This window comes from Anomaloglossus baeobatrachus, chromosome 1 (genome assembly GCF_048569485.1).
Source record: "Anomaloglossus baeobatrachus isolate aAnoBae1 chromosome 1, aAnoBae1.hap1, whole genome shotgun sequence".
Taxonomy (NCBI): Eukaryota; Metazoa; Chordata; class Amphibia; order Anura; family Aromobatidae; genus Anomaloglossus; species Anomaloglossus baeobatrachus.
The window spans coordinates 126,982,704-127,042,927 of NC_134353.1; the positions used below are offsets into that span (position 1 = coordinate 126,982,704).

Below are 60,224 nucleotides of genomic sequence, written 5' to 3' on the forward strand. Positions count from 1 at the left end.
TCCTGTGAAAAACCGTATTGCGCCGATCCGGCGCCGTATGGCGTGTTTTATAGTGGAAGCCTATAGACGCCGGATTCTGCGTAATGTGGCAAAAAAACGGATTACGGCCGCCGGATCCGTTTTTTTTTTTAACTGAGCATGCTCAGTATCACAACGGATCTGTCAAAAAACTGAAGGAACTGATGGAAAAAACTGATGCAACTGATCTGTTTTTTCGCCGGATCCGTTGCATCAGTTTTTTTGCCGGATCGTGCCTGATGGCAAAAAAACTGATGTGTGAAAGCAGCCTTATGAATAAGGAGTCTACTTTCTCCGAAACGCGTCAAGCATAAATATATTCTGCACTTGGTTGGAATTACCTTTTTTATGAATTTTGAATAAAGCATATTTTTATTACGTCGGTGCTGGATCTTCTCCCCCTCCCCTTCTCCTCTTGATGTGACTGATATTTTCTGTACATGTCCCCTCTGAATTGTAAAGTGCTGCGGAATATGTTGGCGCTATAGAAATAAAAAATATTATTGAATGAAAAATGGATGTTTAAATAGCAATGAGTTAACGGCTCCATTTTCCATAGACTCCAATGTTAAAAAAAAAACAAAAACGGATTCTACAGAAATCTTTTTTTTGCAAAACAGACAAAAACGTGGTGTTTGTAGAATTTCTTTGCCAGCAGATTGGAGCTGGATCCGCTCTAAAGCAGGCTTTACACGCTACAATATATCTTACGATGTCGGCGGGGTCACGTCGTAAGTGACGCACATCCGTCATTGTAAATTGTATTGTAGCGTGTGACAGCTACAGTGCCTACAAGTAGTATTCAACCCCCTGCAGATTTAGCAGGTTTGATAAGATGCAAATAAGTTAGAGCCTGCAAACTTCAACAAGAGCAGGATTTATTAACAGATGCATAAATCTTACAAACCAACAAGTTATGTTGCTCAGTTAAATTTTAATAAATTTTCAACATAAAAGTGTGGGTCAATTATTATTCAACCCCTAGGTTTAATATTTTGTGGAATAACCCTTGTTTGCAATTACAGCTAATAATCGTCTTTTATAAGACCTGATCAGGCCGGCACAGGTCTCTGGAGTTATCTTGGCCCACTCCTCCATGCAGATCTTCTCCAAGTTATCTAGGTTCTTTGGGTGTCTCATGTGGACTTTAATCTTGAGCTCCTTCCACAAGTTTTCAATTGGGTTAAGGTCAGGAGACTGACTAGGCCACTGCAACACCTTGATTTTTTCCCTCTTGAACCAGGCCTTGGTTTTCTTGGCTGTGTGCTTTGGGTTGTTGTCTTGTTGGAAGATGAAATGATGACCCATCTTAAGATCCTTGATGGAGGAGCGGAGGTTCTTGGCCAAAATCTCCAGGTAGGCCATGCTATCCATCTTCCCATGGATGCGAACCAGATGGCCAGGCCACTTGGCTGAGAAACAGCCCCACAGCATGATGCTGCCACCACCATGCTTGACTGTAGGGATGGTATTCTTGGGGTCGTATGCAGTGCCATCCAGTCTCCAAACGTCACGTGTGTGGTTGGCACCAAAGATCTCGATCTTGGTCTCATCAGACCAGAGAACCTTGAACCAGTCTGTCTCAGAGTCCTCCAAGTGATCATGAGCAAACTGTAGACGAGCCTTGACATGATGCTTTGAAAGTAGAGGTACCTTACGGGCTCGTCTGGAACGGAGACCATTGCGGTGGAGTACGTTTCAAAGGCTGTCCAGGCCGTGGAAGGCTAACAGTAGTTCCATAAGCCTTCCACTTCCGGATGATGCTCCCAACAGTGGAGACAGGTAGGCCAAACTCCTTGGAAAGGGTTTTGCACCCCTTGCCAGCCTTGTGACCCTCCACGATCTTGTCTCTGATGGCCTTGGAATGCTCCTTTGTCTTTCCCATGTTGACCAAGTATGAGTGCTGTTCACAAGTTTGGGGAGGGTCTTAATTAGTCAGAAAAGGCTGGAAAAAGAGATAATTAATCCAAACATGTGAAGCTCATTGTTCTTTGTGCCTGAAATACTTCTTAATACTTTAGGGGAACCAAACAGAATTCTTGTGGTTTGAGGGTTTGAATAATAAATGACCCTCTGAATAAACTTTTCACAATTTAAAAAAAAAATAAAAAAAGAAATAACATTCTTTTTTGCTGCAGTGCATTTCACACTTCCAGGCTGATCTACAGTCCAAATGTCACAATGCCAAGTTAATTCCGAATGTGTCAACCTGCTAAACCTGCAGGGGGTTGAATACTACTTGTAGGCACTGTACGTGCGATTGCGATTGAACATTAAAACGTTCATCACATACACGTCGTTCAATTCCTAAAAATTGAACGTGAGGTTGGTCAATGTTCCCGAAGTAGCACACATCGCAGTGTGTGACACCCCGGGAACGATGAACAGATCTTACCTGCCTCCTGCGGCTCCCGCCGGCAATACGGAAGGAAGGTGGTGGGCGGGATGTTTACGTCCCGCTCAGCTCCGCCCCTCCGCTTCTATTGGCCGGCTGCCGCGTGACGTCGCTGTGACGCCGAACGTCCCTCCCACTCCAGGAAGTGGATGTTCGCCGCCCACATCGAGGTCATATGGTAGGTAAGTATGTGTGACGGCAAATAATCGTTTGTGCGACACGTTCAACAAATTGAACGTGTCGCACATACAATGGGGGCGGGACACATCGCCTATATCGTATGCTGGATCGTAACGTGTAAGGCAGGCTTTACGGCCGATTATTTCATTTACTTTCCAGGAATTTGGGTTTTTTCCCCACTATTAATGCACGGTGAGAACTTTTCTGCAATATCCATTGGAGCAAGTAAAAAGACAAGGAAAAATGACTTAAAACAAACAAAACAGTAAATGATGGGACTGGGGCCAACGAACTGTACAAAGGAGCAAAAAGTTAATGAATTAATTAGAAAAAACACAGAGAAAATGACAAATTCACTGATGACACTGACACTAATAACCTGCAGCAGAATATCACAGGCTATAGTGTTTTAGTGCTGAGGCAGGGAGGTGACTGGCCCATGGAGCAGGTCGGTCCCTGTAGCTCTGCCTGTCACACACCATGACGCCGGCTGTGCCCTGTGTGTCCGCTAGAGGGCGCCCGCCGCACTGAGGCTTCCGGTGTACGGCGGATTTCCGGCCGCCGCAGTGTAGGAGAGCGGAGGTCACGGCGCTGTGCACATTGGGCTGATGGTGTGCGGCCCCGGCCACAGACATGGACGCCCCTCCGGCCAGAGTCAGTGAGCAGCAGCCGCACAGGAGGATGCAGGTACGGCCGGCACCAGGGAGGCAGAGCACGCCGACTGCGCCCCCGTCACACTGCACTGGCTGCAGACTACACAGGGGCGCTGGGGTCTTCGCCTGCTTTTTGACAGGAGGACATATGTAATGCTGCCTAACACAATGATAAGTATCAGCAGACCCCCATCAGTTCAGACCCTCGCCTGACACCACTGTGGAGGTCATAGTGTAAACTACCTGACCCTATGGCTTTGGCCGGATAAGGCTGCTTTCACACTACGTTTTTTTAACATCCGTCATGAATGTTTTTTTTAACGCAAAAGCGGATCCAGTGGAAATGCGTTTTCATTTCAATGCATTTGCAATGGACTCGCGTCTACATGCGTTCACCTGCGTTTGCGTGCGTTATAGTGAGGATCCAGCGACTTGCAGTTTTTTAACATTTTTCAAAAACGCTACTTGTAGCGTTTTTGAGCTGCGTCCAAATACTGCAAATTGCTGGATCCTGACTAAACGGCACGCAAACGCATGTGAACGCTGGCATGCTGATAGGCAGGATCCTGCTTGCTCTACTGAGCATGCCCAGAAACCAGCCTGGCGTGATCAGTCTCTCTCTCCTCCCTCTCTCACCCTCTCCCTCCACCCTCTCATTCCTCCCTCCCTCTCTCTCTCTGTCTCTCCCCCTCCCTCTCCTCCCTCTCTCTCCCACCTGAGAGCTGCGGACACTCGTAACCAAGGTAAATATCGGGTAACCACTTCTCTTAGTTACCAGATGTTTACATTGGTTACGTGTACAGACGCTCGTAACCAAGATAAATATCGGGTATCCAAGCAAGTTACCCGATGTTTACCTTGGTTACGAACCTCCGCAGTTGTAAGAAGCTGGCTCCCAGTCTGGCACGTTTAGTTCCCCTCACTCCCGATCACATGACTCCAATGCCCGCCCCTAAACATCCAGTGACAGGATCCTGCAAAATAACACATGCGTTATTTTGCTGTAAAAGCAGGATCCGCTTTTACAGCAAAAAAACGTTCATGACACATGTTAAAAAAACGTAGTGTGAAAGCAGCCTAAGTGGCACCAGATGTGTTTGGCAGCTGCTTATCCCAAGTCTACAGGACAGTGCAGCCTGTGGTTGTTGTTCCCTTACAACAGGGGTGCACAATTATTATTATTTTTTTTTTTTTTTGAAGGGCTGTAAAAAAAAAGTGTAATGGTATGCTTGAATGAATACAGAACCAGCTGCTGATGTATTTGAAGAGGATTTAGAGTTTTTGCTCCAAAAACAGTGTGATCACACGCTAATGTAAGCTGAGTTTTTGGAGTAGAAACTTACCAAAGCTGCACTTACAGATTTTTAACAGCCATGAAGCATCTTGTGGATTATTACATGTGTAGAAGATCAAAACACAGTCAGTACATGTATACTGCACCCAAACCACCGTCAGCACATTGTATACTGCACCCAAACCACCGTCAGCACATTGTATACTGCACCTAAACCACCATCAGCACATTGTATACTGCACCTAAACCACCGTCAGCACATTGTATACTGCACCTAAACCACCGTCAGCACATTGTATACTGCACCCGAACCACCGTCAGCACATTGTATACCGCGCCCGAACCACCGTCAGCACATTGTATACCGCGCCCGAACCACCGTCAGCACATTGTATACCGCGCCCGAACCACCGTCAGCACATTGTATACCGCGCCCGAACCACCGTCAGCACATTGTATACCGCGCCCGAACCACCGTCAGCACATTGTATACCGCGCCCGAACCACCGTCAGCACATTGTATACCGCGCCCGAACCACCGTCAGCACATTGTATACCGCGCCCGAACCACCGTCAGCACATTGTATACCGCGCCCGAACCACCGTCAGCACATTGTATACCGCGCCCGAACCACCGTCAGCACATTGTATACCGCGCCCGAACCACCGTCAGCACATTGTATACCGCGCCAGAACCACCGTCAGCACATTGTATACCGCGCCATGACTACCGCCGGCACATTGTATACCGCGCCATGACTACCGCCGGCACACTGTATGCCGCGCCAGGGCCAGCGTCGGCACACTGTATGCCGCGCCAGGGCCAGCGTCGGCACACTGTATGCCAGGGCTGTGCTGTGATCAGCAGTTTCACTAGGCTTTTACTGTATAGCACAGCTCGCACCTATGTTGTATGGAGCTGTTCTATACCGTGTGCACATCTGTTATGTGTGTGCACCTTTCCTTACCTCTGACGTGTGTCTGGAATATGACAGCACTGGAGGATAAGTTCTCAGTCACTTCTCGTTTGATTATTTTGAAATTTTTGGCAGTTAAAGGGAACCTGTCACCAGATTTGGGGCCTATAAGCTGCGGCCACCACCGGTGGGCTCTATATAGCATTCTAACATGCTATATATAAGAGCCCAGGGAGCTGTGTAGAATGTAAAAATTACTTTATACTCACCTAGGATGTCGCTGCAGTGGAGTTGGGTCATAAGGGCGTCTTCGTTCTCCGGTGCCTCCTCTTTCGGCCATCTTTGTCCTCCTCCTTCTGAAGCCGGGGTGTATGACATGTCCTACGTCATCCACACTCACCGGCATTGAGGTCCTGCTCAGGCGCACTTTGATCTGTGAAAAAAAGAAGTGTTTTTCAGCTCGCCTGTTCCCTGCTCCTTTAAATATTCCAGGGTGCTTGCAGTTCTCCGGCTAGTCCACACCGGTATAGCAGAAGTAAGGAAGGAACAGATTTGAACTCAGCACGGATTCCATAAAAAAATCTTTGATTCTTTATTGAAGAAAATATACTTAAAAATTCCAGCCAGAACCGCACAGACAGGGTAAACTTTACGCGTGTTTTGGACTGAATGCATAAAAACAGAGGAGTCCTTAATCAAGTGCCGATCAGGGCAGATCAAAGTATTGTAGTGCGCCTGCGCAGGACCAGCGAGTGTGTATGACGTAGGATGCGTCATGCACCCCGACTTCAGAAGGAGGATGTAGATGGACGAAAGAGGAGGCTCCGGCACCGGAGGATGAAGATGCCCATTTGAGCCACATCCACCGCAGCAACCGTTAGGTGAGTATTATAAAGGGATTTTTACTTTCTACACAGCGGCCTGGGCTCTTATATACAGCATGTTAGAATACTGTATATAAGAGCCCACTGGTGGTGGCCACAGCTTATAGGCTACAAAACTAGTGACAGGTTCCCTTTAAAGGCAACCTGTCAGCAGAAATTTTGCTTTAAACCTAAAAGTTTCCCCTTCTGCAGCTCCTGGGCTGCATTCTAGCAAGGTTCCTATAGTTTTTGTGCCCCCTTTTAGACCATATTAAATACTTTTATAAAGCTGTACCTTTTGGTATGCAAATCTTCTAAATTATCCATGGGGGCGGGCTGTCTTGTCCGTTACTGTCCCTCCTGCCGATTTACGCCGTCCCCCAACGCTCCATTTCATACGTCAGGACGCCGCCCAGTGTGCCCGAGGTCAAAATACTCATTGCCTAATAAGTGCACACGTTGCATAGGTAACAAGAAATGATATAAAGCTGCCCGTTTATTTGTGTTGCACCCCACCCAGCCCCCTCACTTATTCTGGCGCCAGTGATGACAGATGTATTGTGTGTTATACCTGATTGTTGACTTAGTCTGGCCATTATTTTCCTAGAGCGGCTACACCACCACTGAGGAGGAGAAGAGGGTCCTGAGAGCATGTAACTCGGAGAGCTTCTGGTACAGATGTAAGTCTTGTCACCACATCGGCTTTTTCTGATTTGCCAGAATTTTCAAAAAGTTTCCCCTACAGCAACAATTGATATAAAATACCATAATAAAATGACCCCGGTGATCCGCACCGTCTAGCAGCCATGACGACACGTCTATTGATCACCCAACCTCTGCAGCCAATCACTAGCTTTATCAGAGTCCATATGACCAGTGAACGTGATGTCATCGATACAGGAATGGCCGCTATCGCCATTGGGGCAGCAGATTGAAAAGGCAAATAATGGTTCTATAATTATTCTATAACATTACAGATAATCCCTTTTACCTAAAAATGTAATATTTTCTCAATTTATGATCTAATTTTTATAGTCAAATTTAAAAAAAAATCTGTGTTTTTGTAACTACTTTGGCTAGTGTGTGTGCTTATAATTATTTTGTTTTTAAGTGACCAGTCAGTCCCTTTACTGTACAATCCTAGCATTCTTCCTATCCCATGTACTTAAAAAAAAAATAAAAATACATAATTTGTTTCACTCCTCTTCATTATACCCTTGTAGAGAAAATGCTGGTGATAGTTTTTGGCCCACCTTCTTCATAGGAAAGACGCTGACGTCTAATGTTGTGTGGCAGCACTTTCATAGGAACAAGCGCTGTACAAATAATGGAGGAAACGTGTTTATTGCAAAAAATACAATTTTTCTTAAAGCTTCAATACAAAGCACCAAGAAACAACGCAAGTGGTTGAAAACACAAAGTGCCATTGTGCCACACACACAAATCAAAGGGGCTCACCATAAGTGGCCAGAATCACCCCCTACCTCCTGTAAATAAAAAGTCCCTGGCCAACACAAAAAGTATAGATATCAAGCAGCATAAAGTGCAATTATGTAGTGTAACAATACATATGTATATATTATCTCTGATATGCAAAACCATCAATAATATGCAATCCAATATCAACATAATTATTAGTGCAAGAGATAAATGCTAGATAAGACCACAGTGATCCTGGGGCAAGTAGGGGGTCTGTATCTGTCCTCATCGCACCAAGTGGCTTTCTGCACTTTACTACTTTATGATGGATTGTGTATTATTCCTGGTTTTGGTATTTCAGCAATAATATACAGTATCATATGCTGTTACACTATATACCGTAATTGTACTTTATGCTTTTTTTGGGGGGGTAATTATATGGGGTAATTCTTGTCAATTATGTTTAGCCAGTTTGATTTTATTTATTGTGTGTATGTGTGTGTGGCACAATTGCATTTAAAAAAAAAAAAAAAAGCTAACCATTTTTGTTTTTTGTTTTTATGCTTTTTGTATTGAACATTTCACAAAATGGTATTTTTCTTGATGCCCACTAGTGTGCACTGCCATTATTCATGAAGCTCTTGCTTTTCTAGTACATGTTGTGTTTTCAGCTTGCAGCACCTAGAGACATACCCAGGTCTAACCGGGTTTAACCCCCCCCCCCCCCCTTCCTCCAAAAAAACCCCCCAAAACTATCCAGGCCCCAAATTGATCCCGGATATCTGGCTGGATGCCAGTCCCCATATAAGTCTATGGGAATCCAAATCAGGCGCTTAAAAATGGTTGGGGTAGGGGCATTGGAGCAAGCACTTTATACTTACCAGTCTCACACGTGGCTGTACACTGCTTCTGGGCCACTCATACTACTTCTGGGGCCGTTGTTTATCCTTCATACATTTGCACTGCTTTCACCTCCCACTGGCAGTCCCGGCGTCTGTGATTGGTTGCAGTCAGACGCACCCCAGCCTGTGTGACAGTGTGTCTATCTGAAAGTTTTCAATCACAGACACTGTGTGTGTCTATATTGGGGTAAAAATAAACAAAAAAAAAAATAGGCGTAGGGTCCTCCCATATTATGATACCCAGCACAGATAAATCATGCACTTGCAGCCCCCCAGCTATATGCTTATCTTGGCTGTGTATCAAAATAAAAGGCACCATGTGCGGCTAAAAAATAAGTAATTTTAAAAAAACGACGTGCGGTCCCCCCAATTTTGATACCCAAAAGCAGACAGCTGCTGGCTGGTATTCTAAGGCTGGGGAGATTCCCCCCCCAGCCCAAAAATAGCAGCCTGCAGCCACCCATGATTGTCCCATTCATTAGATGCAACAATCCTGGCACTTTACCCGGCTCATCCCGATTTGCCCTGGTGCAATTGGGATGATAAGGGGTTAATGACAACTCACAGCTGCCACAAAGCTCTAGATTAGTAAGGGGTAGCATGCGGACCCTCTTATTTTGATACACAGCCAAAATAAATGCACTGCTAGGAGGTGCAGCCTCTAGCCATATGGTTTATCTGTGCTGGGTATCATAATATGGGGGGGACCCTATGCCAATTTTTTCTATTTCTTTTTACACCAATATAGATACACAGACACGCACAGCCTCTGTGATTGGTTGCAGTCAGACACGCTGCCACACAGGGTGGGGACACTGTCTGCATGCAACTAATCACAGACGCCGAACTGCCATTGGGTGGGGGAAGCAGTGAATATGTATAAAGGATAATCAGCGGCCCCCGGAAGTGCTATCAGCGGCTTAAAAGCAGTTTTACAGCTGCGCCAGAGACTGGTAAGTATAGTGCACCTGCTTTCCCCCTTTTTTCCTTTCTTTTTCTTTTGAGTTGCCAAATCCAGATTGTTACCTGAAGTTGAGTTCCCTGAGAACTCCAGGCCTGGGGTCAGTGCTTGGGTTCTTTTGAATCCGTGTGGATCTGAACTTTTGCAGTCCGGGTCCATCCATCACTATATGTAGGTTGTGCTCGTTTATTTGCTTTTTATAGCATTGTTATAGGAAGGGGCCTTCTAAAGTCATGTCTGCTGCCTCTGCTCCTGCGGTTTAAGCAAATCCTATTGATGCGGGAAGGACAAGGGTGAATAATTGTTTTGACCTGACTTTTTATAAATGACTGCCTGATGTAGATCTGTGTAATGTTTATCCTTCTCTCGTTTTAGCGGTCCCTTTCTCGGTCATAAGCATGCTAGCCACGCAGACCCTCATCCACAGAGGTAAGTGCTCTCATAGTTACATAGTTACTTAGGTTGAAAAAAGACCTAGGTCCATCTAGTTCACCCTTCCTCCACCAGTTCTACATTTGGTCACTAAGTCATTTATAACCAACAATGTGGTGTGTCCTGAGGAAATCATCCAGCCCTTTTTTTAAAAGCTGTTATAGTACCTGCCATTACTACCTCTTGTGGTAGGGCATTCCACAGTCTGACTGCTCTAACTGTAAAGAACCCTTTCCTATTTAGCTGCCGGAATCGCTTTTCTTCATCATTCCTATGGGAGACCCAGACCATGGGTGTATAGCTTCTGCCTCCGGAGGACACACAAAGTACTACACTAAAAAGTGTAGCTCCTCCCTCCGAGCATATACACCCCCTGGATAACCAAATATAGCCAGTTCAATGCTTTGTGTTCAGGAGGCACACATCCACACATGCATTCTCATCTGATTTTTGATTTTTGAAAAGAGTTTGAAGAAAAGCGGGTCCAGGCCTGGACCCCCGGCATGTCCCTTCTCACCCCACTGTGTCGGCGGTGTTGTTAAGGTTGATTTCAGGGCTGGAGCCTTACATGCCGCGCTCCTTCACCATCCCTCGGGCTCTGGCTTGAAGTGGGAGCCAGCACGGTTCTCACTGCCTTGCAGGAGACCGGTCTCCATCCGCAGCCCTTTCAGGATCCTGCCGGACGGAGCACTCATCCCTCAGGGACCTGGCCCTGCGTCTCACAAGCTAAGTATCTGAGACGTTATTGTCGGGGGGGTCCCTTGTACTTTATTGTTGGGGAGAGTGTGCTGTGTAACTTTTGTGACATTTCCGGCCGGTTCTCTGGTTTTCACCTAAGAACCGCGCCGATGGTGCCTGCGCGCCGGCCGCATCATTAAATTTAAGAGACAAAAAGAGAAACTTTCAGCTCACCCATTCCATGTGCTCAGATTTCCTTCTGCTGCTCGGGCTGCAGGTGCTGTTACCTGTGTATAATGAAGAGGGAAGAGTTCTGCCCAGCGCAAGAAGGAGAGATACGTCAGTAAATTTCCAGGTGCTTTATTCTGCTTGGTTTCCAATAAAAACGGTCATATAAACATATGAACAGTCAAGACATAGTCCTCCATGGATAATGACACAACAGCGACGCGTTTTGGCTACAGGAGTGTAGCCTTTGACAAAGGCTACACTCCTGTAGCCGAAACGCGTCGCTCCGCCCGCGACACTCCTCTCTGAGGCAATATTCCCTTCCCTGTATATCTCCTTGGCCCTCCGGACCCTGCTCTTAGAGTAGGCCCCGCCCCCTCTCCTCGCTCCGGCGCCATTTTATCGGCGTTCTTCTGCCATGTCTGCACAGCGATCGACGCTGGCTGCAGCATCTCTCAGGGGGTCCGGGCTGTGGGATCTGGAGGGCACAGAGACGTCCCAATGTCAAACGGTCTGGCAAGCCAGAACCTCCGGTTGTGGACCTGCTTATATACTCTGCTTATATACTCTGCTGCGGGTCATTCCGGCTCAGAGCCCCCACTTCAGCAGCATGTCTCACAAAAAGAGGAGCAAGGCTGCAAGGCTGTACTCAATATGCACTGCATGTAGGCTCGTACTGCCTGTACCGAGCACATAACCACATTGTGATGCCTGCTCTAACATGGTGGTGCCTCAGCCTGGAGGCTCATCCCCAGTGGTCCCTCCGGCTGCTCCGGCTCCGGTGGCTGAACCCCCGGCTTGGGTAGAATCCTCTCTCCATGGGACAGCTGTCTCGGACTCCGCTGAGCATGCATCAGCCCCCTCCTCAGGGCGCTTCTGCTGCTACGGCTCGCTCAGCAAAGCTCACAGAGGATTCTTCATCTGGTCTCAGGAGAACAAGGAGTGTGTTCCTTAACCACTCCAGTTTTCAGGCCACTGTGACCAAGCCTAGGGCCTGTCCTGACAGACGCTTCCCAAAGCGTGGTTCTGATGACCGTTTTCCGTTTCCACCAGAGGTGGTCAAGGAGTGGGCTCATTCACAGCCCGGACAGTTGTATCAGTGGCTGATGGCACCTCTCTTAAGGATTCCACTGACCGCCATCTGTATATGAGGCGGCAGGGGCCTCATTCTCCCCACCTTTTGCAGCAGTGTGGGCTCTCAAAGCCATCTCTGCTTCTCTAGGGAGATGCATTCCCTCACCAGGGACTCTATGCCCGAAATGGTTGCCTTAACTTCCAGGCTTCAGCCTTTTCATCCTATGCCATGTCTGCCATGCTGGAGGCTTCTCACCGCACTGCGGTGACTTCGGCTAATTCTCTCGCTTTCCGCAGGATCTTGTGGCTTCGAGAGTGGAAGGCAGACGCTTCTTCAAAGAAGTACCTTGCTGGGCTCCCATTTGCTGGGCCCAGGCTGTTCGGTGAACAACTGGATGAAATTATTCAGGAAGCTACTGGCGGGAAGAGTACTTCCATGCCACAAACCAAAACCAGGAAACCTGTCCAGGGCAGGAACCAGTCGAGGTTTCGTTCCTTTCGTTCCCCCAACTGGTCGTCCTCTAAGCCCTCGGCCTCGTCCTCTAGCTCAGCCAAGGACCAAAAACCCAACTGGCGCACGAAGCCGCGTCCTAGACCGCAGGAGCTGCTGCCATTAAGGCAGCCTCCTCTTGACTATCTGGCCCCGCCAGCAACGTCCTTGGTCGATGGCAGGCTCTCCCACTTGGCGACGCGTGGTTTCAACACGTCTCCGATCAGTGGGTGCGGGATATCATCTCCCACGGCTACAGGATAGAATTCTATCCAGCCCGCCAAACAGATTTTTTTCTGTCAACTCCCCCCTGCTCCAAGGCCGCCGCCTTCTCACAGGCCGTGGCATTCTTGCAGGCCAACGGAGTAATTGTACCGGTTCCCGCCTGGGAACGGTTCAGAGGTTTCTACTCAAATCTCTTCCTAGTCCCCGAAAAGGACGGTTCCTTCCGGCCCATCCTGGATCTCAAGCTTCTCAACAAGCATGTTCAGGTACGGCATTTTCGCATGGAGTCTCTGCGATCAGTCATTGCCTCAATGACCCAAGGAGATTTCCTAGCATCCATCGACATCAGAGATGCCTATCTGCATGTACCAATTGCAGTTTCACACCAGCGTTGGCTACGTTTTGCAATCAGAGAGGAACATTTCCAATTCGTGGCTCTTCCCTTCGAGTTAGCCACGGCCCCTCGAGTATTCACCAAGGTCATGGCAGCAGTGGTTGCGGTTCTGCACCTCCAGGGGTTGGCAGTGATCCCTTTTCCTGGTCGGCCTTCTAGTCAAGGCTTCATCCAGTGCAGACTGTCAGCGGAGTGCCTCGCTTACTCTCGCCACTCTAGTCCAATTCGGGTGGCTTGTCATTCTGCCCAAGTCCACTCTGACTCCGACCCAGAAGCTCACGTACCTAGGGATGCAATTCGAGACTCTGCTGGCACTTGTGAAGCTGCCCTTAATCAAGCAGCAGTCCCTCCACTGGCGGTGCGCTCTTTGCTGAGGCCCCGCCGTCATTCCATCAGGCACCTAATGCAGGTGCTGGGTCAGATGGTGGTGTCAATGGAAGCGGTTCCCTTTGCCCAGTTCCATCTGTGTCCTCTGCAGCTGGACATTCTCCGCTGTTGGGACAAGCGGACTTCCTCCTTGCACAGATTAGTGGCTCTGTCGCGACAGACCAGGGGCTCCCTTCAGTGGTGGCTTCGGCCTCTCTTCAGGGACGCTCTTTCGTGGCCCCGTCCTGGGTGTTCCTCACCACAGATGCCAGTCTCTCCGGCTGGGGAGCAGTATATCTCCACCACAGAGCGCAGGGCACTTGGACTCCGTCCGAATCAGCCCTCTCGATCAATGTGCTGGAAATCAGAGCTGTCCTTCTAGCTCTCGTAGCCTTTCACCACCTGTTGGCGGCCAAGCACATTCGAGTCCAGTCAGACAACGCGACAGCGGTTGCCTACATCAACCACCAGGGCGGGACACTCACCGCCTGGCAATGTTGGAGGTTCAACGCATCCTTCAGTGGACGGAGGACTCCAAGTCCACCATATCCGCAGTCCACAGCCCAGGCGTGGAAAGCTGGGAGGCAGATTATCTCAGCCGTCATACCGTGGACAGCGGCAAGTGGACTCTGCATTCGGCAGTGTTTTGGTCACTCTGCCGCAAGTGGGGCACTCCGGAAGTGGATCTTCGCTCCCACGATCCTCAGGCCTTTGCAGCGGACGCGCTGGTTCAAGATTGGTCCCAGTTTCGTCTGTCTTGCGTGTTTCCCCCTCTAGTTCTTGCCCAGAGTCCTGCGCAAGATCAGAATGGAGGGCCGTCGGGTCATTCTCATTGCTCCAGACTGGCCCAGGCGAGCTTGGTACCCAGACCTGCTCCATCTGTCCGTAGAGGCGTCGTGGCATCTCCCGGACCGTCCAGACCTTCTCTCACAAGGTCCGTTTTTCCGCCAGAATTCTGAGGCTCTCAGATTGACGGTGTGGTTCTTGAGTCCTGGATCTTGACGACTTCTGGTATCCCTCCTGAAGTCATCTCCACTATGACTCGGGCTCGGAAGTATTCCTTGGCCAAGATCTATCACAGGACCTGGAGAATTTTCCTGTCCTGGTGTCGCTCTTCCGGCCATGCTTCTTGGCCTTTTTCCTTGCCGACCCTCCTGTCCTTTCTACAGTCCGGTCTACAGCTAGGACTATCCCTCAAGGGACAGGTCTCGGCTCTGTCAGTGTTGTTCCAGCTGAATAGGATAACTGAAGTGAGCACTAATATATATATTATGAGTGCAAGCCAAAAATTACATACCATATACGGATAAGGCTGCACATCAAACTTAGATAATAGTATAATGCCTCAAGCATATGGACAAATATTGGAATATACAATGAAAAATGCTACTTGCTAATTTGAACATGTGAATAATGAATTGCATACCTGCCATGAATATTAGGAAAAAGGAGATATTTAGCAATCGCATTGATCAATGTAACTGAGCCCCAAGGCCTCGTCAAGGCATATCTCCATATTGGGGTCCCTAGCTCTGTGACCCTAATTGTGTGTCATCTCATTGCAATTAAAAACTGCTATGGGTGGAGAGGGGTAACTAAGGACTTTCTTATATAGGAGATGGAAAAAACATGGCCGAAAGGGGCGGAGCTGTGTTCACATTCAGAAAAAAACTACATATAACTGAATAGGATAACTGAAGTGAGCACTAATATATATATTATGAGTGCAAGCCAAAAATTACATACCATATACGGATAAGGCTGCACATCAAACTTAGATAATAGTATAATGCCTCAAGCATATGGACAAATATTGGAATATACAATGAAAAATGCTACTTGCTAATTTGAACATGTGAATAATGAATTGCATACCTGCCATGAATATTAGGAAAAAGGAGATATTTAGCAATCGCATTGATCAATGTAACTGAGCCCCAAGGCCTCGTCAAGGCATATCTCCATATTGGGGTCCCTAGCTCTGTGACCCTAATTGTGTGTCATCTCATTGCAATTAAAAACTGCTATGGGTGGAGAGGGCTAAGTAAGGACTTTCTTATATAGGAGATGGAAAAAACATGGCCGAAAGGGGCGGAGCTGTGTTCACATTCAGAAAAAAACTACATATAACTGAATAGGATAACTGAAGTGAGCACTAATATATATATTATGAGTGCAAGCCAAAAATTACATACCATATACGGATAAGGCTGCACATCAAACTTAGATAATAGTATAATGCCTCAAGCATATGGACAAATATTGGAATATACAATGAAAAATGCTACTTGCTAATTTGAACATGTGAATAATGAATTGCATACCTGCCATGAATATTAGGAAAAAGGAGATATTTAGCAATCGCATTGATCAATGTAACTGAGCCCCAAGGCCTCGTCAAGGCATATCTCCATATTGGGGTCCCTAGCTCTGTGACCCTAATTGTGTGTCATCTCATTGCAATTAAAAACTGCTATGGGTGGAGAGGGGTAACTAAGGACTTTCTTATATAGGAGATGGAAAAAACATGGCCGAAAGGGGCGGAGCTGTGTTCACATTCAGAAAAAAACTACATATAACTGAATAGGATAACTGAAGTGAGCACTAATATATATATTATGAGTGCAAGCCAAAAATTACATACCATATACGGATAAGGCTGCACATCAAACTTAGATAATAGTATAATGCCTCAAGCATATGGACAAATATTGGAATATACAATGAAAAATGCTACTTGCTAATTTGAACATGTGAATAATGAATTGCATACCTGCCATGAATATTAGGAAAAAGGAGATATTTAGCAATCGCATTGATCAATGTAACTGAGCCCCAAGGCCTCGTCAAGGCATATCTCCATATTGGGGTCCCTAGCTCTGTGACCCTAATTGTGTGTCATCTCATTGCAATTAAAAACTGCTATGGGTGGAGAGGGGTAACTAAGGACTTTCTTATATAGGAGATGGAAAAAACATGGCCGAAAGGGGCGGAGCTGTGTTCACATTCAGAAAAAAACTACATATAACTGAATAGGATAACTGAAGTGAGCACTAATATATATATTATGAGTGCAAGCCAAAAATTACATACCATATACGGATAAGGCTGCACATCAAACTTAGATAATAGTATAATGCCTCAAGCATATGGACAAATATTGGAATATACAATGAAAAATGCTACTTGCTAATTTGAACATGTGAATAATGAATTGCATACCTGCCATGAATATTAGGAAAAAGGAGATATTTAGCAATCGCATTGATCAATGTAACTGAGCCCCAAGGCCTCGTCAAGGCATATCTCCATATTGGGGTCCCTAGCTCTGTGACCCTAATTGTGTGTCATCTCATTGCAATTAAAAACTGCTATGGGTGGAGAGGGGTAACTAAGGACTTTCTTATATAGGAGATGGAAAAAACATGGCCGAAAGGGGCGGAGCTGTGTTCACATTCAGAAAAAAAAAAAAAAAAAAAAATTTTAATTGCAATGAGATGACACACAATTAGGGTCACAGAGCTAGGGACCCCAATATGGAGATATGCCTTGACGAGGCCTTGGGGCTCAGTTACATTGATCAATGCGATTGCTAAATATCTCCTTTTTCCTAATATTCATGGCAGGTATGCAATTCATTATTCACATGTTCAAATTAGCAAGTAGCATTTTTCATTGTATATTCCAATATTTGTCCATATGCTTGAGGCATTATACTATTATCTAAGTTTGATGTGCAGCCTTATCCGTATATGGTATGTAATTTTTGGCTTGCACTCATAATATATATATTAGTGCTCACTTCAGTTATCCTATTCAGTTATATGTAGTTTTTTTCTGAATGTGAACACAGCTCCGCCCCTTTCGGCCATGTTTTTTCCATCTCCTATATAAGAAAGTCCTTAGTTACCCCTCTCCACCCATAGCAGTTTTTAATTGCAATGAGATGACACACAATTAGGGTCACAGAGCTAGGGACCCCAATATGGAGATATGCCTTGACGAGGCCTTGGGGCTCAGTTACATTGATCAATGCGATTGCTAAATATCTCCTTTTTCCTAATATTCATGGCAGGTATGCAATTCATTATTCACATGTTCAAATTAGCAAGTAGCATTTTTCATTGTATATTCCAATATTTGTCCATATGCTTGAGGCATTATACTATTATCTAAGTTTGATGTGCAGCCTTATCCGTATATGGTATGTAATTTTTGGCTTGCACTCATAATATATATATATTAGTGCTCACTTCAGTTATCCTATTCAGTTATATGTAGTTTTTTTCTGAATGTGAACACAGCTCCGCCCCTTTCGGCCATGTTTTTTCCATCTCCTATATAAGAAAGTCCTTAGTTACCCCTCTCCACCCATAGCAGTTTTTAATTGCAATGAGATGACACACAATTAGGGTCACAGAGCTAGGGACCCCAATATGGAGATATGCCTTGACGAGGCCTTGGGGCTCAGTTACATTGATCAATGCGATTGCTAAATATCTCCTTTTTCCTAATATTCATGGCAGGTATGCAATTCATTATTCACATGTTCAAATTAGCAAGTAGCATTTTTCATTGTATATTCCAATATTTGTCCATATGCTTGAGGCATTATACTATTATCTAAGTTTGATGTGCAGCCTTATCCGTATATGGTATGTAATTTTTGGCTTGCACTCATAATATATATATTAGTGCTCACTTCAGTTATCCTATTCAGTTATATGTAGTTTTTTTCTGAATGTGAACACAGCTCCGCCCCTTTCGGCCATGTTTTTTCCATCTCCTATATAAGAAAGTCCTTAGTTACCCCTCTCCACCCATAGCAGTTTTTAATTGCAATGAGATGACACACAATTAGGGTCACAGAGCTAGGGACCCCAATATGGAGATATGCCTTGACGAGGCCTTGGGGCTCAGTTACATTGATCAATGCGATTGCTAAATATCTCCTTTTTCCTAATATTCATGGCAGGTATGCAATTCATTATTCACATGTTCAAATTAGCAAGTAGCATTTTTCATTGTATATTCCAATATTTGTCCATATGCTTGAGGCATTATACTATTATCTAAGTTTGATGTGCAGCCTTATCAGTGTTGTTCCAGCGGCGTATCGCCTGGCTGGCTCAGGTGCGCTCCTTCATGCAGGGCGCATCCCACATCATTCCGCCTTACCGGCGGCCTTTGGATCCCTGGGACCTTAATCTGGTCCTCACGGCTTTCCAGAAACCCCCCTTTGAGCCTCTTACGGAGGTGTCTTTGTCTCGTCTTTCACAGACAGTGGTCTTTCTAGTGGCCATAGCTTCCCTCAGGGGAGTCTCTGATTTGGCTGCGCTCTCTTCGGAGTCACCTTTTTTGGTTTTTCATCAAGACAAGGTGGTTCTACGTCCGACTCCGGACTTTCTCCCTAAGGTGGTTTCTCCTTTCCACCTTAACCAGGACATTTCCCTGCCTTCCTTTTGTCCGGCTCCTGTTCATCGCTTTGAAAAAGCGTTGCATACTCTGGATCTGGTGCGGGCGCTCCGGATCTATGTGTCTCGCACCGCTGTTCTTAGGCGGTGCACCTCTCTTTTTGTGCTGACCACAGGTCGGCGTAAGGGCCTCTCGGCTTCTAAACTGACCCTAGCTCGTTGGATTAGGTCGGCCATTTCTGATGCCTACCAGTGTACTCAAGTGCCTCCCCCGCCGGGGGTCAAGGCACACTCGACCAGAGCTGTCGGTGCCTCTTGGGCTTTCAGGCACCAGGCTACGGCTCAGCAGGTCGGTCAGGCTGCCACTTGGACTAGTCTGCATACCTTTTTGAAGCACTACCAAGTGCATGCTCATGCTTCGGCAGATGCGAGCTTGGGCAGACGCACCCTTCAGGCGGCTGTCGCCCATTAGTGAAGTTAGGTTTCGCCTACTTCTCAGTTTTCTGTTTATTCCCACCCATGGACTGCTTTGAGACGTCCCATGGTCTGGGTCTCCCATAGGAACGATGAAGAAAAAGAGACTTTTGTTTACTTACCGTAAATTCTTTTTCTTATAGTTCCGTAATGGGAGACCCAGCACCCTCCCTGTTGCCTGTTGGCAGTTTCTTGTTCCGCGTGTTATCACCGGCTGTTGTTGTAGACAGAGGCTCCGGTTGTTCCGGTTCTTACTCTGTCTCTACTTGTGGGTGGCTACTCTCCTTCAGCTTTTGCACTAAACTGGCTATATTTGGTTATCCAGGGGGTGTATATGCTCGGAGGGAGGAGCTACACTTTTTAGTGTAGTACTTTGTGTGTCCTCCGGAGGCAGAAGCTATACACCCATGGTCTGGGTCTCCCAATACGGAACTATAAGAAAAAGAATTTACGGTAAGTAAACAAAATTCTCTTTTTCTTCCACTCTCGTTCTAGCAGAGGCTACTAATAATTCGGCTGTATATGTACGTTGTCTTATAGCTTGTAGATGGCTTGTCTACCCCACAGGTATAGTAAGGTGAAGCAGTCTTGTCACTTTTTTGACACAACTAAAATGAAATGATGGTAAAAAGCTGCAATTTTGCAGTGACTATTCCAACAATAGTGTGATTTGTGTTAGTTGTGGCCGTGAACCATGACTTGGCCGATCTGAAAATACCTTATAATGTCATGTCATTGTTTACAGACGCAGGTTTTCTTAAATCAATTTTTGAAAATATTTGCAACAAGATTTCTCAAAGTTCCTTGTCTGGATTGTGAGATTATAATTACTTTGCTTAATACAGAACGGGACCAGACAGGGGTGCCCTTTGTCCCCTCTGTTATATGTAATTGTTATGGAACATTTGGCGAATGCCATTAGGAAAAATGAGGATATCCAGGGGATTAGATGTGGTTCAGTCCATCATAAAGCGGCATTGTACGCAGACGATTTATTATTATATGTCAGTCAACCCCACACCTCCCTACCATCATTGATGAAGGAACTTGAACGATTTGGCCACTTAAGTAATTTTAGGGTCAATTTTTCTAAATCGGAGGCCTTGAATATCTCGTTGTCCCAATCAGAGGTTAGTCGGATCGCCTCCAATTTCCCGTTCAAGTGGAAACCTGAGGCAGTGAAGTATTTGGGGGTGTACATTCCGGCAGATTTATCTAAATTATACACGCTTAATTACCTAACCCTGCTAAACCGAACAATTAAAAATCTAACATCCTACAATGGATTGAGACTATCGTGGTTTGGTAGGATGAACGTGATTAAGATGGACATTTTACCCCGTTTTTTATACATTTACCAAGCTGTCCCTATAATACCCCCAAGTGGGTTTTTTCAGAGCCTACGTTCAGCTTTGGTGCGCTTTGTGTGGGGGGGGAGGAGGCCTCGGCTTGGGTTGCGCTCCTTGACTCGCCTAAAGGAAAAGGGGGGAGCTGGACTCCCTGACTTTAAAACATACTTCCAGGCCTCAGCTCTGGTCCGTGTGCTGGATTGGACTTTCCAAAACAAACATAAACAATGGGTACAGATAGAACAGACAGATATTCCAGTCCCGCTGGGCCATCTCCCCTGGATACCACTATCAGACAATTCCATGATGGGTTCGGTACCGAAATACACAAGGGACACCCTCAAAGTTTGGCACACAGTATCAGGCAAATTTGCTCCATCAAACACTCTAGGCCCCCTGTCTCCTCTCTTTTCTTGCCCTTCTTTCTGTCCTGGTTATCGGAAGAGTGCTTTTCTCGGATGGAGGGCAGTGGAGGACACCCGCGTTGGAGACATTCTCGTGGATGGTAAGCTGCCTGACTTTCAGGATATCAGAGTGCGGCCCATGGGGAGAGGAGTGCAGTGGTTTGAATACGTACAGCTGCGGTCGTTTCTCGCTACACGGGAGGCAGAGGGCCTGATCCGCAGAACTCTTACTCCACTGGAGGAACTGTTCAAAAGGGGGGACTCCCCGGATCATGCAATCTCCCTCATATATAAGGTCCTCATCGGACATGGGGGAGCTGATAAGACAAACTACCAGTTGGCTTGGGAACGGGATCTGGGGGAGACCAGCTCACAGGAGGAGTGGGCGAAAAGTTTCTTATTCAGCCACAAGATGTCAATTGCATGCTCTGCCCAGGAGAAAAATTATAAAATATTAACACGATGGTATCAATATCCGTCAAAGCTTCACGCGATCTTCCCACAGGTCTCCCAAGTGTGTTGGAGGTGTAACAAGGAGAAGGGCACCATGATTCATATTTGGTGGGAGTGCCAGCTGATAAAACCCTTTTGGACTAAGGTATTTGACAACTACCGACTCATAACTGGGAGACAGGTGGTGAGTTCTCCTAAAATTGCCCTACTTTCCATTTTGCCAAAGTCAATCTCTTACCACAAGAAAGACATCCTGAGATTCTGCATAACAGCCGCCCACTCGGTAATTCCAAGACATTGGAAAACAACCACAATTCCTCCAATCACAGAATGGTATTCGGAAATGACCGATATCTACAGAATGGAGGAAATGTCGGCTGACCTCTCTGGATATGGAGCTAAGTTTTATACAACCTGGAGTGAGTGGATGAGTTTCCATGACTCCACGGATTTCCATAAGCTTTTTTAAGAAACCTGGAAATGGGTGGACAGGGACACCTGCTTGCGCGGAGAGATATGGAAGGAGGAACAGGGGCTTCGGCTTGACCCCTGGTCACGGGTCCCCCAGGTGACCTCTTTCCCTTCCCCTCCCCCCCTCCCGCCCCCTCTTCTCTCCCACCCTGCTTTCTCTTTTCTTTTATATGTATCTTTTATATTGCTCTTTACTCATTCATATCCATAATCTTGTTGGAGTCTTTAATCTCTCTGGAAGTGACGAACTATATAATATTTCTTAATGGACAGAGGGAGTTGTGTCTTAGGACACATAAGGACATAACTAAACAGTTCAGTACATTTTTGTGTTGGAAATTTGTAAATGTTTTCAATATATGCTCATGATGTTTATTGTAATTATGAAACAATACTTAATAAAAAAGATTGAACATAATTACTTTGCTTAATTTGGTCTGTGCAAAATAAAGCGATAAACCAATGTGGAACAATTGAAGCGTGTACTGGGATTGTTACTCCATATGATAGGTGACAAGATGGTGATTGCTGGGTACTCAGTGAGCACAAAAAGTCAGGTGCATAGTTCCCTGTTTAAGTGCAGGTGCAGTGCACATGCTCGACCACTGCTTTATCCGAACAGGGATTTGAAATCCCTATTTCTTTTTCGCTCCTAATTGGGAGACCCAGACAATTGGGTGTATAGCTACTGCCTCCGGAGGCCGCACAAAGTACTACACTTAAAAGTGTAAGGCCCCTCCCCTTCTGGCTATACACCCTCCCGTAGGAGTACGGATTCCTCAGTTTTAGCTTTGTGCGAAGGAGGTCACACACGCACGCATAGCTCCATTGTTTTTAGTCAGCAGCAGCTGCTGACTATGTCGGATGGAAGAAAAGAGGGCCCATACAGGGCCCCCAGCATGCTCCCTTCTCACCCCACTGTATGTCGGAGGTGTTTGTAAGGTTGAGGTACCCATTGCGGGTACGGAGGCTGGAGCCCACATGCTGATTCCTTCCCCATCCCTTTTTACAGGGCTCTGGGTGAAGTGGGATTTACTGGTCTCCAGGCACTGAGACCGTGCTCCATCTACAGCCCCTGGAGAAGATGCTGGATTGGAGCGGAGTACATCAGGGACATGGCCCTGCTTCCTCAAGGTACTCTGTGTCCCCGTGCATTTCGCGCTCACACCGCAGCATGCTGGGTGTTGTAGTGCGCCGGGGACATCAGCGCTGCGGCGCTTGTGCCATGGCCTCATTTCAGCTTCGCTGAAGCGGGCACACTTTTGGGGAACGGTCGCGCCGGCCGCTGGGACTGCGGCGCGGCTGGCACTTGTGGTGCGCCGGGGACTTCAGCGCGGGCCGCGCTTTTACGGCGGCCGCGCTGATAACTCGAGTCCCCGGCTTTTGCGGCCTGGTTCCGTTCGTTCCCGCCCCCAGACCTGCCAGTCAGGAGAGGGGCGGGACGCTGGTCAGTGCATCAGCGCTGAGGGCTGGAGTCGTTTTTACATACTCCAGCCCTCACAATAGGCACAGAGGGGACACTGTTTCCCGCACTTTTGTTTGGGAACTCCCACGGGCCGCCCCTCTCCACAGACGCCGGCAGCCATTCCTGCTGACACGCTGAGCTGCAGAGGGGAGCCGGGGAGACCCAGACAAGGAATTCTGCGCCTCTTACCCGCTATTCAGCGGGCGGTAAGCAGCCCTCCGGGCTCACCCCCTCTTGTGCCAGTAGTAATCTTAGTATTTTGTTCCTGCAAATACTTTGTACTGCATAGCGCTGGTCGCCTTTTGGCTATAGACTCTCTCACATTGCAGAGAGCCAACAGCATGTCGTCCACAAAACGCAAGGGTGCCAAGGCACAGACATTATATGCTTCCTGTACCGCATGTGGGACTTTTCTACCGGCAGGCTCCAATGACCCCCATTGTGTGCAGTGCTCGGCCCTTGTGGCACTTGCACAGCCGGGACCTCCACTGGACGTGACCCAGGGTGTACCACCTGTGAATGCTGTCCAAGTGACAGGAACTGAGTTTACAGCTTTTGCTGACAGAATGTCTCTCACTATGTCACAAATTCTTGACACATTGCGGGCTAGGCCTGTACTTCAGGCCACGGACACTGTGCAATCATTGCCCCCTGGTCCCCCTCAGCTGAATTACTTCCAAGCTCCGGGACGGGCACATACACCTCAGGGTGAAGACTCTGACTCGGACGATGGTCCCAGGCAACCTAAGCGGGCTCGCTATGAGAGGCCTTCACATTCATCTCAATGGTCAGGATCCCAGCGAGATGAATCTATGGGTGATGAGGCGGACGTAACTGATCAGGATTCTGATCCTGGGACCGCTCTCAATCTAGATACACCAGATGGTGACGCCATAGTTAATGATCTTATAGCATCCATCAATAAGATGTTAAATATTTCTCCACCAGCTCCTCTTGTAGAGGAGTCAGCTTCGCAGCACGAGAGAATCCATTTCAGATATCCCAAGCGTACATTAAGCACTTTTCTGGACCACGCTGACTTTAGAGACGCAATCCAGAAACCCCACGCTTATCCGGAAAGGCGTTTTTCTAAACGGCTTAAAGATACACGCTATCCTTTTCCCCCTGAGGTGGTCAAGGGTTGGACCCAGTGTCCAAAAGTGGATCCTCCAATTTCCAGGCTTGCAGCTAGATCCTTGGTTGCAGTTGAAGATGGAGCGGCACTTAAAGATGCCACTGACAGGCAGATGGAGCTCTGGCTGAAATCCATCTATGAAGCTATTGGAGCGTCGTTAGCGCCATCTTTTGCTGCCGTATGGGCACTCCAAGCTATCTCAGCCGGGCTTGTGCAAGTCGACTCAGTCACACGTGCATTTGCCCCGCAGGTAGCACCATTGACCTCGCAAATGGCGGCATTCGCGTCGTACGCGATTAATGCTGTTCTTGACGCTACAAGCCGTACGGCAGTGGCGTCAGCCAACTCCGTTGTTTTGCGTAGGGCCCTGTGGTTGAGACATTGGAAGGCAGATTCTCATTCCAAGAAGTGCTTAACCAATTTGCCTTTTTCTCGTGACCGATTGTTTGGAGAGCGTTTGGATGAAATCATCAAACACTCCAAGGGTAAGGACTCATCCTTACCGCAACACAGACAAAACAAACCCCAACAGAGGAGGGGTCAGTCTGGTTATCGGTCCTTTCGAGGACCGGGCAGGTCCCAATTTTCCTCGTCAAAAAGGACTCAAAAAGATCAGAGACGCTCAGATTCTTGGAGGTCTCAGTCACGCCCAAAAAAGACAGCCGGAGGAACCGTTGCCAAGACGGCGTCCTCATGACTTGCAGTCTCCGATTCCCACACCCTCGGTCGGTGGGAGGCTTTCCCACTTTGGCGACATTTGGCTGTCACGCGTCAAAGACCGTTGGGTGAGGGATATTCTGTCTCACGGGTACAGGATAGAGTTCAGTTCTCGTCCGCCAACTCGTTTCTTCAGAACTTCTCCACCACCAGACCGAGCCGATGCTCTGTTGCAGGCGGTGGCCGCTCTAAAGGCGGAAGGAGTGGTGACCTCCGTCCCTCTTCAGGAACAAGGTCACGGTTTTTACTCCAATCTGTTTGTGGTCCCAAAAAAGGACGGATCGTATCGACCCGTCCTGGATCTAAAGTTGCTCAACAGACACGTAAAAGTCAGGAGGTTCCGGATGGAATCCCTACGCTCCGTCATAGCCTCAATGTCTCAAGGAGATTTTCTAGCATCAATAGACATCAAAGATGCGTATCTCCACGTGCCGATTGCGCCAGAGCATCAGCGTTTCCTACGCTTCGTCATACACGACGAACACCTGCAGTTCGTAGCGTTACCTTTCGGTCTGGCAACAGCCCCCCGGGTCTTCACCAAGGTCATGGCAGCAGTAGTAGCTGTCCTGCACTCGCAAGGTCACTCGGTCATCCCGTATCTAGACGACCTGCTTATAAAGGCACCCTCTCAAGAGGCATGCCAACACAGTCTGAAAGTGGCACTAGACACTCTCCAGAGTTTCGGGTGGATTATCAACTTTCCAAAGTCTCATCTAACCCCGACCCAATCACTGACTTATCTTGGCATGGAGTTTCACACTCTCTCAGCGATAGTGAAGCTTCCACTGGACAAGCAGTGTTCGCTGCGGACAGGAGTGCAATCTCTCCTTCAGAGCCAGTCACACTCACTGAGGCGCCTCATGCATTTCCTAGGAAAGATGGTAGCAGCAATGGAGGCGGTCCCGTTCGCGCAGTTTCATCTGCGCCCTCTACAATGGGACATTCTACGCCAATGGGATGGGACGTCGACGTCCCTCGACAGGACTGTCTCCCTCTCTCAGACTGCCAAGGACTCTCTGCGTTGGTGGCTTCTCCCCACCTCATTGTCACAGGGAAAGTCGTTCCTACCCCCATCCTGGGCAGTGGTCACGACGGATGCGAGCCTATCAGGGTGGGGAGCGGTGTTTCTCCACCACAGGGCTCAGGGGACGTGGACTCAGGAAGAGTCCACCCTGCAGATCAATGTTCTGGAAATCAGAGCAGTCTATCTTGCTCTGCGAGCCTTCCAACAATGGCTGGAAGGCAAGCAGATTCGGATTCAGTCGGACAATTCCACGGCGGTGGCGTACATCAACCACCAAGGGGGAACACGCAGTCGCCAAGCCTTTCAAGAAGTCCGGCGGATTTTGACGTGGGTGGAAAGCAAAGCGTCCACCATATCCGCAGTTCACATCCCAGGCGTGGAAAACTGGGAAGCAGACTTTCTCAGTCGCCAGGGCATGGACGCAGGGGAATGGTCCCTTCACCCGGACGTGTTTCAGCAGATCTGTTGCCGCTGGGGGACGCCGGACGTCGATCTGATGGCGTCACGGCACAACAACAAGGTCCCAGTTTTCATGGCACGGTCTCACGATCACCGAGCGCTGGCGGCAGACGCCTTGGTTCAGGATTGGTCGCAATTCCGACTACCCTATGTGTTCCCACCTCTAGCATTGTTGCCCAGAGTTCTCCGGAAAATCAGGTCCGACTGCCATCGAGCCATTCTCGTCGCTCCAGACTGGCCAAGAAGGTCGTGGTACCCGGATCTGTGGCATCTCACGGTAGGCCAACCATGGGCACTACCAGACCGTCCAGATTTGCTGTCTCAAGGGCCGTTTTTCCATCTGAATTCTGCGGCCCTGAACCTGACTGTGTGGCCATTGAGTCCTGGATCCTAGCGGCCTCAGGTTTATCTCATGAAGTAGTTGCCACAATGAGACAGGCTAGAAAACCATCTTCAGCTAAGATCTATCACAGGACGTGGAAGATATTCTTAGCTTGGTGCTCGGCTCAGAGGGTTTCTCCCTGGCCATTTGCATTGCCAATTTTTCTTTCCTTCCTGCAGTCTGGGTTGGAAAAAGGTTTGTCGCTTAGCTCTCTTAAGGGTCAAGTCTCCGCACTACAGAAGCGCTTGGCACGGCTTTCTAAAGTACGCACGTTTCTCCAAGGAGTTTGTCATATCGTTCCTCCTTACAGACGGCCATTGGAACCCTGGGATCTAAACAAGGTTCTCATTGCTCTCCAGAAGCCGCCTTTCGAGCCTTTGAAAGAGGTTTCCCTTTCTCGGCTTTCACAAAAAGTGGTTTTTCTTGTGGCGGTCACGTCTCTTCGTAGAGTGTCCGAGCTAGCGGCGTTATCTTGCAAATCTCCCTTCCTGGTGTTTCACCAAGACAAGGTAGTACTGCGTCCAATTCCAGAGTTTTCTCCCAAGGTGGTTTCTTCCTTTCATCTCAATCAGGATATCACTTTGCCATCTTTGTGTCCGCATCCAGTTCACCAATTTGAAAAAGGTTTACATCTGTTGGACCTGGTGAGAGCACTCAGGATTTACATTTCTCGCACGGCGCCTATGCGCCGTTCTGATGCGCTCTTTGTCCTAGTCGCTGGTCAGCATAAGGGATCGCAAGCTTCCAAATCCACCCTGGCGCGGTGGATCAAGGAACCAATTCTTCACACATACCGTTCTGCTGGGCTTCCGATTCCATCTGGACTGAAGGCCCATTCTACCAGAGCCGTGGGTGCGTCCTGGGCATTGCGGCATCAGGCTACGGCTCAGCAGGTGTGCCAGGCGGCTACCTGGTCGAGTCTGCACACGTTTACCAAACACTATCAAGTGCATACCTACGCTTCGGCAGATGCCAGCCTAGGTAGACAGGTCCTTCAGGCGGCGGTGGCCCACCTGTAGGAAAAGGCTGCCTGACAGCCCGATCACGAGGTATCTTTTTACCCACCCAGGGACTGCTTTTGGACGTCCCAATTGTCTGGGTCTCCCAATTAGGAGCGAAAAAGAAGGGAATTTTGTTTACTTACCGTAAATTCCTTTTCTTCTAGCTCCAATTGGGAGACCCAGCACCCGCCCTATTGTTCTTAGGGTTTCGTTTTTCGGGTGCACATGTTGTTCATGTTGTTTCTTAAGTTCTCCGATCTTGTTATCGGATTGAATTTGTTTTTTGAAACTGTTATTGGCTTTCCTCCTTCTTGCTTTGGTACTAAAACTGAGGAATCCGTACTCCTACGGGAGGGTGTATAGCCAGAAGGGGAGGGGCCTTACACTTTTAAGTGTAGTACTTTGTGCGGCCTCCGGAGGCAGTAGCTATACACCCAATTGTCTGGGTCTCCCAATTGGAGCTAGAAGAAAAGGAATTTACGGTAAGTAAACAAAATTCCCTTCTTTTGGAGTTGATAGGACAACGAGCGGTCAGATTCTCAGTGATCAGCAACTCAATCAATTACCCTTTGGATAGGTAAAAAGTTGTAGTATCAGTACAGCCCTTTTGAATATCAAAGAGAAGATAAAAGCATAAGCGACAATGTGCCATACACAATGCAATCTGGCACAACTTGCTAAGTGTTGAGTACCCCATATCTTCTATAAAGCATGGGCCCACACATGGTCCAGAAACAAGAACCATATAGGGGCGGCACTGTGGCTCAGTGGTTACAACTGCAGTCTTGCAGCGCTGGGGTCCTGGGTTCGAATCCCACCAAGGACAATATCTGCAAGGAGTTTGTATGTTCTCCCCGTGTTTGCGTGGGTTTCCTCCGGGTATTCCGGTTTCCATACATACAGACATACAGATAGGGAAATCAGATTGGGAGCCCCAATGGGGACTGTTCCTGATGCATGTAAAGCGCTGCGGACTATGTTAGCGCTATATAAAAATAAAGATTTTTTTTTTTTAGGATAAAGTGAGGTTATATAGTATAGCAAACTATGAGTATAACAGTTACTAGTATGCCAATAACAGGAATAATGTGAGGGCCAGCATCAGACAATAAAGTAATAGTGCAAAAATTATATACTAGGGATGAGCAAACCCGAAATGTAAAGGTCAGTGGGCGTCCAAGGCTGAAACCCGAATAGTCCTTTTTTTTTTTTTTTTTTTTTTTTTTTTAAAAAAAGTCCATGTCAGAGTTCGGGTATTTTTGATTTGCTAACCATTCGATCGAGCATCGCTGTTGTCAGGTACACTTGGTGCTCGGCCCAGTGTCAGCCGCTTGCAGTCTCTGGCTCGCACTGGGAGGAAATCAACATTTTCAGATAGTGTGTGTGTGTGTGTGTGTGTGTGTGTGTGTGTGTGTGTGTGTGTGTAAATTAAAAAAAAAAAAACCCTCTCTCTCCGCTGAAAGGGCTCTGTTTAGCCCCCGAGTTTGGGTCCCCATTGACTTTACATGGGGTTCGGGAACAATTTCAAGTCCGGAACCCAAAACAAACTTCTAGGGTATGTTCACATGCGGCATCTTTCTTTAATCGCAAAGATGCATCATTTTTGTTCCAAAATACTCACCAAAAACGCGCCGCGGCAAAAACGTATCAAAAAACGCATTGCGTTTTTGACGTGTTTTGCCCAATGCTTTTTTTTAAGTCAAATCTATTGACTGGAAGGGCTCAAAAACGCTGGAAAAACCCAAAAAGAATTGACATGCTGCATCTTCAAAAACACAGCCAAGCTGCTGCCAACAAAAGCTGCCCAGTGTGGACAGCAAAATAGAAATCTCAGACTTTGGGGGAAGGAAATGCATGGATTTTGGGGCATCTTTGTGACCTCAAAAAACGCACCAAAAGATGCTCTGTGTGAACTTAGCCGTAACTAATGCATGCATATTGCCACATCACAGGGAAGTACTTTTTTTTTTTCCCCACTGGGGCAGGGATCCCTGCTTCTAGGCGGTAGGGGGTAGTTTTGGCCTCTTATGGTGAATTGGGTTGATCTGTCTATTCTTGGCTTTTGGCCTTTTTAATGGTGTATGCTTTCTTTTGCTATGGGACGATGTAGGAGCAGGAGATGACATGCTGGTTTTGCCTGTCGGTTTGCTTTATATAACATGTATAGTAAATGTTTCAGAATATGTTGGGAATAGTTATAAATTGTTAGTGAAGATATCAGCGATGTATTTGTTACATGTAACATGTTTTTATTTCAATTATTACAGGGATTCTTACAACATCAACCAGATTCGGTCCTTTCCCAAAAGTCGCTTGTAAGTGCCATTTATTTTTACTTGTGTTCTCTTTTCTTTCCAGCAGCTCTAAGTAACTTTGATTTTGATAGTGTTAAGGCCGCTTTATACTCAATGACATCACTAACGAGATGTCGTTGGTGTCACGGAATTCGTGATGCACATCCGGCCTCATTTGCGACATCGTTGCGTGTGAAACGTACGAGCGACCGGCAGCGATCAAAAATATTCACCTGATCGTTGACACGTCGTTCAATTCCCAAATATCGTTGCTGTTTTAGGACGCAGGTTGTTTGTCGTTCCTGAGCCAGCACACATCACTACATGTGACACCCCAGACACGACGAACAACACAGTACCTGCGTCCTCCGTCAACGAGGTGGGCGTGTCTTTCATGCGGCTGCTCTCCGCCCCTCCTCTTCTATTGGACGCCTGCCGTGTGACGTCGCTGTGATGCCGCACGAACCGCCCCCTTAGAAAAAAGGCTGTTCGCCGGCCACAGCAACGTCGCTGGGAAGGTAAATGTGTGTGACGGGTACTAGCAATATTGTGCGCGACGGGCAGCGATTTGCCCGTGATGCACAAACGACGAGGGCGGGTGCGATCGGCAGAGTCATCGCTAGCGATGTCGCTGCGTGTAAAGTGGCCTTTACTGTTGAGTGCAGGATACGCTGCTGATGATCATGCGTATTATGTCTATTTAAATAACATTTTTTTTTTCTGGAAGTTGCCGGTGTCCTCGGATACATCGCTGGAAAAGTTTCTTACATTAAACAATGCAGAGAGAAATTTCTGAAATTAGAAAATTCTCCAATGGCTGAACTCATTCGACAAGGACCAAGGGCTCAAGCAATGTAAGATAATCTCTTGTCCTTTTACCAACAAAAAAAACAAAGTACTATGACATATGAAGAAATAGTAAAGATAATTTTATGTCTTGGTGAATCATTGGGGTTTAAAGGAAGCCATTGTAGCTCCAATAAAATGATGTCTGAATGAAGTCAGCACTACATGGCGGTAAGTTGGCTGCATTTTAGCATCTGTGTTATGAACATAATGCCCGGCCTGCCATTGAGTCTACTAAGCCATGCTTAGATTTCCAAGGGGCAAAGGAACTGTGTGGGCTCCAGATCTTGGGGCCCTATTATAATGGCTTAAAAGGGTATTCTTATCTGATTTGTTTATGGGATATTCTTGGGATATGCCACAAATGTATAGTGGCTACTAGCCCTACCAATGGGATCTGCTTGAATCTCGAGAATCGGATCCCCTGTGGTCGGTGGAGAGGTGATAGGGATTCCCATACTAGTCAATGGGCATTCTGACCACTCCACTAAAATCGGCGCACAAGGCCTTATTTTTGAGATAGATGCACGTCTCAGAGAAGGACCTGCAACCGCTATACATTTACGACACATCTTGTGGTTATGCTGTAGAAAAAAAAAAAAAAAAAGACGGGGATACCCCTTTAAATTTGGCCATGCCACGATCATCTCAAACTGGACTAGGTTATGACTTTGAGACAAGTCAGACGTGCTCCTCCAGACTTTGTTTTTTGGGGAGAAGTCTTGTGCCTCTTACTTCCACGTTAGGAAATGTGCAGGGCCAGTTACGTCCGGTGTTCGGCTTGTGCTGAACACCGGACGTAATCCTTCTCCTAATGCACGAGTGAACCTTTTTACATTGTTTTGTTTATAGAACTGAAAATAACTTGGTCACTTTTATCTCATCATTTTGGGATCTTTTCAGTTTTTTTTTTTAGTGTTTTGTAAATAACTTTTCAGATTTCCCCCGCGTACAGACCATCCTTCTGAACTTTCTGATGCTGACATCCAAGCCCCACTTCAGACTTTTGCCCCATCTGAACAGCCGTCAAGTGTGTACTCCAGCAAGTACGAGTCAAATGTTGCTGAAGTGCCTTTTAGTGCATCCATGAGTGAGTCTTCACCCACTGGAATTGGAGACAATGTTTTAGTGGGTAAGTGCTGATTGCTGTCCTATATCATTATATCCGCTGTATTAGGCCTGTCCTGTGAATTGACTAGACATTGAGGACCGCGCCAGTGCTCCTGCTTAACTGTAGCTGTATCCAAACCTATTCTCTCTGTGGACTTGTAAAGAAGTGAAACAGGTTTTCATACCCCAAAATATCTACATGTGCATGTTATTTTTTAACATTAAAGTCCAGAATTTTTTTTACATGTCCAGTCCTCTGTCACTCCAGCTCTTTGAAGATCTGAAGCCTCTGTCACTCAAGCTCTATTCTCTCCTGCTTGACTCACAGCCTCTATCCTGTGTGACTTTCATGCAAAGGCTGTCAATCAAGCAGAGAGGAGTCTGCATTGGGAAGGGAATAGAGCTGGTGTGACAGAGGTTTAGCTCTACAAATAGTTCTTCAGGCTCATTTGCATATCCGTTCAAATGCTGATTTCTCAGTAATGGAGGAACAGACTGGCCATGTAAAGATATTGCTGGACTTGTCTTTGGAAGAACTACATACATATATAAAAAGTTGAGGGTGAGGGGTGAAATCCTTCTGACATATTTTTTAAAACTTAACACTTGTTTATCATGGCCCTACTGAACAGTATCTACATTTGTTTCTGTCATTACATACTAATTGTAAGGGAGAGAACCCCACCTCTGAAAATTCAGTGATAACTTTTTAAAGTGAATGTGTCAGGTGCAATATGCACCCAGAACCAGGAGCAGTTCTGTGTGTATATTTCTAATTCCTGCCCAACTGTCCCAGCATCTAGTAGCATAGATAAAGAGATCTGTAGAAAAAGAGCGCAGGGACTAGTCTCAAGCGCGTTACTTCCCTTGGCTAGTCTGCCCCCACAGCATGTAAGCACGTCTCTGGATCATGTGCACTCATACTGTGTGTGTGTGTGTGTGTGTGTGTGTGTGTGACATCCGACTGCACTGCTGTCAACTGAGTACAGTCTGATATATAAAAAAAAAAAAGTATTTCTAAAGATCCTTTATGATATGCTAATGAGCGCAGGGACTAGTCACAAGGGCGTTATTTTCCCTGACTAGTCCGCCCACAGGGGCATGCTAACATGCTATTCTTTGCCCAGTGTCATCGGTGGTGATGCACGTACCTGTGTCCGTTGTCACCGCCTCAGACAACTTTAGGGTCAGTGCGCATGATCAGAATGCCCGGCACTTCCGGTCATTTCTGATCATGCGCACTGAGTTTAAATCCGGGGTTTGAGTCAGTAACAACAGACACAGGTACGCGCGTCACCGCCAATTCTGCTGGGCAGTGGGCATTGAATAGCATGTTAGCATGCACCTGTGGGTGTGCTAACATGCTAAGCGGGTGGACGAGTCTGGGGAACGAACGCCCTTGCAACTAGTCTCTGCACTCATTAGCATATCATAAAGGATCTATAGAAATACTTTTTCTAAAGATCTCTTTATCTATGCTTCTAGATACAGGTACAATTAAGCAGGGATTAGAAATATGTCCCCAGTACTGCTCGTGGTTCTGGTTGCATATTGCACCTGAAGGCTCACTTTAACTCCTTCACCCCTGGACGATTTTTAGTTTCTTTTTCGCTCCTAATTGGGAGACCCAGACAGTGGGTGTATAGCTACTGCCTCTGGAGGCCGCACAAAGAACTACACTTAAAAGTGTAAGGCCCCTCCCCTTCTGGCTATACACCCTCCCGTAGGAGTACAGATTCCTCAGTTTTAGCTTTGTGCGCAAGGAGGTCAGACACGCACGCATAGCTCCATTGTTTTTAGTCAGCAGCAGCTGCTGACTATGTCGGATGGAAGAAAAGAGGACACATATAGTGTCCCCAGCATGCTCCCTTCTCACCCCACTTATGTCGGAGGTGTTTGTAAGGTTGAGGTACCCATTGCGGGTACGGCGGCAGGAGCCCACATGCTGATTCCTTCCCCATCCCTTTTTACAGGGCTCTGGGTGAAGTGGGATTTACCGGTCTCCAGGCACAGAGACCGTGCTCCATCTACAGCCCCTGGAGAAGATGCTGGATGGAGCGGAGTACATCAGGGACATGGCCCTGCATCCTCAAGGTACTCTGTGTCCCCGTGTATCTGGCGCTCACACCGCAGCATGCTGGGTGTTGTAGTGCGCCGGGGGACATCAGCGCTGCGGCGCCTGTGCCATGGCCTCATTCAGCTTTGCTGAAGCAGGCACATTTATGGGAATAGGACGCGCCGGCCGCTGGGACTGCGGCGCGGCTGGCACTTGTAGTGCGCCGGGGACTTCAGCGCGGCCTGCGCTTTTACGGCGGCCGCGCTGATAACTACAGTCCCCGGCTTTTGCGGCCTGCTTCCTTTCGTTCCCGCCCCCACACCTGCCAGTCAGGAGAGGGGCGGGACGCTGCCCACGTCCAGAACTCGGTCGCGCCGGCCGCTCGAACAGCGGCGCGGCTGGCACTTGCGGTGCGCCGGGGACTTCAGCGCGGCCCGCGCTTTTACGGCGGCCGCGCTGATAACTCGAGTCCCCGGCTTTTGCGGCCTGCTTGCGTTCGTTCCCGCCCACAGACCTGCCAGTCAGGAGAGGGGCGGGACGCTGGCCAGGGCATCAGCGCTGAGGGCTGGAGTCGTTTTTACATACTCCAGCCCTCACAGTCAGCACAGAGGGGACACTGTTCCCGCACTTTTGTTTGGGAACTCCCACGGACCGCCCCTCTCCACAGTAGCCGGCAGCCATTCTTGCAGACACGCTGAGCTGCAGAGGGGAGCCGGGGAGACCCAGACAAGGCATTCAGCAGCCTCTTACCCGCTGTTCAGCGGGCGGTAAGCAGCCCTCAGGGCTCACCCCCTCTTGTGCTCGTAGTATTCTTAGTATTTTGTTGCTACAAATACTTGGTATTACATAGCAGTGGTCGCCCTTTGGCTATAGACTCTCTCACATGCAGAGAGCCAGCAGCATGTCGCCCGTAAAACGCAAGGGTGCCAAGGCACAGACATTGTATGCTTCCTGCACCGCATGTGGGACTTTTCTACCGGCAGGCTCCACGGACCCCCATTGTGTGCAGTGCTCGGCCCCTGCGGCGCTTGCACAGTCGGGACCTCTGCTGGACGTGTCCCAGGGTGTACCACCTGTGAATGCTGTCCAGGTGACAGGAACTGAGTTTGCAGCTTTTGCTGACAGAATGTCTCTCACTATGTCACAAATTCTTGACACATTGCGAGCTAGGCCTGTACTTCAGACCACGGACACTGTGCATGTATTGCCCCCTGGTCCCCCTCAGCTCCTAGCTCCGGGACGGGCATCTACACCTCAGGGTGAAGACTCTGACTCGGACGATGGCCCCGGGCAGCCTAAGCGGGCTCGTTATGACGGGCCTTCACATTCATCTCAATGGTCTGGATCCCAGCGGGATGAATCTATGGGTGATGAGGCGGACTTAACTGATCAGGATTCTGATCCTGGGACCGCTCTCAATCTAGATACACCAGATGGTGACGCAATAGTTAATGATCTTATATTTAACATCAATAAGATGTTGAATATTTCCCCACCAGCTCCTCCTGTAGAGGAGTCAGCTTCGCAGCACGAGAGAATCCATTTCAGATACCCTAAGCGTACATTAAGCACTTTTCTGGACCACGCTGACTTCAGAGACGCAATCCAGAAACCCCACGCTTATCCTGAAAGGCGTTTTCCTAAACGACTTAAAGATACACGCTACCCTTTTCCCTCTGAAGTGGTCAAGGGTTGGACCCAGTGTCCAAAAGTGGATCCTCCAATTTCCAGGCTTGCAGCCAGATCCTTGGTTGCTGTTGAAGATGGAGCGGCACTTAAAGATGCCACTGACAGGCAGATGGAGCTCTGGCTGAAATCCATCTATGAAGCGATTGGAGCGTCATTAGCGCCTTCTTTTGCGGCCGTATGGGCACTCCAAGCTATCACGGCCGGGCTTGCGCGAGTCGACTCTGTCACACGTGCATTTGCCCCGCAGGTAGCACCATTGACCTCGCAAATGGCGGCATTCGCGTCGTACGCGATTAATGCTGTTCTTGACGCTACAAGCCGCACGGCAGTGGCGTCAGCCAACTCAGTTGTTTTGCGTAGGGCTCTGTGGTTGAGACATTGGAAAGCAGATTCTCATTCCAAGAAGTGCTTAACCAATTTGCCTTTTTCTCGTGACCGATTGTTTGGAGAGCGTTTGGATGAAATCATCAAACACTCCAAGGGTAAGGACTCTTCCTTACCGCAACACAGACAAAACAAGCCCCAACAGAGGAGGGGTCAGTCTGGTTATCGGTCCTTTCGAGGACAGGGCAGGTCCCAATTCGCCTCGTCAAAAAAGACTCAAAAGGACCAGAGACGTTCAAATTCTTGGAGGTCTCAGTCACGCCCAAAAAGACCAGCCGGAGGAACCGTTACCAAAACGACGTCCTCCTGACTTGCGGTCTCCGATGCCCACACCCGCGGTCGGTGGGAGGCTGTCCCACTTTGGCGACATTTGGCTAGCAAATGTCAAAGACCGTTGGGTGAGAGATATTCTATCTCACGGGTACAGGATAGAGTTCGGTTCTCGTCCGCCAACTCGTTTCTTCAGAACTTCTCCACCACCAGACCGAGCCGATGCTCTGTTGCAGGCGGTGGCCGCTCTAAAGGCGGAAGGAGTGGTGACCTCCGTCCCTCTTCAGGAACAGGGTCACGGTTTTTACTCCAATCTGTTTGTGGTCCCAAAAAAGGACGGATCGTATCGTCCCGTCCTGGATCTGAAGTTGCTCAACAGACACGTAAAAGTCAGGAGGTTCCGGATGGAATCCCTACGCTCCGTCATAGCCTCAATGTCTCAGGGAGATTTTCTAGCATCAATAGACATCAAAGATGCGTATCTCCACGTGCCGATTGCACCAGAGCATCAGCGTTTCCTACGTTTCGTCATACACGACGAGCACCTACAGTTCGTAGCGTTACCCTTCGGTCTGGCAACAGCCCCCCGGGTCTTCACCAAAGTCATGGCAGCAGTAGTAGCTGTTCTGCACTCGCAGGGTCACTCGGTCATCCCGTACCTAGACGACCTGCTTATAAAGGCATCCTCTCAAGAAGCATGCCAACACAGTCTGAAGGTGGCGCTAGACACTCTCCAGACTTTCGGGTGGATTATCAACTTTCCAAAGTCTCATCTAACCCCGACCCAATCTCTGACTTATCTTGGCATGGAGTTTCATACTCTATCAGCGATAGTGAGGCTTCCACTGGACAAGCAGTGCTCGCTACGGACCGGAGTGCAATCTCTCCTTCAGAGCCAGTCGCACTCACTGAGGCGCCTCATGCATTTCCTAGGAAAGATGGTAGCAGCAATGGAGGCAGTCCCGTTCGCGCAGTTTCATCTGCGCCCTCTACAATGGGACATTCTACGCCAATGGGATGGGAAATCGACGTCCCTCGACAGGACTGTCTCCCTCTCTCAGACTGCCAAGGATTCTCTACGTTGGTGGCTTCTCCCCAACTCATTGTCACAGGGAAAGTCGTTCCTTCCCCCGTCCTGGGCAGTGGTCACGACAGATGCGAGCCTATCAGGGTGGGGAGCGGTGTTTCTCCACCACAGGGCTCAGGGGACGTGGACTCAGGAAGAGTCCACCTTGCAGATCAATGTTCTGGAAATCAGAGCAATCTACCTTGCCCTGCGAGCCTTCCAACAATGGCTGGAAGGCAAGCAGATTCGGATTCAGTCGGACAATTCCACGGCGGTGGCGTACATCAACCACCAAGGGGGAACACGCAGTCGCCAAGCTTTTCAAGAAGTCCAGCGGATTTTGACGTGGGTGGAAAGCAGAGCGTCCACCATATCTGCAGTTCACATCCCAGGCGTGGAAAACTGGGAAGCAGACTTTCTCAGTCGCCAGGGCATGGACGCAGGAGAATGGTCCCTTCACCCGGACGTGTTTCAACAGATCTGTTGCCGCTGGGGGTCGCCGGACGTCGATCTGATGGCGTCACGGCACAACAACAAGGTCCCAGTTTTCATGGCACGGTCTCACGATCACCGAGCGCTGGCGGCAGACGCCTTGGTTCAGGATTGGTCGCAATTCCGACTCCCCTATGTGTTCCCACCTCTAGCATTGTTACCCAGAGTTCTCCGGAAAATCAAGTCCGACTGCCAGCGAGCCATACTCGTCGCTCCAAATTGGCCAAGAAGGTCGTGGTACCCGGATCTGTGGCATCTCACGGTAGGCCAACCGTGGGCACTACCAGACCGTCCAGATCTGCTGTCTCAAGGGCCGTTTTTCCATCTGAATTCTGCGGCCCTGAACCTGACTGTGTGGCCATTGAGTCCTGGATCCTAGCGACCTCAGGTTTATCTCAGGGAGTTGTTGCCACAATGAGACAGGCTAGAAAACCATCCTCAGCTAAGATCTATCACAGGACGTGGAAGATATTCTTAGCGTGGTGCTTGGCTCAAGGGTTTTCTCCCTGGCCATTTGCATTGCCAATTTTTCTTTCCTTCCTGCAGTCTGGGTTGGAAAAAGGTTTGTCCCTTAGCTCGCTTAAGGGTCAAGTCTCCGCGCTATCCGTATTCTTTCAGAAGCGCTTGGCACAGCTTTCTAAAGTACGCACGTTTCTCCAAGGAGTTTGTCATATCGTTCCTCCTTACAGACGGCCATTGGAACCCTGGGATCTGAACAAGGTTCTCCTTGCTCTTCAAAAGCCGCCTTTCGAGCCTTTGAAAGAGGTTCCCCTTTCTCGGCTTTCACAAAAGGTAGTTTTTCTTGTAGCGGTCACGTCTCTTCGAAGAGTGTCCGAGCTGGCGGCGTTATCTTGCAAATCTCCCTTCCTGGTATTTCACCAAGACAAGGTGGTACTGCGTCCAATTCCAGAGTTTTCTCCCAAGGTGGTTTCTTCCTTTCATCTCAATCAGGATATCACTTTGCCATCTTTGTGTCCGCATCCAGTTCACCAATTTGAAAACGGTTTACATCTGTTGGACCTGGTGAGAGCACTCAGGATTTACATTTCTCGCACGGCGCCTCTACGCCGTTCGGATGCGCTCTTTGTCCTAGTCGCTGGTCAGCATAAGGGATCGCAAGCTTCCAAATCCACCCTGGCGCGGTGGATCAAGGAACCAATTCTTCACACATACCGTTCTGCTGGGCTTCAGATTCCATCTGGACTGAAGGCCCATTCTACCAGAGCCGTTGGTGCGTCCTGGGCGTTGAGGCATCAGGCTACGGCTCAGCAAGTGTGCCAGGCGGCTACCTGGTCGAGTCTGCACACGTTTACCAAACACTATCAAGTGCATACCTACGCTTCGGCAGACGCCAGCCTAGGTAGACAGGTCCTTCAGGCGGCGGTGGCCCACCTGTAGGAAGAGGCTGTATGACAGCCCGTTCATGTGGTATCTTTTTACCCACCCAGGGACTGCTTTTGGACGTCCCACTGTCTGGGTCTCCCAATTAGGAGCGAAAAAGAAGAAGGGAATTTTGTTTACTTACCGTAAATTCCTTTTCTTCTAGCTCCAATTGGGAGACCCAGCACCCGCCCTATCTGTTTTTAGGGTTTCGTTTTTTCGGGTGCACATGTTATTCACGTTGTTTCTTAAGTTCTCCGATCTAGTTATCGGATTGAATTTGTTTTTGAAACTGTTATTGGCTTTCCTCCTTCTTGCTTTGGTACTAAAACTGAGGAATCTGTACTCCTACGGGAGGGTGTATAGCCAGAAGGGGAGGGGCCTTACACTTTTAAGTGTAGTTCTTTGTGCGGCCTCCAGAGGCAGTAGCTATACACCCACTGTCTGGGTCTCCCAATTGGAGCTAGAAGAAAAGGAATTTACGGTAAGTAAACAAAATTCCCTTCTTTTCCGATTACTTTTTATTTTATTTTTTTCGAACCCCTTCTTCCGAGAACCATAACTTTTTTTTCATTTTCTGTCAATCTTGCCATATGAGGGCTTATTTTTTGCGGCATGAGTTCCAATTTTAAATATAATCATAAGTTTTACCATATAATGTACTTAAAAATCGGCAAAAAAATTCCAAGTGCAAAAAATTGCAATTATGTGATTGTTTTTGGGATAGTTTATTCAGTGTTCACTATATGGTCCAACTTATATGATGCCTCACGTCAGTATGAGTTCTTAGACTCCAAACATGTATAGGTTTACTTTTATCAAAGGGCTTAAAAATTCAGAAGGGAGTCCAAAAAAGGCACACTTTTTGCGCCATTTACCATGATTCATAGTGTTCTCAATTTTCGGGATCTACTGCTCAGGGACGGCTTATTCTTTGTGTCTTGAACTGACGTTTTTTAATGGTACCATTTTTGCGCGGATGCTACGTTTTGATCCCCTGTTACTGCATTTTGCGCAAAATTCGCAGTGACCAAAAATCATAATTTTACCATTTGGAATTTTGTTTTGCCGCTATGCTGTTTACCGATTTTAGGTTTAATTGATTTTACATTTTGATCGGACATTTCTGAACAGGGCAATACCAAATTTGTGTATATTTTTTTATTAACCCTTTAAATTTCAGGGGGAGGATTTGAACTTTTAGGGTTTTTTTTAAATTTTTTTTAAAACTTTTTAACTCTTATTTTACTAGGCCCCATTGGGGACTATAAGGATAAGCAATCTGATCACTGCGTCATTTCTGTAGATCAGAGCAGCATTGCTCTGATCTACACAAAAGCAGCTCTCCTCTCACACACTGCCCTCTGCCGGCTGTATGAGGAACTGACTCATGATAGCTACTGTGACATTTTCACAGTGCGCTGCAAGGTGTTAACAGGCTTGCATGGGTACTCGTGCTTAATAGCCGCACATGTCAGCTGCTCAACTCACCTGATATGTGCAGCGATCGCTGCTGGCGGCAGCAAGCAGGTATTAACCTGACACCCAATACGTCATGTGTCATGAAGAATAACTTGGAAGATGTTTTATGATGACACATTTATCATCAACATTTTATTTATTTATTTTTTTCTTCAATTGTTTGAGTTTGTAAATGTAATAGTAATTGTGTTTATTATCCAGAGCCCGAACCAATTCTAGTAGAGGCCGGTAAGCAGAAACCAATCTCATATGAGGAGCTGAGGGACCAGAACAGAGAAATGTACCACAAGCCCAGCCTGCCACCCCCTAGAGCGCCTGTACAGGAGAAGCAGCAGCCCTGGAACGAAGGTACCAAAGTGCACTTTATTCCGATTTTTTTTTTTTTTTTTTTTTTTTGTCTTAATGACAAGGATATGGTTTGTTCTATCCGAAATTAAGCTTGTACAGAGTGGATTTAACTCCCCTTATATGCTTACAGGAAAAAAACCCCTCAGTTAGGGGTACTTCTCACATAGCGAGATCACTGCTGAGTCATGTTTTTTGTGACGCAGCAGTGACCTCATTAGCGATCTCGCTGTGTGTGACACTGAGCAGCGATCTGGCCCCTGCTGTGAGATCGCTGATCGTTACACACAGTGCTGGTTCATTTTTTGGACGTTGCTCTCCCGCTGATAAGCACACATCGCTGTGTGTGACAGCGAGAGAGCAACGATCTGAATGTGCAGGGAGCAGGGAGCCGGCTTCTGACAGCCTGCGGTAAGCTGTAACCAAGGTAAATATCGGGTAACCAAGAGAAGGGCTGTGCTTGGTTACCCAATATTTTCCTTGGTTACTAGCGTCTGCCGCTCTCAGGCTGCCAGTGCCGGATCCCTGCACACGTAGCCGGACTAGACATCGGGTAAATAAGCAAAGCGGGTGGCTTATTAACCCAATGTGTACTCTGGCTACGAGTGCAGGTTGCCAGCGCTAAGCGGTGTGCGCTGGTAACCAAGGTAAATATCGAGTAACCAAGCGAAGTGCTTTGCTTGGTTACCCGATATTTACCTTAGTTACCAAGCGCAGCGTCGCTTCCACGCGTCCCTGGGGGCTGGTCACTGGTTGCTGGTGAGATCTGCCTGATTGACAGCTCACCAGCGACCATGTAGCGACGCACCAGCGATCCTGACCAGGTTAGATCGCTGTTTGGTCGCTAAAGTGTGACGGTACCTTTACATTAGTAGGCTTATCACTCTCACCCATTGATTTCAAAAGTGATTTAACTTCACAGAAATTCCAATAGACACCCCACTGTGAGAAATCAAGTGTCTGCCTCACACTTAGCTGCTTGTCAGGCAAATCCATGTCAGCTTTATCTGGCTCCCTAATCATTGTATATAGGAACTACCTTTAGGCCGGTTTCACCATCTCCAGATTGTCCTCAGGTCTCCTGACCTCATCTCCACAACCTCCTATATGCCTATGAGGCTGTGTATTTGGGGCAGATCAGGAGACCCGTGGACAATACAGACCTCATGATTCGTATGAAGCCGACCTGACCATGTAGTTGATTTATGTTAATTGTGCAGAGATGAAGAGTTTGAGCACAGTAAGCAGAGTCTGAACTGGCACAAAGAAAGATGTACATTGCAACTAGTCAGGTCCATGGCTTTATTTCATGCCACTGGTTTCAACTGTGTATCTGTGTGTGTGTGTGTGTGTGTGTGTGTGTATATGTATATAGTTAACTCTTCCTTGACCACTTCATTTTCCAATGTTCATATCCAATATTGGGTTATTTCTTGAAGACAACAGCTCTGCAAATTAATCTTGGCTCTAAGACACTTGCAAACAGCTGGGCAAAATTACCATCAGTTCCTATGGGTTTGATTGGCAGCCATGTACCATTACACTTGTCAGTAGCTCATGTCATAACCAATACAATTTATAGGGGTCTCTAAGTAGTGAAATTAGCTTGTATTTAATGTTCTACGAACTTACACTGCACCTGATCACCCAAGTTACCTTCTGTCCAATTGGGAGACTACCCTATCTGTTAAAGGGGCTGTCATTTTTTAGAAAATATTGCTCCCAGGGTGCAATTTTACTCACCCTCCCTGGGCCCAGTGCTGAGTCGCCACCATTACTCCAGATATTTGATATTGGCTGCAGTGCTGATGTGTCAGTGACAGCATGGTAGCTCTGAGTGCTTGTTTTGGTAAGTAATGTTGGCAAGGGTAAGGCCCCTGTACACACTGCAGCATCGCTAGCGATATCGCTGTAACATCACCGGTTTTGTGACGTAATAACGACTTCCCCAGCGACATTGCAGTGTGTGACACACACATCAGCGACCTGGCCCCTGCTGTGAGGTCACTGATCGCTACACATCTTTCAGGAACATTTTTTGGTCCTTTGTTTCCCGCTGTGCAGCATGCATCGGTGTGTTTGACACCGTTACGACGACATCGTTAGCGACTTAGAACCCAGCATGCTATAGTGTCCCCTGCTGTGTGACACATCCACAACCAGACCAGCAAGGGCATTATGCAGGTCCGTATCGCTGCTGCGTCGTTGGCCAGATATGCCTGTTTGACAGCTCTCCTGGCATCCGGCCAGGTCGGGATCACTAGAAAGTCTGTGTGTAAAGGGACCTTTAGAGTCACACTGGCGTATGACTCCCACGAGTGCAATGCGAGAAACTTCTTGCATTGCACTTGCCCCCATGTAAGACAATACTGCAACTCAAATCTGCAAATATTTCCTCAGCCCTAATCGGACTGAGGAAAAAATGGCAGCATGCTGAGTATCTGCGAGTCTCGCATCACTCGCACCCATACAAATCTATGGGTGAGTGAAGGCCCAGTCACACTAAACAACTTACCAGCGATCCCAACAACGATCCAACCTGATAAAGATCGCAGGGAAGTTGCTAGGAGGTTGCTGGTGAGATGTCACACTGCGACGCTCCAGCGATCCCACCAGCAACCTGACCTGGCAGGGATCGCTGGAGCGTGGCTACACGAGTTGCTGGTGAGCTCACCAGCAACCAGTGTCCCAGCCCCCAGCCAGCAGCGCCGCGTGGAAGATGCTGCGCTTGGTAACTAAGGTAAATATCGGGTAACCAACCCGATATTTACCTTGGTTACCAGCGCACACCGCTTAGCGCTGGCTCCCTGCACACCTAGCCACAGTACACATCGGGTTAATTACCCAATGTGTTCTGCAGCTACATGTGCAGAGAGCAGGGAGCCGCGCACACTGCTTAGCGCTGGCTCCCTGCACTCCTAGCTACAGTACACATGGGGTTAATTACCCAATGTGTGCTGCAGCTACATGTGCACAGAGCAGGAGCCGGCACTGACAGCTGAGAGCGGCGGAGGCTGGTAACGAAGGTAAATATCGGGTAACCAAGGACAGGGCTTCTTGGTTACCCGATGTTTACTGTGGTTACCAGCGTCCGCAGAAGCCGGCTCCTGCTGCCTGCACATAAGTTGTTGCTGTCTCGCTGTCACACACAGCGATGTGCGCTTCACAGCGGGACAGCAACAACTAAAAAATGGCCCAGGACATTCAGCAACAACCAACGACCTCACAGCAGGGGCCAGGTTGTTGCTGGATGTCACACACAGCAACATCACTAGCAACATCGCTGTTACGTCACAAAAGTTGTTCGTTAGCAGCGATGTTGCTAGCGATGTTGTTTAGTGTGACTGGGCCTTGAAACATTGGACTGCACTCGGATGGCATCCAAGTGCAGTGCAATATACACATCAGTTGACAATGAAGGAGATCTTGCATCACATGCCATATGCTAATCTGACCTCAGCCATAGACTGATAAATACGCGAGTCACTCATTTGAGTCGGCTGGAACTACAGGATGCATGCTGCAAATAAATCGCAATCTTAGCTCTAGTAAATTTGCAAAACATATGGTATGCAAGTGGAAGCTTCTGTCCTTTAATTACAAAATTGTTTTCTGTGTTTTAGTGAAGAAGAACAAATATGGCGACGTCTGGGAAGAATGAAAACCCCTTGCCTAACACCAAATACTGATGTCTATAACTAGTCCATATGTTGGCCTCTTTAAATTAATGCAAAAAACTACAACTCCTCGGATGTATGTTGTGTAATATATTGAATTGCACTACGCTGCTGAAACTATAAAATTACTTTTTCTGTTGGAAAGAATGGCTTCTATATTTTAGCTCATTAAATTCAAAGATTTTTTTTTTTTGTAAATGATTTGTCTGTTTTTAAACCCTCGCAGTCACATGTACACAGGTGTCTAATCCAGGGGTCTCAAACACGCGGGCTGCATGCGGCCCCTCAGGCTGCTTCGTGCGGCCCCCAGGCCAGTGCCTCTGTTAACTATTGTGGAAGGGGCCGCAGCCACTGTCTGCGCTTTATGTCAATGATTGTTTTGCCGGTGCTGCGCTCTTGCGCCGGCAACACAATCATCTGACATAAATCACTGACAGGGTCTGCGGCCACTGCATCGGCCGCGATAGTGTACAGGGGCACGGGCCTGGGGGCCGCACGAAGCAGAGATGAGGCAGCCGAGGGAACGCGGGACAGGTGAGAATGATGTGGTGTTTTTTTTTATTTTTGTGTATGTATGTGAAGGACAGCACATTAACCCCTTAGCGACCTATGACGTACTGGCTACGTCATGGCTTCCTGGTACTTAAGGACCCATGACCTACCCAATACGTCATTGCAAAATCGCGGCCTCGGAGCGCCGGTGGCTGCGATCGCTTTGCAAATACCTTAGATTCGGGGAGGAGGGGACCTCTGCCTGACCTCAGGAGGGGTGGTGTCTCCTCCCTGGACCTACGGAGGCTGTGATTGGCTGAGCGGCGTTCGTCAGCCAATCACAGCCACTGTGATGTTTTAGCCATTGAAAATGGCTAAAAGATTGAAATCCAGCCATGGTCAGTGCAGCTATAGCACCGATCATTGGCTGGAACTGGGTGACCTCTGTTTCACCTGCCCCCAGCTCTGATTGGAGAGGCCGGCCTTGTGACCGATCTGTCCAATCACTGTGGATTTGGGGCCGGAGACCGCTCCCCTCAGCTTCACTCCGGCGTCTGTGGAAGGTGAGGGGAGCGATCGGTAAGTTATTGCCACTGCCCCCCCCCCCCCCAATTACTACAGGATGGGGGACAAAGTGCGCACATTACTATGGGATGGGGATAAGGCTGGGGACATTACTATAGGATTGGGACATTACAAGGATGGGCACAATACTATTGGATGGGGACATTATTACTATAGACTGGGGACAAGGGTGGGGACATTACTCTAGGATGGGGACATTACAAGGATGGGCACTATACTATTGGATGGGGACATTATTACTATAGACTGGGGACATTACTCTAGGATGGGGACATTACAAGGATGGGCACTATACTAGTGGATGGGGACATTATTACTATAGACTGGGGACAAGGTGGGCACATTACTATAGGATGGGGACTAGGATGGGCACAGTACTACAGGATAGGGACATTAGTACAAGGGGACAAGGATGGGAAACATTACTATAGAATAGGGATAAGGCTGGGGACATTACTATAGGATGGGGACAAGGTTGGCACATTACTATAGAATGGGGACATTACTATAGGATGGGGACATTACTATAGAATGGGGACATTGCTACAAGGGGAGGGGACAAGGATGGGGAACATTACTTTAGGATGGGGACAAGGTGGGCACATTACTATAATTACTATAGATTGGGGACATTACTATAGGATGGGGACAAGGATGAACACATTAGTACAGGATGGGCACATTACGATAAGATGGGGACAAGGATGGGCACATTACTATAACATGGGGACAAGGATGAGGCACATTACTACAAGATGGGGACAAGGATGGGGAACATTACTTTAGGATGGGGACAAGGATGACCACATTACTGTGGGATGGGGACTAGGATGGGGCACAATACTACAAGGGGACAAGGATGGGCACGTTACAAGAAGATGGGGAACATTACTAAAAAAATGTTGGTCAAAATTTCTATATAGTGCTAATTGTAAGACTATTAGTTACAAGAAAGGAATAAAATGAAAAAAAAAAAATGTTTTTATATTTAAACAAAGAACGTGCACGTTTGCTACAATAAACAAGTGAAAATGTTCAAAATCAGTGATCCAAAGGTGTGCAAAAAAATAAAATAAATTATACTATATATGGTACCAATAAAAATATCACTTTATTCTGCAAAGAATGCGGCCCCCCCAAATTATTTTTTTCCTCTGTGCGGCCCATACACCCAGCCGAGTTTGAGACCCCTGGTCTAATCTATGGTAAAATTGGTGCATCTTGCTTGACCTGTTAGATATGCGTTCTTCCTGGTGAGAAGGTGTATGGCCACGTGTCTCATTTGCATAGGTCTAATACATATTTATTAAAGATTGTAAAGCAGAAATCTTACTCTGACCCTTATCTGGCTATTTGCAGCTGATTTTCCTGCAGTAAAAAAGCTGCTTAAAATACATGTGTGTTTACTTGCGGAAACGCTCCCCCCACCCACATTCAATACCTGTTGCTTATGCACCTTGCCCCACTCCCAGACTGTTGCTGAAATATGCACAACCACTTCAAATGATATGAATAAAAAGGTACTGGGCACCCTCTAGTGGACATTACAGAAATTACACTGCTCATAAAAAAGGGAGCACAAATTCCCTCCAAATCAATAATACTTGAAATACATGTGAAATCAACATGTCCAGTTATGAGGCAACACTGGGTGTGAAACAATTTCTATTGTGCAAATAGAACAAAAAAAAAAACAGGTAGAAATGATCAATTAGCAAGACACCCCCTATAAAAGGAGCGGTTCTGCAGGTAGTGACCACAAACCATTTCTCTGTTCTCATCTTTTTTGGCTGTTGTTTTGGTCACTTTTGCATTTCGTCATTGCATTCAACCCCTAGACGTAGCATGAGGCGTGTCTACAACCCACAGAATTTGCTCAGGTGGTACATTTCATCTGGGATGACACATCAATATGAGCTGTGGCAAGAAAGTTAGCTGTGTCTGCCAGCACAGTGTCCAGAACCAGGAGACAGGCCAGCACACCGGGAGATGTGGAGGGGGCCGTAGGAGGGCAAAAACCCAGCAACAGGACCACTACCTCCTCCTGTGTGCAAAGAGGAGTAGTGCCACCTGTCGATGGAAAGCTAGACAGACAAGGTACATAGCTCGAAGAGTGCAGTCACACCCCCAACATGTTTTTAGTAAAAGGATCTAGTCAGTTAGTAAAAATTTTTATATATATATAATTGCCCTCTTCTGTCGCTCTGTCCAAGAAATGACGTCATACGGTGAAACCGCCTAAACCACGGCGACACAGCTCCAACAGGCCGAAACGCCCCACACACACACACACACACCCACCCCTCACTCCACCCTCACCCAATCAGGAGCGGCCCTGCATCACACCACCCACACCAAATCAGCAGCGATGACAACTCAATTAGGACACGCCCATTCGCCGAAACCCTGACAACGCCATGACGCAGCTGGCAGACAGGTAAAAGAGATACCACCATGGAAGCTCCTGACGTGATGGAGCACAGTAAGCTCCAACCCACAGGAGGCCCCAAACTACGGTCAGTGACCCAACTACGCCACAGAGGGACGGGGACCGGAGGAGACACAGCTGCGGCATCGCAGGGCTTCCCCGCACCACAGAAACAACACAGAGGATGGACGGGGACCGGAGGAGATGCAACTGCGGCATCACAGGGCTTCCCCGCACCACAGAGACATTACTATTCATGAGCGGCTACTTAACATTCACTGCAGTGTTAATATTTAAGTAGCCAGCATTCATCGGTGGTTTGTGGGAGAGCTGCGTCCCGGAGTGCTCACGAGTCAATCATTACTATTCATGGCCAGCGGGAAATGAAGCCACACACACCTCGACTCCCACACAGTCCAATACAAAAACACACACACACCGGCACACACAAACCACCACGCACACACACCCACAACAACCCCGCTCATATCAAACGCACCCCCCCACACACACACACAACCACCCACACACGCACAGCCGTACACAAACACCCTTGCACACACACATCGCCCCACAATCACACGACCCCACTCTCACACTGTGGCACACAGACAAATACACACACACCGCACAAAACACCCCCCCACAACATACACACACACAGGAAAGCTAATGCTGCAAACAGACTGTGTCATCCTTGTTGAACCTTTTTTCACGCTCTGTTACAGGAAAAGGGCCATCAGGGCCTTGGGCAGTGCGGTGCTGGTAGACGGCACCAGGAGGCCCTTGGTGGGGGTTGGCGCAAAAGGGTAACGGCTACCAGGTTACTCAGGACTGTTACAGAGTTGTCTTTTTAGCCTCCAGGACTTCAACCCTGTCACGGAACCAAGTAGGAAGCTGCAGGCTTCAGGTTGTTTGGGTGGCAGGTTGAAGGGAGAGGGACAATGGGAATGGACTGTCGCAGGAAGGTGCTGCAGTGGAGTAGGCTGAGCCACCGACTACCGCTACAACCGGTAGCGTTCCCATGGTTCTTTTAATAAAAATGAGCTCTACGAGTTTTTACAATGTAACGTTAAAGTAATGTGCTTCCCCTGTGAGGGAAGTGAAATTGTCAATTAAACTTGTTAATTTTCTCTTTTTCAGTTAACAAAAATAAACCTCTGGATGTGCTGTAGCTCTGGGATGAGCTATGTTTAAGCAAGCGGGAATGTGACGCCCCTGGACTAGTCAAATCGTCACAGGGTACTGCACGCTCTTTATCGCCCAGTGCAGGACACAACCCCCCCAAGGTTCTGGGTTCCCAACTTGCGGCACTGCCTCCATCAGCATCTAAAAATCCTAATCACTCCTCTCACCACACCCTGTCAGGCACACCAGTGGGCTGCTAAGCTGGAATAGGGCCGCCCACCTAGGGGTCAGGCAGGGAGGTGGGAGGTGACAAGTCAGTCGAGTAGTAGCCCTCGAGTAGTGAGGAGCTAGGGGGAGTGTGTGGCTCCCGGGGAGAAGATTGGGTTGCAGGCGGTGGACTGGACCCGGAGGAGTTGGAGACCTGGTCGCGGGATATTGGGACTGGGTGCCTGGCTTAGTCTAGGAGGACGGTCGGCAGCTGCAGTCCAGTAGCCGGTCTGGGACCGAAAGCATGTTGGGGTACTGGACTCTAGGTCGGGGAGAGGCTTCAAGCAACCCGGCAATTAACCTGCGGAGGATAGGGCTTTCCAAACAAAGCAATGGCAGCGGCGGTATTCCCTATTACCGTACACCACGGGTGGCATCAAAAAACTAATTCCCCTGTAAATAACCCCTCATCGCGTTTTAGAGTGACCCTGAGCCCCCGAGTCCGGAGACCCTCGAGCCACGAGTAGCAACACCTGGATCCGAGCGGTTCGACCGCTGCTGAGGTGGTACAGAAACCTGGCAGAGGCTTATCACACCATTGACTCACAGTTGGACCGGGATTATAACATTGTAAAGCAGACTATCCTGGACTACCATGTTATCATCCCGAACTCACATGGCACAGTTCCGAGACCTCCCATGCACCACGGGTGGATTGTTTAGGATGTATGCCTATAAGATGTCCCAGGCATGTCTGAGATGGCTGGAAGCGGAAAACGCCTTTAGTGTGGAAGACATTATACAGGTATTTCTTATAGAACAATTTCTTTACAAGTGTCCCTCAGAAATACAGGAATAGGTCCGAGAGCACACACCATGCAACTTGGATAAAGCTGCAGCCCTGTCTGATGTTGCCCTTACTATCCGACCGCAATGGGGGACACTTCTGGACAATAAGCCACAGCCTGCTCCTGCGCCCCAGCCCTCTCCAGTTTTATCTGCCCCTCCATCCAACCGCAGGCTGATGACAACCAGGGCTCAAAATCTTGGGCCCCAACAGTTCCGACTACACACCAGGGGAATCACAGAGAGGAGATGTTATGGGTGCGGGCAACCTGGGCACCTGCAATGCAGTGGTCCCGCAATGACTCGTAGGGAGCACCACACACCGCCACCTCGTCCGGTGCATTTTGTGCATTCCATCCCGCCTGAGGAACAGGTACAACCACCTCCACTGGAGTGTACCGCTGACCTCTGCACCATAGTTACTCCTGTTGGAGTATATGGGCTCTGGCCTTTGTCACCAGTTTCTCCTACTGCCTTCTCGAGAATGCGCATTGGAAGGAGTACAACACAGAGGAGATGTTATCGATTTGGGCAGCCTGGGTATTTGCAAGACACTTGCCCTGCTGGTTGATTGAGGAATGACCTTGCACCAAATTGACCTGTTCATTCTCTACAGTCAAATACAATGGGGTAACAGTTCTCATCCCTTCAAATTGACTTGTCTAACGGCTCAGACACTCATGGTCAACTACTAGGGGTTTATGGGGTGGGAGCCACAGCCCCAAGTTCCTCTTACCATCAAAGGCCTAAAACACACTTCCGGAAAAAAAAAACGTACGTGTCTTACGGTCCGTTTTTCGGGTCCGTGTTCCGTTTTTTTGGGGCGTTTCTCTGGTACGTATGGCATCCGTGTGATGGCGTATGCGAGCCATGTGCACGTGTAAAATGTCCGTGTTTGTGTGTAAAATGCCCGTGTATGTGTACGTGGAATGTCCGTGTGTAATGTCCGTGTGTGTGATGCACAATGTCGTTTATAAATGTCGGCTGACAGCAGACAGAGTTGCGCGATGAGAATGAACTCGGGTGAACTTCACCCGACTTCATTGTCATGCCGCGGCTGTCTGTGTGCCGCGTACTGATTAGCGGTCACCTGTGAAGGATTCACCAGTGACCGCTAATCCCCCCAAGTGACTGAAGTGAGCAGCCCTCTCTCATACTTACCGCTCCCCGATCACCAGCGCGGCGAGGAACAGCTGTGCAGAGAATACGCGGAAACAATTACTTTGAAAAAGCCGGCCGCTCATTAATCAATCTCGTATTCCCTGCTTTCCCCGCCCACCGGCGCCTATGATTGGTTGCAGTCAGACACGCCCCCCACGCTGAGTGACATCTGTCTCACTGTACCCAATCACAGCAGCCGGTGGGCGTGTCTATACTGTGCAGTAAAATAAATAAATTAAAAAAAACGGCTTGCGGTCCCCCCCAATTTTAATACCAGCCAGATAAAGTCATACGGCTGAAGGCTGGTATTCTCAGGATGGGGAGCCCCACGTTATGGGGAGCCCCCCAGCCTATCAATATCAGTCAGCAGCCGCCCAGAATTGCCGCATACATTATATGCGACAGTTCTGGGACTGTACCCGGCTCTTCCCGATTTGCCCTGGTGCATTGGCAAATCGGGGTAATAAGGAGTTATTGGCAGCCCATAGCTGCCAATAAATCCTAGATTAATCATGTCAGGCGTCTCCCCGAGATAGCTTCCATGATTAATCTGTAAATTACAGTAAATAAACACACCCGAACAATCCTTTATTAGAAGAAAAAACACTAACAAATTGCCTTGTTCACCAATTTTATTAGCCCGAAAAGCCCTCCATGTCCGGCGTAATCCAGGATGGTCCAGCGTCACTTCCAGCTCTGCTGCATGAAGGTGACCGGAGCTGCAGAAGACACCGCCGCTCCTGTCAGCTCCACGCAGCTAATGAAGGGAATAGCGCGATCAGCTGTATTCAGCGTTGGCCGCGAGTAACCTCAGTGACAGCTCAGCTGATCGCGCTACTCACCTCAGTTGCTACGTGGAGCTGACAGGAGCGGCGGTGTCTTCTGCTGCTCCGGTCACCTTCATGCAGCAGAGCTGGAAGCGACTCTGGACCATCCTGGATTACGCCGGACATGGAGGGCTTTTTGGGGCTGATTAAATTGGTGAACAAGGGAATGTGTTTGTGTTTTTTTTTCTAATAAAGGATTGTTCGGGTGTGTGTGTTTATTTACTGTAATTTACAGATTAATCATGGAAGGTATCTCGAGGAGACGCCTGACATGATTAATCTAGGACTTATTGGCAGCTATAGCCTGCCATTAACTCTTTATTAAGTCGATTTGCCAACGCACCAGGGCAAATCGGGAAGAGTCGGGTACAGTCCCAGAACTGTCGCATATAATGTATGCGGCAATTCTGGGCGGCTGCTGACTGATATTGTTAGGCTGGGGGGCTCCCCATAACGTGGGGCTCCCCATCCTGAGAATACCATCCTTCAGCCGTATGGCTTTATCTGGCTGGTATTAAAATTGGGGGGACTGCATGCCGTTTTTTTTAATTATTTATTTATTTTACTGCACAGTATAGACACGCCCACCGGCTGCTGTGATTGGGTGCAGTGAGACAGCTGTCACTCAGCGTGGAGGGCGTGTCTGACTGCAACCAATCACAGGCGTCTGTGGGTGGGAAAGCAGGGAATAAGAGATTGAATATGCCGGCCACTCATTAATCAAAGTAATTGTTGCCGCGTATTCTCTGCACAGCTGTTCCTCGCCGCGCTGGTGACCGGGGAGCGGTATGAGCCGGGGGAAGAAAAAAACCGAGCGCCAATGTAAGTATGACTGAGAACAGCAGAAAAAAAGGTAAGTATACTGAATTTAATTTAAAACAAAAAAAAAAAAAGATCGTTAGTGTAAAAACGCACACGCACGAAACGTGCTGAACACAGAGATACTCCGTGTGCGGTCCGTGCAGGCACGGACCCATTGACTAAAGTGGGTCCGTGCCTGCGTGCTGCCGGCCAAAAACGGACATGTGGTCCAGGTAGAAAAGCACACACACGTACTTACCACAGGACACACGTTCCATGTGATTTTACGTGTGTGTGCCATCTACCATTGAATAACCTGGGTCTCCGTGTGTACATGTCTCCGGTACGTGCAAATACGTACCGCACATGTACAAATTAAACGTATGTGTGTTGCGGGTCAAAGTAAGCACTTACAGGAGGGTGTGCTGTATGGATAGAGAGTGATTGGATTTTGTGACTCCGGGGATTTCTCACAATAGCTGATCCCCGGGTGGTTCGGCCAGAGGTGATACATCATGGACCAGGGATTGTTATTGAATTGGCTAGAGGACAAAGGAGGAATATCCCAAAGGTGACTGTAGATCTGGACTTTGGCTTTGGGGTCAACCAATGTGTGGTTGGGGTGATGAGCAGCCTTCCTGCAGATATTCTCCTAGGAAATGATGTGGGAAATTTACAATGTCTATTTGTGGGTGCAGGAAACACAATTTGAGTGAAGGAGGATGCAAAGGGAAGCTTGTCCTTCCAACCCTACCGCTGTACAAGGGATTATCCACAGCTGAGCAACATGGACTTAAGTGAGGTGGCCAGAGGTCTGTGTAGACCTCATGGCGTACTCACTTATTAAGAAGGAGGGAGAGGTTGTGATGGAATATGGGGGTTGTGCATAATTTTGTGTAGGTTCATAGATTAAGTGTGGTGTTCTGTCCATTCTGTGTACATTGTCCTGTTAAGTTAGGTTAATCACCCCCAGCCGGACTTTTGTTCCTACATCTGGGGGAGGGGGCCTGGGACCGCCTAATCTCTCTGTTTACCTGGGGGATTATTCTGTCTGTATGAGAACTTCAAGAGAGAAGGGGTACTTTGCACGCTGCGACATGGCTAGCCGATGATAGCGATGCGGAGCGCGATAGTACCCGCCCCCGTCGCACATGCGATATCTTGTGATAGCTGCCGTAGCGAACCTTATCGCTACGGCAGCTTCACACGCACTTACCTGTCCTGCGACGTCGCTCTGGCCGGCGACCCGCCTCCTTCCTAAGGGGGCGGATCGTGCGGCGTCACAGCGACGTCACAGCAGGCGGCCAATAGAAGCAGAGGGGCGGAGATGAGCAGGACATCCCGCCCACCTCCTTCCTTCCGCATAGCCGGTGGAGGCAGGTAAGGAGAAGTTCCTCGCTCCTGGGCTTCATACACAGCCATGTGTGCTGCCGCAGGAACGAGGAACAACATGGTCACTTTCGATTTGACCCCTACAACATCGCAGTAGCGATGTCGCAACGTGCAAAGTACCCCTTAGATTGATCCTCTGAAGGAGAAGCTGACACCCTAGAGAGACTGTAAGAATCCCCGATTTCCCTGGAAAAGGACTGCTGGAGGATTGTGACTGATCTCGGGGGCATTAATGCCATTACTGGACTACTTTACCCTCTGTGTGGTGGAATATTTGATGGACCTTCTGACTTGCTTGGAATAAATGTTTGGATTGCGCAATCATCTCTCGCTCTGTTGATTGTGTGATATTGGAGAAGGACCCCGTGACACTGTGCACCTGAAAAATATTTGCACCAGTATGCTCCCTTACCAAAAAAGGGACCCCTACACTATCCCCCTAATGATACATGGCCTCCACATTGTGCCTCTCATATACTACAACCACTGCACCATCCCTCCACCATGAATTATAGCCGCCACACTTTCTTTATGAAAAATATCCGTAAATAACCCCCCCTCATTAACCATTTCCTATACGCTTTCCATACAAAATAATTTACCTGTGATATGAACAATGGCCTTCACATTGTCCACACCTTCCATGCCCCTTGCCACACTACCCCCTCTCCATACTCTGCTGTCTTTTCACACCGTACAGCCTTCACAATTTGCCCTCACATTGTCCCTCGTATACTGCTCCTCTCATAATGTGCCCGCACACTGTCCTTACTGCCTCCCATAATGTGCTGTCACACTGTATACTGAGGGAATGGTCGTCTTCCCCCCCCCCACACTTTACAGTAAAAGTTCCTCGCATCTATAGCTCCATGGTAGTGGACTTACCTTCTCCCTCATCTTTACCTCCTTTGTGGTGCTCTCTCTCACACACCCTGCATCCTGGATAGTGCGGTTGCCGGAGCTGTAAACCACACTAGTACACAACATTCACTGTTGAATGCTTCGTGCACCACCTACATTAAACTTTAATCTGTGGGTGGAGCTACTACGCGGTGTGCTCTAGTCCCACATATGAAGAGGAGCCGTAGCCCTGCTCCAGACAGTGTCACCCAGCACACTGAGCACAGTATATGTCCTTCTACACTGCATGCCCCCCCCTGCACCTGAGCTGTATGTTCCACCCCCGATTTATATGGAACCCCTCCTGAGCTGTATTTTCCACCCCCAATCTGTATGTGGCTCCCTTCTGAGCTATATGTTCCACCCCGCTATCTGTATGGGACCCCCGCGATCTGTATGTGGCCCCCCTCGCCTGAGCTATATGTTCAACCCCACAATCTGTATGAGACCCCCCGATCTGTATGGGCCCCCACTCCTGAGCTGTATGTGCCCCTACTGCTGAGCTGTATGGGCCCTCTCAGAGCAGTCGGTGTCCCCTCTTGAGCTGTATGGGACTGCCAGAGCCATATGTGCTGCCACCCCAGTAATGTGTATGCCCCACAGGGTTGTACACTACCCCAGTAACATCTATGCACCCAGGTATATGTATGCCCCCAGCCCCTCCTGTCATTTATATACTGTAGGCCCCAGCCCCTCCTGTGATGTACAGTATATACTGTAACCCCCAGCCCCTCCTATGATGTACAGTATATACTATAGCCCCCAGCCCCTCCCATGATGTATATACAGCAGTTTGTGTGCACTGTGCACGACCACGTTTGTTAGCGACTGACATCACGCAGTGTGGCCTTTACAGCCACATGCCAAGGAAGAGCTGGACGGACACAAGCGGAGAAGGTAACTGAGGCCACTACCAGCTCCCCCATATTAATAATATCTCTAATGTGCCTTGTGTGTGCATGTTAGATGTATATCTATGTATGTCAGTGTGTATGACAGTGTATAGATTTATGTCTCTTTATACAGTGCCTACAAGTAGTATTCAACCCTCTGCAGATTTACACATTCGGAATTAACTTGGCATTGTGACATTTGGACTGTAGATCAGCCTGGAAGTGTGAAATGCACTGCAGCAAAAAAGAATGTTATTTCTTTTTTTTTAAATTGTGAAAAGTTTATTCAGAGTGTCATTTATTATTCAACCCCTCAATCCACCAGAATTCTGTTTGGTTCCCCTAAAGTATTAAGAAGTATTTCAGGCACAAAGAACAATGAGCTTCACATGTTTGGATTAATTATCTCTTTTTCCAGCCTTTTCTGACTAATTAAGACCCTCCCCAAACTTGTGAACAGCACTCATACTTGGTCAACATGGGAAAGACAAAGGAGCATTCCAAGGCCATCAGAGACAAGATCGTGGAGGGTCACAAGGCTGGCAAGGGGTACAAAACCCTTTCCAAGGAGTTGGGCCTACCTGTCTCCACTGTTGGGAGCATCATCCGGAAGTGGAAGGCTTATGGAACTACTGTTAGCCTTCCACGGCCTGGACAGCCTTTGAAAGTTTCCACCCGTGCCAAGGCCAAGGCTAACCTAAGGACAAGGAAGGAGCTCCGAGAAGATCTCATGGCAGTGGGGACATTGGTTTCAGTCAATACCATAAGTAACGTACTCCACCGCAATTGTCTCCGTTCCAGACGAGCCCGTAAGGTACCTTTACTTTCAAAGCGTCATGTCAAGGCTCGTCTACAGTTGCTCATGATCACTTGGAGGACTCTGAGACAGACTGGTTCAAGGTTCTCTGGTCTGATGAGACCAAGATCGAGATCTTTGGTGCCAACCACACACGTGACGTTTGGAGACTGGATGGCACTGCATACGACCCCAAGAATACCATCCCTACAGTCAAGCATGGTGGTGGCAGCATCATGCTGTGGGGCTGTTTCTCAGCCAAGGGGCCTGGCCATCTGGTCCGCATCCATGGGAAGATGGATAGCACGGCCTACCTGGAGATTTTGGCCAAGAACCTCCGCTCCTCCATCAAGGATCTTAAGATGGGTCGTCATGTCATCTTCCAACAAGACAACGACCCAAAGTACACAGCCAAGAAAACCAAGGCCTGGTTCAAGAGGGAAAAAATCAAGGTGTTGCAGTGGCCTAGTCAGTCTCCTGACCTTAACCCAATTGAAAACTTGTGGAAGGAGCTCAAGATTAAAGACCACATGAGACACCCAAAGAACCTAGATAACTTGGAGAAGATCTGCATGGAGGAGTGGGCCAAGCTAAGTCCAGAGACCTGTGCCGGCCTGATCAGGTCTTATAAAAGACGATTATTAGCTATAATTGCAAACAAGGGTTATTCCACAAAATATTAAACCTAGGGGTTGAATAATAATTGACCCACACTTTTATGTTGAAAATTTATTAAAATTTAACTGAGCAACATAACTTGTTGGTTTGTAAGATTTATGCATCTGTTAATAAATCCTGCTCTTGTTTGAAGTTTGCAGGCTCTAACTTATTTGCATCTTATCAAACCTGCTAAATCTGCAGGGGGTTGAAGACTACTTGTAGGCACTGTATGTATTTTTCTTAATTTCTCTTTAATACCGTATTATTTAGTTTTATAAGACGCACCGAATTATCAGACGCCCCCCAAATTTGGAGAAAAATAAATAAAAATATGGGTTCTGTATTAAAATCCGGTGGTGTCTTACCAGGGAGGGGGGCTGGCAGAGGAGCGGGAGAGGTGCTTCAGCAGGCAGGGGCGGTACTTGAGTACGGCAATGCTGTGAATGGTACAGAGGGGGGCCCAGATACTCACTGGATGGCTGCTCTGTGCGGGGCTGCTCTGCTCGGCACATCTTCTCTTTGTGGGGGCTACTCTGCTCGCCGAGGCTCCGCTCTGTGCAGGGCTGCGCTGTGCAGCAGGCGGTAAGGCACCGGCCAGTCTGAAGATGTTGGCGGTGATGCCTTCTTCAAATAATGGCAGGCAGAGTCCGCGTGTGCGCAGATGAGAGCTCCATCTGCGCGTGAGCTGACTCTAGGCGCCATTATTTGAAGAAGCCCTCACCGCCGACATCTTCAGAATAGCCGGTACCTTATTGCACCAAACAGAGCAGCCTCGCACAGAGCAGAGCCCCACCGCACAATGCAAAGCGAGACGCACAGAGCAGAGCCACGCCACCTGATGCGCAGAGCAGCGCCATCAGCACATCGCATAGCAATGCCCCTGCATTCTTTGACCCCCTCTCCACAATCCCCGGTAAGTTACATTTGGATTTTAAGACACACCCCTCAAATTTTTGGCAGAACAAGTGTCTTATAATCTAAAAAATACAGTAAGTATCTGTATGTGCGTGTCTTCATGTGGATGGTGCCCACTGAGACTCTTTCACCCAGGACCCACAAAAATCTGGAGCCGGCCCTGCCTGCATCCCTATATGTCTCACAGTCTGTACCCCAACTTACCCCTCTCTCAAACACCCTGCACCCCTTCACACCATTTTGTTACCATCTGCACCCCTCATATGCACTCACCCTGCAGCCCCTCTTCCCTCATTGCCGCTCACGCTTTCCCATCTCCTTCAGGAATCAGTATCTCCTGATACTTGCTTTCTGACCAGAAAAACTGGCTCCTCCCACTCAGTCACATGGGCATGACATCACCGCAGGTCCTATCTACACCACGAGGATGTATTTTCATCATCTAGGCAAGAGTTTCTGCTCTGCCCCTGCAGCACTCACAGCTCATAAGCTCCTAGTGGGCCCCATCTGAGCACGGGTCCAGGGCAACCGCCCACTCTACCCTTCCGGTAGCTACGCTACTGGTTCAAGTACCGTACCTATCTTAGGAAAGCTGGGTGGTGTGTGCGCTAGTGTATTATTCAGTGAAGAGTCCTGCTGTCCTCCCAAAATGGCAGGATGTGGCAGTGAAAAGTATGGTGTACATTTATGAACTAGCTCTGAGGTGCACTTGTGGCGCCCCTGGGCTTCAGGCGCCACAGGGTATTACACCACTTTTCAGGGGCAAGATCGATCCCGGGTCAGAAGGAGGTTAACCTGCCGGTGCCTTCACAAAAACACTCAAATACAACAGGTTACTCACGGGGGGGGGGGGGGGGGGTGGAGT

At 48.2% G+C, this 60,224-nt stretch overlaps 1 protein-coding gene across 1 annotated transcript; it reads left to right on the forward strand.

Moving 5' to 3' along the window:
* The first annotated feature begins 3,125 nt into the window (after positions 1-3,125).
* OCIAD1 (OCIA domain containing 1) lies at positions 3,126-45,526 on the forward strand. The gene is made up of 8 exons (XM_075347031.1): positions 3,126-3,280; positions 6,928-7,000; positions 9,978-10,031; positions 30,505-30,552; positions 31,259-31,385; positions 32,316-32,509; positions 41,508-41,654; positions 45,275-45,526. Exons 1-8 carry the CDS (start codon positions 3,227-3,229, stop codon positions 45,310-45,312), a joined length of 735 nt encoding a protein of 244 aa, XP_075203146.1. The 5' UTR covers positions 3,126-3,226; the 3' UTR covers positions 45,313-45,526.
* Positions 45,527-60,224: the final 14,698 nt, after the last annotated feature.

Bases quoted from the DNA above. Each gene is read 5' to 3' on its own strand.
- OCIAD1 (XM_075347031.1), top strand. From the start codon at position 3,227: ATGGACGCCCCTCCGGCCAGAGTCAGTGAGCAGCAGCCGCACAGGAGG. The intron at 7,001-9,977 runs GTAAGTCTTGTC...CTCTCGTTTTAG, and splicing joins GGAGAGCTTCTGGTACAGAT to CGGTCCCTTTCTCGGTCATA. The intron at 10,032-30,504 runs GTAAGTGCTCTC...CAATTATTACAG, and splicing joins GCAGACCCTCATCCACAGAG to GGATTCTTACAACATCAACC.